Below are 71,316 nucleotides of genomic sequence, written 5' to 3'. Positions count from 1 at the left end.
GAGAAAGGCTTGCCCTGACCAGCCTGGCCGTACCAGTTGTCTGGATGTGTTTGTTTACACAATAGATGTGTTTCCAAACCTTTTGTGCTGCATTGCTATTTACGCATCTAAGTGATCAGTTAGGAATTTTGAACGAGCAAACACTCATGAAGTAAAAATGAAGGTTAAGGTTCTTTGTCTCGTTCCGTAAAACAATTATTTATTTTTAATGAAATTTAGATACCCACTTTCTGTATGAATTCTGTACTATTTAATTCACCAATTTCAGCTGCCTTATATTTTTAAGTTCAATAAAATTTGCTTTTTGAGTCAATTGAACTTGTTGAAATTGTATAGAACTGACTTAATACATAATACTGAATGCACACAACTAGATTTTCAAGTCAGTTCAATATGATTTAAGTTTAATTAGCTAATTTATTAACTTAAAAATGTGTTAAAAGTCGTTTTTTTACAGTGTAGTTTCTAAATAATACTTCCTTTCTTATAATACCCCTTCTTACTTCTTAAAATAAGTTTCTTATTATATAAAGGTAAGAAATCTTAAAACTTCTGGAACCCCAAAAGAGGTTCTTCTATGACATCTGTCACCGGGTGGCTTGATTGCTGGCCATAACAAGCGGCAGCTGAAGCGAATTAAGCTGCGCTTCATTGAAGCACGCGCTCAGGACGAGGGTGTATAAAAGAGTGGTGTTCTGGGCAAGCAAGGGGTGGTGTATCTGGACTGGTGTGTGTCTTGACGGCGGCGTAACCGGAGAGAGCTGAAGGTTGGATGTCTGATCGGTGTTCTAGTGGGAAGAGATTACACAGCAGAGGGGAAGGTCGCTGATGTGTTCACGTCAAACTTCTGCAGTCGCCATCCTTGGAGTCATTCACCCTACAGCAAGAGGAGAAACAGGTCGACTAATCACTGTGGAGATGAAGTGAGTTTGCAGTGTCTGAGAGAGTGAAATACACACGTGTGAGGATTTCTAAGAGTGATTTATGCACGAGTGTGGTGAGGTCTAACGACTGTGTTTCTCCAGAAACTGAGATGAATGACAATTGACGTCTGCATATGAAGATCCTTTTGAATTGATCTGCCTAAAGCTGTGTTCAGGTTTTCCTTTGTGCCCGGAGTGGCGACGGACTCAAGCTGAGCTTGAACACCGCCATTGCCTGTCCCTCGGGGAAGAGGTGAAGCTGTTGTCCTTCCGCCGACTGGTCTACGAACTCACACACCAGCCGAGCCCGAACACCGTCGTTGTCTGTCCCTCGGGGAAGAGGAGAAGTTGCTGTCCTCCCCTGGTTTGTTCTGTGAACTGATACACCAGCCGAGCCCGAACACCGTCGTTGTCTGTCCCTCGGGGAAGAGGAGAAGTTGCTGTTCTCCCCTGGATTGTTCTGTGAACTTACACACCAGCCGAGCCCGAACACCGTCGTTGTCTGTCCCTCGGGGAAGAGGAGAAGTTGCTGTCATCCCCTGGACTGTTCTGTGAACTTACACACCAGCCGAGTCTGAGCATTGTCGGCTGCCTGTCTCACGAACACTTCCGAGGAGACGAAGGAAGCCACTGTCTCACCCACGAACATTTGCATCACTGCTTTTAATGTTTTAAGTTAATAAAATACTTACCCTTTTAAATCCACTTCTTGTTGTCCGCCTCTTGGTGTCCTCGGGTGTCTGCTCCTCCGGAGTGTGGTTATTGGCCCTCGGCCCTAACATCGGTGACATCACTTTTGGCGTAGTCGGCAGGATTACCACTCGGAGTTGAGCGGCCGGAGGACCCAGGATGGCGGACGAGGACTTGCCAGCCGTCCGGCAGCCGATGGCATCTATGTTCATGGGAGTTCCGTGGGCTCAAAAGTATGGTGGATCTGGCTCTGAGTTGAGTTTTTCGGACTGGAGGGCGCAAGTGGAGTACTTGGCCGGACTGCAAGGGCTCAGTGAAGCCCAGAAGATACAGTTTGTCTTGAATTCACTTGAGGGGGAGGCGAAGAGAGAAGTCCGAGCAGCACCTGAAGCCGTCCGAGCCACCACACGGGCCATATTCGAATTTCTGTCTGGGCAATACGGTGATTCGACTCCGGTGGCAGTGTTACGAACGCAGTTTTTCAATTGTAAGCAGGTACCTGGGCAGACACTGCGAGCATTCGCTCTGCGACTACGGGAACTGTTCTCCAGGCTGAAGAATCGAGAACATCATGGACTGGGAGAGGAAGAGACACTGTTAAGAGACCAGTTCCTGTTGGGGTTACGAGAAGGTCCAATACGACAGAGTCTGAGGTTACAGCTTCGAAGGGACGCCACCCTGACATTCGAAGATGTACGTAAGGAGGCCCTAGCCTTGGAACAAGATCACCATCAGACTGTAGAAACACCGGTGTGTATGGCTGCAAGTGGAATGAGTGCCCCAACACAGCCCGAACCGACCGACTGGAAGCGGACCCTACGTGCGGAGTTAATGAAAGACGTCCGAGAAGAAATGGCCGAACTCTCAAAATCCATTCTTGGAGAACTCCGCCGTGGACGGCCAGAGCCCCTGCCCCTACCTCGAGAACGTTCGTATTCTGACGGAGGGAGAGATCCGGGAAGACGCACCAGCCGTCCGTTCAGTTCCAGGTTCCAGTGGGATGAGCAGGGGCGCCCGATCTGCAACACCTGCGGAGAGCCCGGACACTACAGCCGCCAATGCGGTTCCCGACGTAGCTCGCAAGGGGGTTTTTAGAACGACCGGCCACTGTGGGTCAAGTGGTCGGGACCCCCCGGATAGACCCTTGTGTGGACTCAGCTCCACGAGACGGCCTAGTGGGACGCTGTCCCCTCCTGGAGATTAAGATCAATGGCGTTACTGTTCGGTGCCTGGTAGACACAGGGTCCCAGGTCACTATGTTGTCTGAGAGTTTGTCCAAAGATCTGTTTGATGCTCATCACTTACCCGAAGCTGAAGTCCCTTGGCTCACCCTGCGTGGGGCAAATGGCCTGCGCATCCCCTACATCGGATACCAGGTCACCAACTTCGAAATTCACGGCACCACAATCCCGAAGAAGGGGGTAGTGATCGTGCGAGACTCCTGTCTGGGAGAACATCGAGCCCTGTTAGGGATGAATGTCATCATGGACTGTTGGGAGGAACTGTTCCAGGCTGGACCTCTTCGTTACACCTCCACAGCCGAGAAGAAGGAGTGGGAGCGTGTTGTGACTGACTGTCGGCGGGTGCAGGTGGCGATTTTCCAACGCGACCGGGAGGACGTGGGTCGGGTGGCCTGCCGGTATGCTGTTTCTGTCCCTGCCCGGAGCGAAGCTGTGGTCTGGGTTCGGCTGCCAGGTCGGACCTATGGCCCTGAAGATTGCCTCCTTGTTGAACCCCACTGGGAGTGCCAGACTGTTGAAGTCGCTCGGGGGTTAACAGTAGCCCGTCGGGGCCGAGTCGCAGTTAAAGTAAGAAACCCGAATACTTACCCCGTCCATCTGTACCGTCACCAACGACTGACCCGTATCACGCCTGTAGACCCCCACCAGGTGAGGGAGGAGCAGGAGGTCCGCTTCTGCCAAGTGAGCGCCACAGTGGTCGAGGTTGGCCTGGCGGAGAAGGAGTCTCGTCCTGGTTCCACTGCACAGGGCATGCCGGGCCACCTTCAGAGCGAGTCCCTGGAAGGGGAGGGCCTAACGGAAGAACAAACCCGCAAACTCCAGAGTCTACTGGCCAAGTGGCAACACGTCTTCTCCACCCACGACGAAGACTATGGGTGCACCGACATAGTCAAGCACGCCATTCCTACTGGAGACGCCCCACCCAGTCGAGAACGATACCGCCCAGTCCCTCCGACTTTGTATACGGAAGTACGAGCCCTACTGAAAGGAATGTTGGGACGAGGAGTTATCCGGGAGAGCAGCAGCCCATGGGCCGCCCCAATTGTCCTGGTCCGCAAGAAGACAGGCTCTTGGAGGTTTTGTGTAGACTATCGGAAACTGAACTTGGTCACCAAGAAGGATGCCTTTCCCTTGCCCCGGATCGAGGATTCCCTTACGGGACTGACCGGCGCCAGCTGGTACTCTACCCTGGACTTAGCGAGTGGCTACTGGCAGGTGAGGATGGAGGAACAGGACCGCGAGAAGACTGCCTTTACCACCCCCTTCGGCCTATTTGAATGGGATCGTATGCCCTTCGGCCTCTGTAACGCTCCTGCGACCTTCCAGAGGCTCATGCAGCGATGCCTGGGAGGGCAGCTGATGGACTCCGCCTTGGTTTACTTAGACGATGTGATCGTCTACTCCCCTGACTTCAATGGTCACTTGTCACACTTGGAGCAAGTCTTCCGGGCAATGGAACGGTATGGACTGAAGCTCCAGCCCGGGAAATGCCAGCTCCTCAGAAGAGAGGTTCAGTTCCTGGGGCACCGGGTGAGCGCTGCAGGAGTGGCTGTTGATCCGGAGAAGGTGTCTGCAGTGCAGGGCTGGGTCCCTCCGAAGACCGTAAGGCAGGTACGGTCCTTTCTTGGATTCGTCGGCTACTACAGACGCTTCATAAAGGACTTCTCAAAAATTGCAAAACCCCTGAATCAGCTGCTGGCCGGTACCGGTACCTCGCGGAGCCGAAGTTCCCCTACCATCACCTGGAGTCAGGAGTGCGAGACCGCCTTCCACCGACTCAAGCAGGAGTTGTTGCAGGCCCCCATTCTGGCTTACGCCGATTTCACCCAGCCTTTCGTCCTCTACACTGACGCTAGCAATAGCGGGCTGGGAGCCGTACTGGCCCAACGACAAGACGGGACAGAAAGGGTCATTGCCTACGCCAGTCGGAGCCTCCACCCTGCTGAACGGAACGATGCCAATTACAGCTCTTTTAAAATTGAGCTGCTGGCCCTGAAGTGGGCTCTGTGCGAGAAGTTTAAGGATTACCTGTGGGGAGCCGAAGTGCTGGTAGTAACCGACAACAGTCCGCTGGTACACCTGCAGACCGCGAAGCTGGGAGCGGTGGAGCAGCGGTGGGTGGCCCAGCTCGCCAACTTCAACTATCGGCTACAATATCGACCAGGCCGAGAGCACATAAATGCCGATGTCCTGTCCCGATTACCACCAGCTAGGGAAGGGGGAACTTCAGGGCCAGAACCAGAAGAAGGGCTGATGGTGGGAGTGGTGGAAGCACCTGGAGCACGAGCGGAAGGCATACCAGCAAATTGGGGATGGGACCCCCATCGATGGAGGGAACGGCAAGAGCAGGATGAAGGGCTGGCTACCCTGTGGACTTACCTGGAGAGGAACAAATTCCCTGGGGTGGAGGAACGACAGGGACATCCGGTGAGGGTAAAGAAGCTTCTGGGGCAGTGGAAGAGGCTGAAGTTGCGAGATGGTGTGATCTGTAGGTCTGTTCTGGACTCGAGGACCCATGAGATGGTGTCTCAGGTGGTGGTGCCTGAAGCCCAAATTCAGCCGTTGCTCCAGGCCTATCATGACCAGTTAGGACATCAGGGCCAAGAACGGACAGTATCACTACTGCGTCGGCACTTCTTTTGGAGTGGTATGGAAGAGTCGGTGGGGAGGTATGTACAAGGATGCCCCCGTTGCACGCTGTTCAAGTCCCGACGAGACGTGAGGGCCCCTATGGTTCCGGTGCGACCCAGAGCCCCGTTACATATGGTGGCTATGGACTTCCTGACCTTAAGTCGCCCAGCAGACCGCTACCAGAACATCTTGGTAGTGACTGACTTGTTCACTAAGTACGCTTGGGCCATACCAACCTTGGACCAGACCGCCGCCACCACTGCCGGTGCCCTATGGAGACACGTCTTCCAGCCCTTTGGATGTCCCGAGACGCTCCATTCTGACCAAGGGCCGAACTTTGAGTCCCGTGTCATCCAGGAGCTATGCAGTCTGTACGGATGCCGGAAAACCCGCACCACGCCTTATCACCCACAGGGGAACGGAGGGTGCGAACGCTTCAATCAGACGCTCTTGAGTCTACTGGGAACACTAGATGCAGACCATCAAGGTTACTGGACGGACAGCCTGCCGGCTCTGGTGCAGGCCTATAATAACAGCATCCACAGCACAACGGGGTATGCCCCGACTTACCTGATGTTTGGGAGGCATGTGCGCCTGCCCACAGATCTGCTGTTAGGAGCAGTCCCGGCTGAAGCCCCCGCCACCACCACTGAATGGGTACACCGACACCATCGTCAACTCCACTCTGCCTATGACAAGGTAACCAAGCATCTGGAGGCAGCAGCAAAGAAGAACAAGAGATTGTACGACCGCACCGCTCGAGAGGCTCCTTTGTTACCCAGAGAACGGGTACTGGTGCGGGATAACCGGCGCCAGGGGAAGGGTAAACTCAGCGACCGGTGGGAAACCACCCCCTACGTAGTGGAGCAACAGCAAAGGCCTGACCAACCCGTGTACACCATCCGTCCCGAGGGTAAGTCAGGCCCTGTGAGAGTCCTGCACCGAAACCTGCTGCGTCCTTGTCCAAATTACCTGCGACAAGAGACTGAGGCGCCGCCAGCACCTGTGGCCCCTGTACCAACTTGGGTGGGCTGGCCTATGATCCGAAGGGCCCCCACTCCTGAGCCCAGGGAGGGGGAGGCCGAGGCCCCAGCTCGACGCTCCCAACGGGAGACTAGAGGAGTACCCCCTGCAAGATACGGAGAATGGGAGTCGGGACCCCGTTCTCGGGACTAGAACGGATCCGGTGGGGGAGGGTGTCACCGGGTGGCTTGATTGCTGGCCATAACAAGCGGCAGCTGAAGCGAATTAAGCTGCGCTTCATTGAAGCACGCGCTCAGGACGAGGGTGTATAAAAGAGTGGTGTTCTGGGCAAGCAAGGGGTGGTGTATCTGGACTGGTGTGTGTCTTGACGGCGGCGTAACCGGAGAGAGCTGAAGGTTGGATGTCTGATCGGTGTTCTAGTGGGAAGAGATTACACAGCAGAGGGGAAGGTCGCTGATGTGTTCACGTCAAACTTCTGCAGTCGCCATCCTTGGAGTCATTCACCCTACAGCAAGAGGAGAAACAGGTCGACTAATCACTGTGGAGATGAAGTGAGTTTGCAGTGTCTGAGAGAGTGAAATACACACGTGTGAGGATTTCTAAGAGTGATTTATGCACGAGTGTGGTGAGGTCTAACGACTGTGTTTCTCCAGAAACTGAGATGAATGACAATTGACGTCTGCATATGAAGATCCTTTTGAATTGATCTGCCTAAAGCTGTGTTCAGGTTTTCCTTTGTGCCCGGAGTGGCGACGGACTCAAGCTGAGCTTGAACACCGCCATTGCCTGTCCCTCGGGGAAGAGGTGAAGCTGTTGTCCTTCCGCCGACTGGTCTACGAACTCACACACCAGCCGAGCCCGAACACCGTCGTTGTCTGTCCCTCGGGGAAGAGGAGAAGTTGCTGTCCTCCCCTGGTTTGTTCTGTGAACTGATACACCAGCCGAGCCCGAACACCGTCGTTGTCTGTCCCTCGGGGAAGAGGAGAAGTTGCTGTTCTCCCCTGGATTGTTCTGTGAACTTACACACCAGCCGAGCCCGAACACCGTCGTTGTCTGTCCCTCGGGGAAGAGGAGAAGTTGCTGTCATCCCCTGGACTGTTCTGTGAACTTACACACCAGCCGAGTCTGAGCATTGTCGGCTGCCTGTCTCACGAACACTTCCGAGGAGACGAAGGAAGCCACTGTCTCACCCACGAACATTTGCATCACTGCTTTTAATGTTTTAAGTTAATAAAATACTTACCCTTTTAAATCCACTTCTTGTTGTCCGCCTCTTGGTGTCCTCGGGTGTCTGCTCCTCCGGAGTGTGGTTATTGGCCCTCGGCCCTAACATCGGTGACACATCACTGCAAAGAACATTTAAAGTTGCATTATTTGTAATAGAGATATTGTTCTGTATGGGAAACTTTATTAATTAAAATATTTCAATTGAGATTTCATTGTTAGTCTATTGCTAAACCGATATGCATAAAATACATACTAATTTAGAAAATATATTTAGATGTATCTTTTTAGTACTTAAATTACTTAGTACTTATTACATTTCTTACAAGTATGACTTTCCTTTCTTTATTTATTTTAAAGAATGTTGGTATTAACCGAACAATAGCAGTACCCATTCACTTCCATTGTATGGACACAAAAATGCAAGTCAATGGGTACCACCACTGTGTGGTTACCAACATTTTCTTATATATCATCTTTTGTGTTCTGCAGAAGAAAGAAAGTAATACAGGTTTAAAATGACTAGATGGTGAGTAAATGAACGCCATAATTTTTATTTTAAGTATAATGTACTCGTATTTCTCCTGTTCACCACCTTGATTTTTTTCAGTAAGCTCAGTGCAATGCATTCTGGGATTGCCTTCCTCATTAAAGATACATGCCTTACAACAACCTTCACATGCGGTTAGCTATTCCACCGTGGAACGCTGCCTCCGTAGGTAGCAATTTTAAAAAACAGACCCACAAATACATAAATGCACAAAACTGACAACACACACAATAAAAACACATGCATGTTGTTTTGCCACCACGGCTCCAGTCCTTCATCGTGTAGCAGATCAGAGGGCTGAAGGTCTTGTCAGTCAACCTTCGATCAAAGCAAAGCCAGGCTCTCAACACGGCGCTCTCCCCTGCATCGATTTCCCTCTTTTTCATCTTGGCTGTGTGATGTTCGTTCAAGATAGGGCTGAGGTTTGGGACAGAGCCGCCTGCAGCAAAGCAGAGCTGGATAACACTGCGCTCTGCTGAGGAAGAATGGAAGAATGTTTAATAAAACTGAAACATTACGAGTAACTGCTTCATCTGTCCTCAAGGGGGCGAAAATGTTAACGTTCCCTTCTGCCAGATAGAAATCAGCCAAGTGAAAGAGGCTTGAATATTTATACAGGCGTGAAAAAGATGCACAGGCACACAAAACAATGCATTTGGAGGGTTCGAACAATGAGAAGGGGAAAGAGAGGATATTTGGGAAAGAGAGAGAGAGATGCACAACTGGTTGACTGATCTGATAAATGAGAAGTCAGGCTGAATGAAGGATGTGGATGGCTGGCTTGCTGCTACTACTGCTGTGTGAGACTCAGCCTACACGGGCAGAATGTAAAGCAGTAGCAGGCACACAGGGGTGCAGCGGCTGTCCCAGCCCCCTACAGGCATAAACGCATACACACACACATCGCACGCTCCTTCACTCTCTCCTTCCTCTCTTTCGCTCATTGGCACAGCGCTGGAACAGAAAATTATCAAACAATAGTGCAAGCAAAATGGCCGTGGAAAAAAATACACCATCTATTGAATTTCTATTCCTGTTGGCTGACAGTAAATGATGGCAAGCCATTAAGAAGAGATTTCAAGAAACACCAGATAACTTGCAAAGCTTCTCTCTCTTCTCAGCAGACTGTTCACATCTTGGACAGTCAGTTGGGCTGAGAACTGGTAGATGAACACGGTGGCAAGTAAACATTGAGAAACTGTTATCAGGGGTCCTAATGTGTGGATGGAAATGAACGAAACGAGAATAACATATTTCTGTTTTCATGTTTACTGGTTTGTCTAATAACTGTGGCTGACTAAGTAAACTGGCAATCAACTGCAAGTGGCATAATAAGAAGATGATCTGTTTAAAGAGTATTAAAGAATTAAAGGTAATGAATTACACATCCAGAGATGCCCAGAGTAACAAAAATTGATGTAGGAACACAAAACCAATTCAAGTCAATGGGACAGCCGTTGTTCGGTTAACAACATTCTTCAAAATATCTTCTTTTGTGTTCTGCAGTCACACGGGTCACACGGGTTTGAAATGACAAGAGGATGAGTTAGTGATGACAAATGAACTATCCCTTTAGGTTTTCCATGCAGGAGAAAGATTTAATCATGTTTATAACAAGACACGTTTACCTGTGAAGAAAATTGCAAACGGTTATTAAGTTTTTGTTTTCATATAACATATATGAATGTTTTCAGTAAGTCTACAAAATGGTAATGTTCATGCTCAATACACAACAGCAAAAATGTAGTCTATGAAAACCAAATACATATCCTAACCCAAGATTTAATCTCTGAAAAACTTGATCCACCACAAACTAGTTTGCTTCAAATGCATTTTTGTCTTGGACATAAATACTGAAAGATTGATTAGATTTTTGCACAGTACACAAATGCACCCCATATGTCATAAAAAGTTTGTATGCTATACATTTTTCTTAAAAAAACACATCGCAACCCTGACTTGTGTTCTAGATACCAGCAAAACAGCTCTCAGCTGACCACGGGGAAGGAGAGCACAAGGCAGGCGAAAAGCTGGAGGGTCTCATTTGCCTTTTCCTTAACTGCTTTTAGAGTGCTGTGGGCTTCATTAAAAGCATTGAGGATGCTCTAAAGGCGCTCACTCATTACACCCTGTGGAGAAACATTCCTACATTATGAAACAGACAAAACAGAAATCCGAACCAATATGGCAAAACAGATTTGTAGCAAGGTAGATATTAACTAGTTACCTGTCATTGAGAGTTTACTGCCTAATAAACCCAAAGGCTGATATCTGGAATAAAACAAAGGTAAGTACACATAAAAAGGAACAACATAAAGGTATAAGGCACTATAGGCCTACTCGCAAGTGCCTTCGGCCACACACACAAATTAGTGTACATGCGTCATTAAAAAAAAGTTAATTAATCTTAATTAACTTCTCCTTTGTCTCAAAGTTCTTTATTGCAGGCGGAATGATTTGCCTCACAAGGGGAAGAATTGGGCTCAGCCTAATGCCATAATCAGTGGTCTGCAGGAGGCGAAGCACTCAACTGCTGATTGCTTTTTGACAGACTCCCGCTCTGACGCGCCGCTCCGCTTCCCTCTCGCTCCCCTCTCGTCCTGTTTTCTGTTTTAGGAACGATCTACACCAGGCACAGTATGAAACGGAGGACGGCTAATCCGAGCGGTGGAGAACTTACGGTTTTGCCGAAGAGGTTATTTTTGTCAAGCCTGCCGCCACTTTGTTCACCGTGCCAACAGGCAGCTCTATGCGTCCATTTAACATGAATAAGTGTGTGCGGACGAGGATCAGAACGGGTTTGAAACCACGTGTGCGTGAGAGACAGAGAGAAAAGGAGAGAATCTAACTCTACCTTTCTCCTTCTCTCGCTCTTCATAATAGTTCGAGAGCTGGCTATGATGAGACACGATGTGCATGCAGCTCAGTCTATCACACACGAAGAAACAAGATAGAAAAAAGAACAAAGATGTTCTCTGTTAGACAATGCAGCAGATTTATTATTTCTGAGCCCATTAGTGCGAAAGCCACTGAAATAACTTGTTTTTATGGGAAGATCTGCAGAGCCTGAGCGTCTCAAGATTTAAGGACAAATTTTCTCAATGAAGGATGTCTCAAGAGGATTTTTTTCTGACATAGAGCTTACACGACGTAATGTACAGTCATACTTCGTCGAGTAAAATGTTTCTGGTGTCCTTAAAGGAATAGTTCCCTTCAAAATTTGCCAGCATTCACTTTCCATTGTAATTTTTATTGCTACTATGGAAAGTCGATGGGAGAAATTTTGAAGTGAACTACTCCTTTAAGACACAAATGAGAAAACTGTCGACAAAGTAAAATGAATTTGGATTGTATAGCTCTTACAATAAATAATCTAATAATTTGCTGTTTTATTTTTTTAGTTAAATTTAAAACTCTGATATAACAGAATTACAGACATTTAACTTTTAATCTACATGTCTACATTTGGGATTTTATGGGATAACCAACAACCAAATGGGATTTATTAACATCACCTCCATCTTCTAATTTCCATTTCATCAAAGCATCGTACCATCGTTGGTGTATGTTCAACAATCTGCAGATGGTTGTTGTTTGGTGCTGCGGTGTGAGGTAAATATGGAGAAGGGCAGAGAGCGGCACGCGACACCAGGGACTGCTGGGAGTGTGTAGCGGCCATTTTGCATGCGTTATCTCTCTCCCATATGTTCACCCCGGGCTGGCTCATCCTGCCGTAATTGACTTTCTCCCATGGAGCCCAGCCATAGCTGCAGGCTGGAGTGCACTCGTGTGCCTGCGCTCACCCTGATAAAACTATTACACACTACCCCATTGATCCGGTGTGTGCGTACGCCTCACAATGCGAGCGTTTGTTTCAGAATCTGACACTGTACTCTAACCTCCGCTGCATAATTGGAATCTAGAGAGGCACTGGACCGTGGTGACACTAGCACACATCCTTGACTTTTCGTGAACTCTGGCCCTGAAGCATGTATAAATTCATATATTTTACTGCGGAACTGGATAACGTTCCTCATGGCTTAAACCAAGTGCAAACACTCGCGGGCTCCTGACAACGACGCCAATGCGTGCATGGAAACAAACAAGGCTGGCTTTGGAAACAAATTCTCCACTAGCTGTGCTATAAAGAATTTGGTGCTCTCTAGCTGGTGTTGTGTTGAATAGTAAGAACCTCTCAGATGTTTGTGAGCCGCACAGCCCCACTGAGCTTCCTGTGAGCTGCTCCCAATAAAGTCTCACCTGTGGCACTCATATTTTCTTTTTTTGCAGGGATGCGCCTCAGGCTCTTGGTTCTAAAGCCTCTATCCGAGTCCTTTGAGTGGCAGTGCTCTGATTGTCACAGGGGCTTGTTAAATTCGTTAATTGTATTGAAGGCTGTCACGTTTTCGCGAGAGGCAGAGGAGCTGTAAATTATTCATTATCCCTTGAAATGCAAAAGACAGCCGAGGCGAGGGAATGGTGCTATGTAGGTCACTTCCTTCTCTCCCACCCCCAAACCTACAGTCACAGAGAGAGAGAGAGAAAAAAAGAGAGAGAGTGCTTAACTGCAGCATAACCATAGAACTGCGGCTAGGAAGCCCCACAGGAGGAATACTGATGACAGGAAACTCACTTCAAGACTGCTGCACTTTCAGTTTGTATATACTTCAGTTTGGAATGGTGGAACACAGCCTAGAACAACTTCAGACGAACTGTTAAAGATAGGTGTATCGTTTCACCACCACCTAATGAAAATTAGCATCGGTTAAGCTCAATGGTGTTGGGTTAGAGGGGTTGGGATGCTTAAACAAGTAGAGCAAAGTTTTGATGGCCCGAGTTGTTGTAGTATAAAGAAATAGTTCATCCAAATATGACAATTCTATCATGATGAACTCACTCTCATTCCACGCCAGATGTTTATGACATTGTTTCATTGGTTGGAAACATTATTTTGTGTTAAAACCCCATGATGTCACATTCTTATATTATCAAAGTTGGGATCAGGACAATTTTTTTACTAAAATTAAATCTAAAATTATTTAAATAAATGTGTTAACAGAAATAAAATTTCGCCTAAAAGTTATTTGGAAACCTTTAGGCATAAATGGAAATGCCGGCTCAGCAATAAACTTGACGTAAGTGCAGGTTAAGACACTTTTTTCAATTCATAAAAATAAATTAAACCTAAAATAAAAGCAAATTAAACTTAAACAGCAATATAAAAGATAAAATATAAATAAAAAAATCACATAAGACACTTGCTAAAAATTAAACAAAAATTTACTTAAAGCTTAAAAGATAAAAATAAAAGCTAATTTAAAATATTAATAAAACTACAATAAAAATAATAATATAATATATCTCATAGCGATACACCCAAATATGAAAATTCTGTCTTCACCCACTTGTCATTTCAAACATGTAGGACTTTGTTTCTTCGACAGAACACAAACGATGATTTTTTGAAGAATGTTTGTAACCGAACCACGGTGGTACCCAATTGACTGGCATTGGCTTTGTGTCCATACAATAGAAGTGAATAGGAAGAAAGTCAAATTCAATTGTCCCAAGACTATTACCATGGCTGAGCTAAGCAATTCCCAATCAAGTTACAGATGCAGGTTTACACTAGTTTCTGTTTAACACCTAAAAACTAGGTTGATCCATGAATTATACATAACTGAGACCTCAATTCAGTCTTATGAGCTAGGAAAGAGCAACCGCTGAGCAAAGATTCTCCTCTGGGCACTGCAGAAGCCCTGTCATGTCAGCTGAGATCAATGTTCCCTGATGGCCACACTTAGGTCTCATTTGAAACACATCAGTACATGTGATGGAACTTAGGAACCAGAACAGATGTATACATTACTGGACATAAATAGACTGTAAACCTGCCGCCTCCCAAACCAGGACTTGTTCCATTATGCCAACATTTCCAGCTACTACAAAGATGTGTGAAAACACAGAGTCCTCTCTTCCCGATCTCTGAGATGTGAGTTTTGCTCATATTTCTTTTTCATTATATTTCTAAGTCAGTGTGCTTTTTAGCCCGCTGTGGCAGCGGGGGGTGCCTGTACTCACGGTGGGAACAGGCAGCCATTTTGGCTCCACACAGGGAACCTGATGGCGTAAATACGGCTGCCATCAATCAATCCCTGGAGCCCTGCAGCGACACCATCCCTGATCCCTCTCTCTCACCCTCATGTTCTCTCTTTCTCTTTGGAACATTTAAAGACACAGGAATCTTTAAGATAATGCAACTGCTGTATAGAATATTTCTACAAAGGCAAGGAAAAAGTCTAGCAAAAATATCTATTTGACAAACTGTCTGCGACCTTGTACCTCGTACAACGCACGACTGACGTAAGTGGTGACTGTTCCAATACGTGGTTTCAAAATCAGGCTAATCACTTGCGAAATAATGAAGATCTTAGCCAGTGTAATCAAAACCATTAGCACTACACAAAAGAATCATTAGGAAAGGTATTACAGTAGAATAGCGCTGATGGTGAGTGGGTGTACGCATACACCGAAATAAGTTGGTCATCTGGCCGAGAATGAAACAACGTCGCGCTTGGAGGTGCTTCAAAATACACTAGGAAATTTAGTTACTGAGAGAAAAACTGAGAATGATGGTGACGTAAATTGTGCTGATTTCAAGCTGACTGGTGGGAGAGCTTCAGCAAGACCTGAAAGTTTCCTGATGATACTACTACTGTTGTAACACAAAATTATAATTTTGGTGCCCGCCTTTATATTTTGAAAAAATGGAGAGACTTGGTGTGCTAAGAAATGCATGCCCTGGGACGCCACATCCGTAAAAGAATAACCGTAAAAGCTGCAGCACTCAATGCAAAAGTAATTCCGTGGCACAAAGCGATATATTGATGCCTTTTTATGCAATTTGATCGGTCTGTCCAAGATTCTTATTGTTACTTACAACGTTTTAATCAGCAATCCACAGTGCACGCGATAGGTTGCGTTCTAAAACGCTTCTTGTGCCCTTGAAAGTAACTGCAGGAAGGGTATACACCACGTGAATGGTTGACTCTGAGATAAGGGAAATTATGTATGATTTTAAAGGCCATATCTCATATTAACTTTCATTAATTCAACCAAATAATTACAATATCTTCTAGAAAAAACAATGCCACCCACGTATTGGATGTACTGGGGGACTGGGGGTGAGTAAATGAACTGCTGTTTAAATTTTGTGTAAACTAACGTATTAAGGAATATAAAATACAATTAAAGACAATATCTTTTTAAATTAAATATCATGAAAAGACAAAAATACTGAATGCAAAATTTGGTGCATGTTTTAATATATGGCCTATATGTAACAGTATAACAGTATAAAAGGAACAAAATGCAATAAATAACAGAGATACAATATAACAGAAGAAGTTATGGTAAAAAACTGGCCCCTACACATTTTATTCTTTTAGAATCTGGCCTTCAAAGAAAAGTAGTTGAAGGCCACAGCGTTATTGCATTCCTATAATTATAGTAAGTGTATGTATGTTTCCCATCAATCTGGCAACCTTATACTTCAAACTTTATTTTCAAAAATATTTTTTTTTATTGTGCATTCCAAGTAATATCAATCAAACTGCTGTTGGTTTGATGAATTAATAATAACACACCAAAAAAAACATGATATCATAATGAAAACATGATTTTTTAACTGTTTTTGAAAATAAACTCTTCATGTACCGAAAACTAATGCTTTCCATCAAGTCCAACCCTCTCAAATGAACTGTCAAACAACGAACACAAGATAGACAACAAACCAGCATAAGACAGAAAGAGTAAGTAAAACCCTTGTAGGTTGAGACTGTAGAAAGCTGATTAACATTTAACAAAAAAACATGAGCCAGGCTTTATGACAGTGGAGCAGTGGGCAGCCCAGACGACTGGTGCTCGGGTGAAGTGGAGATGAACGCTCGATACTAACAAAAGAAGAAAAGGTCATAATGCAAGGGCATGGCTTCACACTCTCTCCTCTCACATACACTGCTTCTGACTGTCGACGGAGCATGGAGGACAAGCGTCTGCTGTTGCATTTCAGCAACAGTTATACGCATCTCTCATGTTACACCGATGTGAATCAATGCTGCTGAGAGAAAAGCAAATGTACATTAACCTATAACACTCAGAGCTCAACGCAGTACGCCAAGGACACCCTGTTGCGGACACTCTAAATATTGATTTGTACACCCACTAAGCGGATAAGATCACATGACCAGCCGTAACCTTCGGCTGCACGTGTGTGAATACATCAGCAGGGGTCAGCACCTATAAAATAAAGAGCTACAGTTTTTTCCAATGTAACTTCATTGTTCTGAGGAAAATGGGAAAGATATGGGATAGTGCATAGCAAAATGATTTGTTTAATCATTTACACATCTTTGTGTTATTCCAAACCTGTATGTCTTTCTTTCTGTTGCAGAACACAAAAGAAGATATTTAAAAAAAAAATGTAACCAAACAAAAAATTTTTACTTCCATTGTGTGGACACAAAACCAAAAAATCTTATTTGGTGTTTCAAAGAAGAAAGAATCATAAACAGGTTTTGAATGACATGAGATTAAATAAATAATTATATAAGTGTCTGATAATAAACAGATTTATATGTAATAGATAGATACAGATAAAAGAACATTGAACAGCATGTAATAAATAATACAGGGCATTAAAAGAGTCAGTTGTAAAAATGCACTTAACCTGTGACAAAACTGTACAAATATATTTACCTTTTATATTATATTCCTAAGAATAGCAGTAAAATGACAGGGTTTGGGGTAACCAAAGGTCCATGGCACATATGTGGTGGATGAGTTGTACAGTGTTATGGCAGGGTCATCCCATCAGAACGTTCTTGTCATTTAGCAATATGTGTGTGTGTGCATTGCTGTGAGTGATGACAGTGTATCCCATTCCATTAGTAGGGAATCTTTCCAATATTGGCCTCCCTCTTTCCCTCCCTTAGTGGCTTTCCATTTGAAATGCCGCAGTGCCCTCGGTTGGTAATGCCACTTCTTAGTGCTCTCCTGCCTGTCATGTCAGACTGACTTCAAACCTGGAGCCAAACCAAGAAAGAGTGAGTGAATGCTGTCCAAATCTAAATATCGCCTAGACTGTTTTTAATTCAAACTGATCCCAAATCAACGAAGAAAACCCTCACTTTATTGTATTAAGAGCTAGAAATACGTCGAGGGACATTGTGCGGAAGAGAGGAGAAAGAGAGCGAAATAACGAATGACTGAACATAGAGCTAGAACGAGCAAAAGAAATCAATAGCTAGGTTTCATGCGGGGCAGGTTGCTGTGGGCTGTGTTGTCAAGGTGACAGAGGAGCTATGGGGCTTGGTGGCGCGGGCTGATGAATGGGCAGCGGTTGAGTGACCTCATGCTACCCATACTGCTCTGCTCCTCTCCAGTCCTACCAATCCTGCAGCGCTCACCCTCTGCTACTGTATCAACACCAGCTTAATTCGTGCCAGCCACTCCTCAGCATGCCAGGGCCAGAAGTGAGCACAGATGCTTACACAAGCCTGGCGGCGTCTGGCAGTCATCAACACATATTTCTGATCAGCAAAGGAATATGGCTGTTTCAGCTGGTTAATAAAAGGCTGAAATTGGCAGCAGTTACAGAAAGAGCATGGAAAAATATAAGTGAACCCATATAGCTGAATTTCTGCATAAATTGATTTTGATATGACGATACATTCAAATTCAGCTCAAGTTGGTTGCTGTGTTTTGAAACAAGGTTTTTGGCTGCTAAAAGCTAGATCAGCAATTCACTTGGACTGTGGAAAATCAGCCACCATGTTCCAAAACTCTAAAGGTATGTCGCAAATTGCATAAACTTGTGGACTGTTCTGCACCATTTTGTATAAATAGTGTAGGTAGTGTACTGTTTACTAAACCTTAAAGGGAAAGTTCATCCAAAATTAATGATTTTGACCATTTACTCACCCTCAAGTTGTTCCAAACTTTTAAAAAGTGTGTTGTTCTGTTCAACACAAAGAAACGTATTGGAAGAATTGGTTTGTCTGACCAAACAGTTCTGGGGCACTATTGACTATCATATTTAGGGAACAAAACTACTCGTAGTCAATAGTGCCCCAAATTGTATGGTTAAAAACATTCTTCCAAGTATCTTCTTATGTGTTTGACAGTACAAAGAAATGAATACAGGTTTGAAACAACTTGAGAGTGAGTAAATAATGACAATAACTTTTTTTCCCCTTTAACTATGTTTTGAAGAGAAATGCCAGATTTTTCAAATATTTTATCACCATACATCATGAAGTTTTTGGTTATTTGTAAGTTAGCGGTGGAGACATTTAGGGGAAGTCATAAAATATCAAAGTATGAAGAATACAAGGGTACTGCTACATCCCCGAATGCCCTTTATAATGTTTACTGATAAACAGCATGGAGAGAGAGAGAACTAATGCATACTTGCACTGAGTAATACCATCTGCTCTACTTGGCAGCTTAGCATTATATATGGATGGCATGCCCCTCCCTTTCTCTATGATGATCAATCAGCAGTGCTTGCGGTCACCACAAAGTTATCCATGGGGTCACAGCAGGCACAGCGGGTACAGCAGACTCTCTGGGCAATGGGAGTCCAGTGGGGGCAAAGCATTCATTACAAAAGAAAATTCAGAACATGCATGTGCCATACAAAGAAAAAAGTTTTGGTCCTAAAACAAAACACATAACCAGGAGAATGTAAGCAGACCAGCATTGCCTACTTTTATTACTTTTGTTTTAAACAATTCAGTGAAGATACATTACCATCCTCTTTCTTATGCAAGTTAGATTTCATTATAATCAAAGTTTGTTAAAAATCTCAATGGCCAACTTTACATAATCATGTAAAAAGCTTTCACTACTTAGGAAAATAAATACTCAAAATAGTAACCCTGAAATCCCTTTTTATGTCTATAGATCAGATTTTTGATGTTGGTGCCTGTACGGTAGATACACTGATGCTTTTATGACAAACTAGTGTGTGTAAAACAGGTGTTATCATTAAAGCAATTTTTGCAAAAGCAAAAATTTAATGTATTTATCATTTACGGTCATGTAAATCCAAACATGATGACTTTTTTCTTCTGCGGAACAAATAAGAAGATATTGTGAAGAACGTTGGTAACTGAACAACACTGCAACCATTGACATCCATTGTTTGGTCACAAACCACTGAGACATTTCTCAAAATATCTTCTTTTGTGTTTCACAGAAGAGTCATATACAGATTTGTAACAACATGAGGGTGAATAAATGATGACAATTTTTTGGTGAACTATCCCTAAAGAGCAGCCCGACTGGACAGCATTGCTATAGGAAACATTTACAAACATGTCCCACTTTCCCAATGATATATTTGGACCCAACAGCACATATGGCATGATTTTCGTATGCGTTGCTTTGGCGCAGTGCTACTTTATATTGTGTTGCACTGTTTGCCATCATGCTCATGCAGTTCTGCTGCAGAAGCCCTTGCTCCAGCGAGACAGAAAACGAAGCACAACAAACCCTCTGACTCATCTCACAGAAGACACAGAGAAAATCTTCCATCCCTCCCTTTGTATCTCTCCCGCTGAACTGCTATATGCGGGCCAAGATCCGCCTCTCTCACCCCCCTCCAAGTCAGGAACACTCTGAGACCCCGTCCTCAGCGGGAGAGACATTCCTTCACATCTGATGGACTGATAATGGTGTCCCTCCTTCTGTGTACTTGACCAGACATGGTCGTCTCTCTCTCTCTCTCTCAGTCTCTTTTTCTCATGCTGTCGCAGACACCCACGTGCACGCGAATGTACGCGTTCATTCAGCCTGATGCCGTCAGAGGAAGATCTCGGGGGAAGCTAATTAAGTTGAAGGCAGGCCCATGCTGTCTGCCGATGAGCTGCAGAGACTCAAACTAGCCAGCGTCTGAGTTCTCATAACCTGCCTGTATTATCTACAGCGCTGCCTTCACATAGTTTAGTTCTGCCTGTCAGAAGATTACCGCCTGTCGGTTTTGCATAACTGGCTTGGAGAGGAAGTTTAGGCAGAGAGGTAGCAGAGAGGAAGAGAGAGAAAGATGGATGAATTAGTTGGAGAGTTGGTTTCTAGAAACCTGACGTGGACAGAGGGCTCCGTTGAGTGGTCTGTGATGTTGTCTCACCCCAAGCCTTTCATTAGCAATCATCCTGATGTCCATAGTTCAGCCATCCAAATAAAAAATGAGTTACTTGAAAAACCTCTATTATAATATGATGATAAAATGTGACGGAATTGTTTTAATAATTTGGTTCCATCGAAATGCATGCCCACTTTTGGCTGTTAATTTCAATCCAAAATTCTAATTCTGTCGTCATTTATTCACCCACATGTCATTTCAAATGAAATTTTCTTTTTGTGGAGCACAAAAGAAGGTATTTTGAAAAATGTCTTACTGGTTTTGTGTCTGTAGAATGGAGTCAATGCAGTTGTGGCCTAATGGTTATAGAGTCGGACTCGTGACCAGAAGTTTGCCGGTTTGATTCTCAGGGCCGGCAGGTAACAACTAAGGCGCCCTTGAGCAAGGCATCTTACTTCCAGGTGCTGCAGTGATAACTGCCCACTGCTCCAGGCGTACGTGTTTTCACGACTTGCTGTGTGTGTGTTTACTACTCACTGGATGGGTGAGGTCACATTTTGGGTATGGGTCACCATCATATCTTAGACAAATCTAAAAACACTTTTACTTCTAAATGTGTTCTGGATGAAGAAAGTCATGGATGGAATGAAATAAGTGTGAATAAATAGTCTTTTTTGGGTTAACTAAAAGAGATATACCAAGATCTGTAACCGAACCTTGCTAAGCGCAAACCTCGAGACACTGGGTGTTGCAAATGCATATTATAAAGGAAAACTTGAACCATGACCTGATCTCCAAAGTTTCATTTTGCAGGCCAGTTAAGTTTAAAGAGCTCAACAAGTTGAATACCTCTGTTATCAATAATATTTTTCATCAGTAAAAGTTTTTGTTTTTATTCTTTTTTCAGTAAAGATGAAAAAAATGTGGAAAATGATGATGATAGAGCGGAAAAGCTTCCTCAGCTTGTGTACGCAAGAGCACTCTACCTCATCTCATTTTCCCCTCATATCAAGCTGTTCTCAGCGGCGCCCAGATTGCCTGTTGTTTTCTATAGCACTGCCAATCAGGCGAAGCCTACATTTTCAACATTTTAAGACGTTTCTGATCACGTGATCTCAAATTGCTGGCTTTTTACATTTCCAGTCTCTGTTTAATCACCTCAAAGCTGCCTGGCCAGCTGCCAAGATGTCTTTTTTGTTCTTTTTCCATATACAACTGGTGAAGGATTCGAGGTGGTCTTTAAGTTTGACTGACTGATAAAAAACAGCAAAAAAACTACAGGGCACGGCACTGTAATAGTAATGCTATATAACCTAAATTCAGAGTGTTTGTTTGTTTTGTCATATATTTGTACATTTGGCAGATGCTTTTATCCAAAACGACAAACAAAGCATTCAAGTTTTATATATATGTGAACCAGTCTGTGAAAATCAGACTAAAGTCTCAATTCAAGTCTCTCAACGCAATTATGAGGAAACAAGAAAACAAGTTGGATTTCAACGATTAATTTCACTTGACCTTACTCAGTCAACATTAAAGATATTAAAGTTATATTTTCACAGAAAGACCTTCTGGTTTTATATAGAAAACATTAAATCACAAAAATTACTTTATGGGTTTCACAGACATTAAATATGTATAATGTTAAATAATGAAAAATATATATAGGTTGAATTGAATAATTAATATTTATATAAATATCTGGTGCGCTTCCTGTCCAGCCAAACCACTTCCTCCTCGCACAACCTATTCAGCCCTACACCATTTAAAACCTTGCATCATGCTGCTGCACTCTCACCGTCCGCTCTCATCATTTCATTATTTTACAGGCGTGCTCTGCTCTATCTTTCACTCTCTTCTGCTAATACCCTAATGCTCAGCAGGGGCCTGCACCCCACAGCGTGTCTGCTTGCATCTCACGCTCATTAAGATTAAACATGGGACTCTACCAATGAACAGGCAGGGCTCTGGGCACGGAGGTAACCCAGGTTCACCAGTTGATTGTGGCAATTATGATTTTATTTTCTAAAGCCCCTCGGGTACTAGGGGAGGAATATGAGCGTGATTTAATGTTTAATACAATTTGGCGTTCCTCATGCAAATTCTGATGTCTCACTTCCAAGTGTGTGGAATTTTTTGCTGTTCTGGCAAGTAAAGGCTGCTGGTTAGGCTTGCACTTCTAAACTTCCTGTCTTGGTTCAGACAGAAATAATAAATAATGCTGTTCAGTCATGACGTCAGTTTGTAGGCCAACAAAAAATCCCTCTGGAATTTAAGATGGGTTCCCTTTCTGTCGGTCTCTCGACGTTGTGTCGAGAACGACAGATGGGGTTCGCCCTTGAGAACCAATCAACTCTGACTACTATAGAAAAGGCCAATGAAATTTGGCGAATGCAATTTGCATGCCGGGCTCCGCCCCCGGAAATCCGGTATAAAAGGAGGCCGGCGTGCAGCATTCACTTACCTTTTGTTCTTCAGAGCCATCGCTCATGAGTACAACTCAGGATTCAATCCTCTACAACTACACGCTGGTGCTACGACGTGTTACAGCGGATCGTCCCTTTCTGCAGCGACCTTCCCCTGGGCGTCTCGGCGGTTCCGGAGGTGTTAGAGATTTTTTCTAAAAGTCCTTTTCAGGACTGACTGAGCATTCTCCAGCGCGGCATGTCCCGCTGTTCTCTTGGGTGCGGCACCCTCATCGAGGAGGGGGATGGACACGATCGCTGCATTAGGTGTCTGGGCGTCCAGCACACTGAAGCAGCGTTCGTTGACACATCTGCCTGCACTGCGGGCAGATTGTCATTCAGAAGTTGCGGTCACGGGTGGCTGTCTTCCTACGGGAACCAGCCACCATTTCGTCTGCTACCCGGGCTGTGACATCTGTGGCTACGGCCCCGATGACCACCCACGTTAGCAGCGTTAGTGATACGGGGAACTCTGCGAACGTAAACCCGCCAGCCAAGTGCTCACGGGCCGATCGCACCCCGATTCGCTCTTCTGAACGTTCCCCAACCGGCGGTGGCATACCGTCCGGATCCTCACGCACACACTCGGAAACGATGTGTGACGTAGATGAGATGTCGCTCGCAGCATCGGAGGGAGACTGGCATCCGACTCTGCCGAATCCAAACTCCACCCCCAGCGGTCGAGTTCAGGAGGAAGCAGAAGTGATGTCATCCGTGCTAACCCGGGGATGCGTGGTTCCCGAGGTCGGTGCGCGGTGCAAACCGCGCCCACCCCGGGTGCCATGTTTTTCCCGGAGGTGCATGAGGAGCTGTGTAAAACTTGGAACGCTCCTCTCACGGACCGTTCCAGTGAAACCAGCTCCGGCTCCCTTACTTCCCTCGATGGTGAGGCAGCCAAGGACTGCGTCGAGATCCCCCGGGTGGAACGTCCGCCTGCGGTGCACCTGTGCCGCGGACGGCTACCACCTGGGGGGGGATCGACCACTCCTACCGTCCAAAGCACGTAAGACTTTGGCATCACTGGTGTCGAAGGCTTGCGATGTTGCGGGCCAGGCTGCCTCCTCTCTCTATGCCTTGGCCATCCTGCAGGTCCGCCAGGCCAGGGCGTTGAGAGGGCTCCACGAGGGTAAGGCCGACCCGGGTATAATGCAGGATCTCCGTGCCGCCGCTGACAGCGCTCTACGGGCGACTAAGGCGGCGGCACGGGCCCTGGGTCGGACGATGTCCACGGTAGTGGTCCAGGAGAGACACCCCCGGCTATACCTTGTGCAGAAGAGTGACAGCAAGGAAGTCCGCTTTCTTGATGCACTCATCTCGCAGGGTGGGTTGTTGGTAACACCGTCGAGGACTGCGCTCAGCAGTTTTTTGACGGCGAAGCAGACAGTGGCAATTAACCACATTTTTTTCACGCCGCGACTCGGCCGCCTACAGGCCTCCGAGATCTCACGTGACGTCTGCTTCCCTGCAACCCAGGACCCTTTCGACATCGGCTCCGGTTCCTGTGCCCCCACAGGCGGCACCCCGGAAGCAGAGGTCGAGGGGGAAACCTCCACCCCGTCAGCAACCTCCTCGCGAGAAGGGACACTGACGGGAAGACCCCAGGGAGAACAACATCGGGCCCGAACCTTCACAGCCACGGCTCTGATCGGTCGGTACGGGACGACTCCTGCCTCGTCACCAAAGCCGGGCCCTTGTTAGGGCTTGGCGCCCACTTACTCACTGAGTTTTCTGTTCTCCCCGGGTTTACTTGCAGCCGATCGCACACTCCACTGGACTGTGCTCGGCGAACCGACCTCACACCCTGGCGAGGCGTGAGGTCGTACACATATACGACAGCCGTCACCACTCTCAAACCGACAGTGCGTGCCGTTGTCCCGCCAGGCAGGTAAGCAGGCGGAGCAAAAACCTTCCCTCCGGGGACTCCCCGCGACATGGTTAGCTCCGCCAGCCGACGAACCACCCCCCGTGGGAATGATGAAGCAGACCGTCCCCTTGGTCACCCTGTCACAGTCCCTGGGAGCTCGAGAGCTGCCCACACTGTCTCGCTGGCTAATGAGGGCGGTCCGTCTTGGTTACTCGATCCAGTTCGCCAGAGACTCACCCAAGTTTCGGGGCATCATCTCTCCCTCTGTCAGAGGCAGGGACGCCTCCGTACTTCGGGTAGAGGTCACCACCCTTCTGGCAAAACAGGCATCGAGTTCGTCCCTCAAAACCAAGATGTTCAGTGGGTCACCACCCGCACTTCATCGTTCCCAAGAAAGACGGCGGGTTGCCCCCAAAGGCTGCGTACCCTGAACAGAGCACCTTTACAAGCTGCCATTCAGGGTGCTCACACAGAGGCGCGTCCTGACATCTATGAGGTGTCAGGATTGGTTCGTGGCAATCGACCTGAAGGACGCTTACTTTCATGTCTCGATCCTCCTCGACACCGACCGTTCCCACGGTTCGCGTGCGAGAGGCGGGCATATCAGTACAAAGTCCTCCCTTTCGGTCTGTCCCTGACCGCCCTTTCTCCCTGAGAGGAGGAAGGCGAGCGGGTACTAAACTATCTCAGCGACTGGCCTATCTTGGCACACTCGCGAGATCTGTTATGTACACAAAGGGACCTGGTGCTCCGGCACCTAGGTCGATTGGGACTCCAGGTCAACCAAGAGAGGGGCAAGCTCTCCCCAGTGCAGAGCATCCTCTTTCTCGGTATGGAACTCAGCTCTGTCACCATGTCGGCACACCTGTCCGCAGTTGTGCCCAACCAGTGTTGAACTGTCTGAAATGAACATTTTAGGCAGACAGCGGTCCCCCTGAAACAATTCAGAGGCTCCTGGGACACATGGCGTCCTCGCGGGCTAATACCCCTCGAGTTGATGCACATGACACCGCTCCAACACTGGTTTCAGAGTCGAGTTCCGAGGAGAGCGTGGCACACCGGCAGCAGGCGCATGGTGATGCTGCCCTGCTGCCGACGCACCATAACCCCTAGTCTTTATGACTTTTTCGACGGACTCAGGTCCCTCTGAGCAGGTTATGAGGCAGGTCGTGGTGACGACTGAAGTCTCCCTGCAGGGGTGCGGTGTAGTGTGCAACGGGCACGCAGGTGGGGTGTTGGACGAACCCCCGCCTGCGCTGGCATATCAATTGCCAAGAGTTGTGGGCTATGCTACTTGCACTGAGCAGGCTACGGCCTCTCGTGCGAGACATGCACGTGCTGTTCCGAGGACAGCACTATAGCTGTAGCGAATACAGATCGTCAGGGTGGCGTTCGCACACAGCAGCTAAACACAACTTGCTCGACGCCTCCTCCGGTGGAGTCAACAGGTGACTCGTTCCCTGCAGGCCACACACCCCGGGCAAACTGAACTAGACAGCCGACGTGCTTTCTCGCCAGTTTATGCCTCGTGGAGAGTGGCGACTCCACCCCCGTGCAGTCCAGCTCATTTGGAGGCTGTTCGGGTAGGCCCAGGTAAAACCTGTTCACCTCCCGTAACACCACCATTTGCCCGCTTGATAGTCCCTGCCCTCGGCACGGATATCCTTGCGCACAGCTGGCCGCGGGATGGGCGGAAGCACACCTTCCCCCCCCCAGGAGCCTTCTTGTACAGACTCTGTGCAAGGTCAGGGAGCAGGAGCACCAAGTGTTATTGGTTACACCACACCGGTCTAACCGCACTTGGCCTCAGAGCCGATGCTCTGGACAGCGACTCCCCCTGAACCATTCCCCTGACAGAGGACCTGCTCTCTCAGGGGAAGGACACGTTCTGGCATCCCAGATCAGACCTCTGGAACACCCATGTCTGGTCTCTAGACGGGACGAGAAGATCCTAAGATGGCTACTCCCCCTATACGGCTGAGACCATCACCCAGGCTAGGGCCCCATCTACTAGGCGGTTACACGCCTCTAGACGGTGCCTCTTCTCGTCCTGGTGTCTTTCTCAACGAGAAAGACCCACTGAGGTGCTTGATCAGGATTGTGTTCCCCTCCTCACGAGACTGGAGACTAACATCTCCCTTCCACACTGAAAGTGTATGTAGTCGCTATTGCCACTCATCACGACTCAGTCGGTGGAAAGTTTCTAGGGCAACACGACCTGGTCACCAGGTTCCTAAGCAGCGAGAGGGCGGAATCCGCCTCATCTCCGCTCCATACCCTCTTGGGACCCTAAGTGGTCCTGGGGAGCCTCAGGGCCCCCCAAAGAGCCCCTCGGAGGTTCCGATCTTCCTCATAGAGTAAGACGGCCCTCCTGACGGCGCTCACTTCTTTCAAGAGGGTAGGGGACCACCGAGCATCCTCCGTGTCCCTGGATTGCCTTAAACTCGGCCCTGGAAACTCTCACGTTATCTTGAGACCCAGGCCCGGATGCGTGCCCAAGAAGTTCCCACTACTCCCTCCGGGGCCAAGTGGTGAACTTGCAGGCGCTCCCCATAGGGGAGGAAGACCCAACCCGATTAGTGTTGTGTCCAGTACGTACTGGACCGCACGCAGAGCTCTGAAGCTCTGACCAGCTCCGTGTCTGTTGGAGGACAGCAGAAGGGGAAGGCTGTCTCCAAACAGAGGCTGGCGCACTGGGTCGTGGACGCCGTTACGACGGCATTCCGATCTCAGAATCTCCCATGCCCATTGGCAGTGAGGGCTCACTCCACACGGAGTTTAGCCACCTCCTGGACACTGGCAGAAGCGCCTCTCTAGCAGACATCTGTAGAGCTGCGGGTTGGGCTATGCCCAAACACCTTCGCAAGGGTTAACAACCTTTGCGTAAACCCGGTGTCAGCCCACGTCCTGCGTGGCGACATGTAGGACTGGCATCCGGGGGGGCGTATGCCTGCGAAAGCACCTTTCCACCCTCTAACAGGTTGGGTCAGTGTGCTATTTACCTTTTCTTCTTACCCGAACACATCGCTAAGAAACTGGTACCTCACCAGCCTCCCTTCTTACCCAGACACTGGTTAAGAATAGGCATTCCATCCATCACCAAACAAGCACCCCCTGGGGGCTGGCTGGGCAGAGCAGCCTTCCCCCTTAGGCCGGGATACCATGTGAGCTATCACAGATAGCTCTAACCGGACCTAGTGCTACCGGACGTCTGTAACACCCCCTCCGTGGGCTGTTCCGTCTGATGTATCCTCATGAGAATGGTTCCCACTCCTGGTAACCCATGAGCTTCCCCAGGTGGGCCTCCACCTCGCGGTTAACTACTCAGTCCGCACGTTCCATGCGTTCTCCTCCAAGGACGAGACCATACCTATATCCACCATATTCCTCCCCACGGGTAGGAGGTGGCCTCTGTAGCGCTTCTCTGATTAAGAGTCGCGCTTACCCGGTGTAAACTGATCTGGATGGCCTCTCGCCTATAGAGAGCTAAGGCCCCGTCCGTGAAAGTTACCGGTCAGGGCTGTACCCATCTTTCTCCAAGAAAGCTCTGGAACCCCCCGACCACCACACTGGAAGGTTACAGTCTCACGAAAGCTTCGAGATGACACGCCCAGGCTTGTTACCGTCGCTTCGCTAGAGATTGTGACGCGATACAGCGTTGTGGCGTTTTCCATAGGCAACCCCATCTGTCGTTCTCGACACAACGTCGAGAGACCGACAGAAAGGGAACGTCTTGGTTACGTATGTAACCTCAGTTCCCTGATGGAGGGAACGAGACGTTGTGTCCCTTATGCCACGAACACGTATCGTATTCTGCTGCAGTTTGAGAGGTCTCAGGCTCTTCAGAACAAAGGTAAGTGAATGCTGCACGCCGGCCTCCTTTTATACCGGATTTCCGGGGGCGGAGCCCGGCATGCAAATTGCATTCGCCAAATTTCATTGGCCTTTTCTATAGTAGTCAGAGTTGATTGGTTCTCAAGGGCGAACCCCATCTGTCGTTCTCGACACAACGTCTCGTTCCCTCCATCAGGGAACTGAGGTTACATACGTAACCAAGACGTTTTTAAAATAGAGTTTTTTGATTTATGACTAAAGAAGGGTCTGTAGTTAACATTACCAGATGAAACTTTTTGCGATATAAAATAAAATACATCAAACTTTTTTTGTTGAACTCAATGTCTGCTTTAAAATAACAACTTTAGAACTCCTTGATACTTGAGGTATGACTATAATTTATTTTGTTGAAAAAAAAATATTCATAAACTTAAAGGTCCAATGTGTAATTTTTGGAGGATTTACAAAAATGAAATATATTTTGTTATATCTTTAGAGGTTTATAAAGACCTTGCATAGAAGTGAAAATGTGACGACATCTTAGTGCCTGGTTGGGAACCGTAGTGCTTTGAAAAGGAGCGGCAAGCAGTGAAGTCAGCCATTGGTTGAAATTCGCAACCTCACCGCTAGATGTCACTAAATAATATATCCTACACTGGATGTTTAAGGCGATTATCCTGAAAGCCTCTAAGAAATTCCCCTGTAAATCCATGGCTCGAAAGATTTGACCTCACTTCATATCTCACAGAAACCCAAACGTCTTCACAAGCCTGCTGTGAATTTCTCAGCTTGGTAATGTGACGTTGTTACAAAGAGACATCGCAGTTATCCTGTGTTTGGCTGCTGGCTCAGCGTTCATTACGCATCCAGTGAAGGGGGGGGGTCTCTCGTCTCAGTGTAATAATATTTCATGCTCGGTTAGAAGGCTACTGCATAATTAGAGGTGGGAAGCTGATGAATGGGGGGCGTGGGGCGGCACGATGCTGAGCAGCATGACCCTGCTGACCTTGTTATCATTATGGGTGGCAGGGTTGACCAGTCTAGCCTCTGCTTCAGCAAACAGCTGCTGCTTTTAATGGCATCATTTGCTCTTCACCTTGTCACCTTCGATGTTGATCTCGCTCTAACTCTCTGTGTCTCTATCTCTCTGTGGCGTCACATGGTCAAGGGCAGTTGAGAACCTGCCAACTCTGACTGGCAGCCTCAGCAAGACAAGGCCTCACTATGGGCTTATAGTTGTAGTGAAAGTACCACCAGGGGATGTGGATTCCGTCTTATCTACATGAAAAACAATCTGCTGAAATAGTTTTTCTAAATATTGAAACAAATTATAAATCCAGCTTTGCAGTCGTACAGAAAAATGTCTTGAGGTCCAAACAATATGTTTGGATATTTTCTGGTTGTTTAAAATTAGTGCAACATGCCTACAATTAATTTGAATAAAATTGTGTTAAACACTATATTATAGTCTCTATGTGAAATAATTCACTTACATAGTATGTACAGTAATACACCAAAAATCAGTATGAGAAATTAACCACATTCAAAACCTCAGCATGCAAAGAAACAGTAAGTTAGAAGTACCTGGATGGTCTACTGCTTCTTCAGAAATGTTACAGTATACAGCCGGTGGACACTATTCTATAACATTAGACCTCGGGACCTGTAGAGATTCAAAATTCTATAACTTATTAAAATGTAATTACTGGAATGTTGAAATAGTCCAATTTGTTAATTGTAGGACTTATAGGTATCAAGACATTTATTTCATCTGGTTGAATTGTAATTTTTTTGTTCAATGTACAATACAAGTCAGGGAACAATTTGCACATAACATGCACACACATAAACATAAAAATAATAATAATAATGAAAAATAGATTTTGTAGATTAACTGAGCAAATAAAGTTTAAACGAAATTATAAATATTAAGACATGGAGGCACATAGTTTTTCAGCGTTAAAAAAAACAGATCACGTCCAGTGAGACATGGCGGATCTATGTCCAGAATGAATGCATGCTCAACCCACACATATTAAATATAGAACATATTGATTTAACGGTCAAGAAATGCAATTCAGTACAGTCACAGTATTTTGTTGTCTATCTGACGAAACTTTTCTCACTTATCTTTTGAGCTGTAACGCAACGCAATGCAAAACAAGAACGCAAAAATGATCTCAACGTTTTGTGCAAGTGTGACAAGAGCACAGATGTTCCAATTGTTTTCTCTCTACAAACGCTGAACATTTTTGCTCAAGACAGTCTTGCCAAAGTTATCAATAAAATACAGCTTGATTGGCTCATACTTATAGAGGTACCTTCACTGCCTCATCGGAGAGCATGTGATGGGGAACTTCAGCTTTAAGAGAATGAACCTCCTGCTGTGGGATAAAATGAGTTCTCTGGTAGCTTGATGAATCAGTTTCATACGCACACAGTTTGAGGCAGCCTGAAGGCCAGGCGACACGGCGAACTCTCCCGAGCGCTCTGATTTTAAGTGGCAGTTCAGAGCTTGGCCATCTGCACTATTTGGGTCAAGGACTTTGCGTCATTATCGACGTTGTTGCTCATAAGGGTATGTCCGTATGTACCTCATTTTTCCAATTGCTGAACAGGAGACAATGCGATCCTTAGCCACACAACTTATAACTCCAACTTACAACAACTTATACCAGCGCTGTTGTGTTGTCTAGGAGAGATTGTGGGTTTGGGAGAACTCCCGAGCAGGTGTACTATCTGAGGAATAGGGAAGGGTGGAGCGAGAGAGAGAGAGAGAGAGAGAGAGAGAGAGAAAGAGAGCTGCAGAATGCCGCAGTGCTGGAGCTCACCTTGTCAAGCCCCTCTCTGTGGACAGGCCTTGCCCTTGCAAACAGCACAATAACTCCCCCCCACCATCAGCAGGCATCTAAACCACACAGATACTGGTCTATTAAAGCTTACGGTTGTTTGTCTTGCCTTTGATACTGCCTGTGTACCCCTTGTTGCAGATACATCTCTCAAAAACGGTTTCCGGCGAGCTCAACGGGTTAGTTTACTCCATATGTTTACTTCTCCCGGGTGTTTCTTCTTCCCCCTCTGATTCCAACGGCTTCATAGACGGAACAAAATAAAAACAAATGCAAACTTCTCTCTTTACATTAGTGCATCAAAACAATAAGCGGCGAGGAGAATCTTCTCTATCGTCTTTATCGCAGGAGATATCAAACAGTCAGACTAGTTCTGAGGCGGCAGTTAGTTAGGCTGATGCCGCTCCAGACAGCTGTCATGGAAACAGATGTCTGTTCGGTTACAAGCCGCAGCTTTGCTCCCGTGGTAACGGCTGCCGTTGTCTTTGATTGTGACTCCCTGCGCCTGCTCCGAATGTGGCTTCCATTGAAGTTCCAGTACAAAGAGGACTTGTCGTGCGATTGTCGGATTCATTAGTGGAAATTCCCTTACACTTCCTTCCAGATTTGAAGGCCTGAGTCAGCTGTGACACGGGTTTTGAAGAGAGCGGAGACCAGATGTTTCGTAATGATGGGGTGGTTTCAGTATGCCTCCATCTTTCCTCAATCACCAACAAATTAGCAGTACCTTTGAATATCAAAAAACCTTCAGATGAGATCTAAATCATACTAACTTCCAAAAATATTACAGCCAGTGTCCATTTTTAGATTTGATACGTTCCAAAATAAGACATGGTTAGATTACGAAAACACTTTCATGGAGTCTCCATCACTTTGGTTTTAGCTGTAGGGTCAGACATATGAGAATCTGCTCAGAACAAAATCCATACAAGCTAAGGTCAGGAACACTGACGCTGTGAGAAGTCACGAACCCTAAATCCTTCTTGTTTTCAGCAGACAAGGACAATCAGATTCTCCTGACCAATAACTGTTATCGCACATCCCGCTCTGAAGGTCTTGGATCTCAGTGGGGATTCAGAGGAGCAGAACCCTGTAAGAGAAGGTTAGAACGGACTCCTCTGTGCCCCTTGTGCTGAGAGTCCCATTGGTTTCATGAAAAAGAAGACACCTCTGCTCTTTCTCAACCTGCTGCGCAGCTTATCTGTATTTAAGACACACTCAAGGGTTCTGTCTAGACGCAGATTTAAAGCACGGAGTAGGACAGAGATAAACAACAGAGAATAGTTGGAATGCTGAACATGAACAAGAGGCTATTGCTCACTTGCTGCTTAATGTTGAAATCCTTGTGTATAATGTTAACCAATTTAAAACATGTGATATGCCAAATTCTTTGATTTAAATGCCTATTTTATATAAATATATACAGTATATATATATATATATATTATATGGATAAATTCATTAATTAAGGTGGCGTGAATTGTAATGCTCATCTAGGAGGAAAAATACTAGATATTTAGAAGAATGTTAGCAACTGAGATTTTTGGGGCATGATTGACTACCATGGTTGACAAAGGATCCCCAGAACGGTTTGTTTTCCGAAATTCTTCAACATATTTTCTTTTGGGTTCAACAAAACAAAATAATTATACAATAATTATTTCAATGGTGCCCCAGAAATCTCAGTTGCTAACATTCTTTAAAATATCTTCGTGTTCCACCAAACAAAGACATTCATTCAGGTTTGGAACAACCTGAGAGTAATTCATGACAGAAATTAAATTTTGGGTGAACTATGCCTTTAATTTTCATAATTTCAGAATATTTCTTCAATTTCATATTATATTCAGTAGGCAGCTTTTATTAAAGCTTGATTCTAGGCTTTTAAAAAAAAACTTGCCTTCACAGTTTGGGAAATGAGACAAAAAAAAAGGGACATTTAAACAACTACCATAACTGTATAGTGTGCACCAGCCAAGAGTCCTATCTGAAAATTCATTGCGTTTTACAAAGAACTGTTCAAGAGGAATTTTGTTGACAATCAGTTCTCAGTCATTCTGTTTATAGTTAAATTAAATTTTATTAAAAATGTCTTGATCATAGCCAAACATGAGGGATATTATATAATGAATAAATAAGGAGTCAACAATCAAGACCATTTTATGGCAAAGATAAGATCTAGTCTTTATTTATTCCATCCAAACTGAGCATGAACTGCAGTGACACCTGCTGTTCATGTTAAGGCTTTTCACTTTTGGTATTTTTCCAAAGAAATGACCAAGTAACAACTTCAAAACGCCTCTCTAAAAATAAGAGCAAAAATACCCCTAATTTTCAGCACCTACAAAGAAGAATCAATAACAAATTACAGTGGTACAATAATGTTCATGTTTACAACTGAGGCAAGCACGCTGAGTACAGTCATTTTTGTTGCTTGTAACACATCCAAAAACTGTTTTGAGTGCTTCAAAGTAAAAGAGTTTCTGAGTGATGAGAAATAATTACATAGAATCTATCGCAGGATCGATACAAATGACAACTGCCTCGATATAACAATCAAAAATAAACACATTAAAATACCCAAAGTTAGTACAAGCGTTGCTCTTTAGAAAAGAAGAAAATGTGTTTGTCTTGTTTTTTTCAACAATACAACACTAGCATTTGTAAAAGCGACAAATCAAGAAAAAAAGTGCTTAGACAAATAAACTACAGGCTTGACAATAACTTTATGTCATAAAGGTGATAACATTGCTAACATGGGGGCTTTGCTGCTCCCTCTCTGGACAATCTGTCAGCCTCTTCATTGCCTGTAAATCCAGCATGACCTCGTATGTGCATCTAGACACATAATAAGAAATATTATTTTTATAATTTAACATGGCCTAGGCTATGTATTTCTTTTACACATTTAAAAACACATGAGTACTAAAGACGGCATATTTTAAAACACTGCATGTTCTGATAAAATCAAAGACACTAAAATTAAGAAGATGCGCCACTGCCAGTAAAAGGAACGGCAAAGAATGCATCACTCGATATGGCCGCTCTAGCGAAGGAAGTCCCGCCTTCGAGTAAAACAAGCCGATTATTAAAGGCGGGGTGACCGAAAGCAAAAGATGGGGGTAAGGGTGTGTTTGTTTTGGTGATTTGAACATCAACAACGGCTAAGAGAAATCAGAAACCCTGCCTTTAAAGAGGATTCTCTGTGGGCGGGGCTCTTGTGAGGCACTTGCCAGCCTGTGTGCAGCTGGACCCGATTTACGAAACTGTTTCCTACATGAAACTGTTAGAAATATAATTCATATATAAAGAACTGTCTTAAGAACTTTTTCGAAATACATAACTTTCCTAACTTTTTTCTCGAATTAGAATTCAAGAAAATACTCTGCAGTGAAGAACAATTAACTTCTTAAGAATGTTTTGTGAATCCACCCCCTGGTGCGCAGGGGCAGTAGATGACCCAACATCAAAAAAGGTGTAGCGCAATTTAAGCTTAGCAAACCAAAGTTATGATAGGGTTCATGTCATGTTTGATTATCGATCGGAAATATGCTGTTTAATTGTGAAAATTCATTCAGGATTTTAGAAATATCGGCCCCTTCCCCATTCATGTAGATAGGACTGTGAAGTTGCTATGATGTAAATAGCTGCCCAGGGGCATTGTAAACATGGCACGACTTCCGTAAACGGACTTTGATAAAACTTACCCAAACAACGTCAAGTTTTGCGTTTAGTTTGTCCAGCTTTTCAAAGTCTTCTTTATTGATTACGATCCCCCCACTTTTAAGTTTCCAGCCATTCATCTTCCAGTTCTTGACCCAACTTGTGATGCCTTTAGAAATAAAACACTTTAACAACCTGGCAATGAAACGATACATTCACTCATGACTTTCACAAATCAACAGTAAATAAGAGTTTAAGCAAACTGGCGGAGAGAACATACCGTTGATGGTGAACATGCTGTCTGTGTACAACACAACTTTTGTAAAATTCATTTCTATGGCTTGCTCGAGTGCTTTGCAAGCTGCCTGTGATAAAATATTGAATGATGCTGTTAGCAATAACAGAGGAGGAGAAAGAGCACCTAACTCTGAAATGAACAAGTGTTTACCTGTAATTCTGCTCTTTGGTTGGTCTGTCTCCCTGGAAGCCTCTCAGCCACATTTCTGATTGGTAAATTCAGACAGAGATTCATGTTACAAAATCAGACCAATAAAAGATCCTCAATTTTACTTTGAGGGGGAACCAGTGACAGTAAAACTGCAACTGAACTTAATAACCATTCATTATTTTGATAAATTCTCCTTTTGTGTTTAGAATAATCGTGAAACAAATGCACAAAGTTGACCCGACTTACAAATGTGAGAAGGTAAATGTCAAGCTTCTGTGTGCAAGACATGTAACAGCACAGTCAGACATTAACCTGTTCTATCATTTTACAAAAATACTAACTTCATATAAACATTTCAACAGATGCTTTTATCCAAAGCGTCAGTGAATTCAAGCTGTATTGGTTACACTTGAAATATAGATTTTCCGAATGCTTTTAATCATGAGCGACTCACAGAGAATGATCACGACCCCAGTATACACCAATTCCAGCACGAGCTCCTATTTTCCCATTGGCTGAACAACAGCCATCAGTGTACACCACAACTGCATCGCCTGTAAAACATATACATACAGGGTAAAGCCTTATAACATATGGGTTAAGTTATCATGCATATTCTGCGGCCTGCAATAGTTACCCATATAAGTGAAACCATCACTACTGACAGCAGATGCCGCTGGCTGTGGGGGCTCAATGAGCTTCACTCGTTTACCTCTGGATCCTCCCTCATCCTCAAAGTCTTCACGTGTCCTTTTACTTCCAAGTGGAACAATTTTTGAGGAACTAGGGATGTTTCGAGGAGGAAGGACCTCGGGGTCAAATGCTTAAATGAAATCATATCAAATTCATATTCATATTAAATGAAATTCAAATCATTCACATGTTATTATGCAATAATACTTATATCCCATATACATGTTTAGATTAGATTAGATTAGATTAGATTCAACTTTCCTGTCATTACACATATACAAGTACAGTGTAACGAAATGTAGTTTAGGTCTAACCAGAAGTGCAATTAGCAAGTGCAGGATATACAGTGTGAATAAATACAGAATATAATATTAGTGAAATACTATACAATGGGCATGTACTATGAAAATATGACATTCGGTATGTACTATGAACAATATAAACAGAAGGCTATGATTTACTAATTTACTAAGATTTACAACATTTTACTAAGACTAGGCCTATAGAAAAAATAAGAATCCAGAAGGAAAACAATGGGTTTTATGTTACCCTCTGATCTTCCAGTACATGTCGCCTTTGCCTGACTTGTCACAAATGCCAAAGCATCCTCTTCAGTGGCAAACTTCTTAAAAATGGCAGAGGGAAATTTATCCACCTGTTGTTTACATTCATCCCTTCAAGACAGAAACCATACAACGTTCTCATACAATACAACTCAATTACAGCAACAGACCACATATAGTTGCATTTACTCACCATGTGTTGTACACTCCTGGTCTGAATCCGTTTCTCACAGCGTAGAAGAAAGTCCCTTTCTTGCCCATTTCTTCTGCGCTCGTACAGAGTGTCCTGCGTACAACATTAAAAAACCTGGGCAACCTGAACATAATCTCTGCTCAAAGCAAAATAAACATGGCAACACCTAGAAGAGGTGACATTTCATGTGTTAATCTCATAAAAATAACCTGACAGAGACGAAACCGTTCAAGAAATGCTGCGCATTCAATCAGTTTTGACTTTCGTTGCCCAAAACACGAAAGCAAAGCACGCAGCGCTTCTGGTATATTACGTCATCAGCCAACTGACCAATCGCCTTGCAGCATCGCCTCTTCCTCTCCTTGTATTTATCTGGTGGCTGGTTTGAAAACACTAGCGCCATCAGGCGGTGTGTAGAACAGCATTGTACATAAACAGACTTCATAAACGTCAACAAAAATATGTTGGAGTAAATCAAGTCTGGCTATATATGTAATTCCTGATGGTATTTTTTGTTCGCTTTCATTTTTTCTGGCCCTACTGTGTAAGGTTTCCCCTTTCATTTCACGGTGTGTGAATATAATACAGTCATGACTTTGACTTTATTTAAATTCTCATTCAAACGGTATAAATTATTCCTTTGAAGGGCACGGGGATGACGCATTTTGAATCAAATGTATCCAGTTAATCCTTCATCTCCACAACATGAACCTCATGTTTTGATAGCTCTAATAATCTTTATCGTTTCTGTCTCATTTTGCTGTATATTTATTCTTAAGACATTTAGGGGACATATTACTTCACTTCTTCGTTGTTACGGTAAGTAAAAAAACACAACCCTGCAGCGCCCCCCAGCGCACGAGAGATTAAGTTGAATTCCCATCATGCCATACACGAACGCGCTTTTACCGGCTTCTCGCGAGATTACGGCCTCTTCCCAGGCCGTCGTTGTAAGAGGTGAGTCTACTGAATGTGCCCAGCTAGAAAGATATTAGTCTTAAATGTCTGAAATATATCACATTTGTCCTCATGTTTAGTGTTTATGAAATGTTTTAATGTTGATACGTTAGATGCGAGCATAATAGCCCATGGATGCTGAATTTAGATACTAGAATTTAGATATTTAAGATGTGCTAGCAGACGTGCCTACTGAAGCGTTGCTACGGCCCATGTGCAGCTTTAAAGTGATTTGTAAATACTAATATTAAGCTTCATATTATATTTAAAAAGCGTATGTTTGTGGTCTACGTAGAATTGAGAATATTGTACGGCGGTTATGTAAACTAACCAATGCTAACAACATGCTAAGTCCACACTTAGCTGGTAGTGCTTGATAGTAGCTTGTGGATTTAGGAGATCAGAAAGTTACAGTGTAACGCTAGTCATGTATTCCGCGAAGATTGAGATGAATAATTGCGTTCTAAATAAAATCTAAATATCTTTGTTGCACTCACACGTGATATAATGTTCACCTGTAGGAACCCTGAGAACTATTTTGATTGCTTCTGATAATTTTTTTATGTAGTGCTTCGATTAAACATTATTTGATACTAAAGTCTGTTTGTGTTTCAGACACAGGCCATGTTCAGTACCAGCGCGAAAATCGTGAAGCCGAATGGCGATAAGCCAGACGAGTTCGAGTCTGGCATTTCCCAGGTATATTAACCTTTGTGTTGAATTGTGATGACTTTGTAGTCTAGTGATCTGTATTAATATGGAATAATGTGTAACAATATGAATTGTGTAAGTTATTGCTTGTCTTATTCAGGCTCTTCTTGAGCTGGAGATGAACTCTGACTTGAAGGCTCAGTTGAGGGAACTTCACATCACCGCTGCCAAGGTACTTTACCACTTTTGGAATATCAATATATCTTTTTATTGTGTGCTAAAAAGGCGGTAAAAATATGAGTGAAAACCAACGTAGACATCCTGTGAGATGCCTCTCATTTGGCTCTGTCTGTGTGGCGTAATGGAGCGTAGCACATCAGTGCTAAGACGTACAGTCCAGTTCCACAACGTTGGATAGCAAGCTTGTCCCTGGCCTCTGGCTGGTGTGGATAGCGTCCTGTATATTCCTAAACCTTTCCAGAGCCCTTTGGGCCGTTACTGGGGAGGTAAACCATACAGTGCACACTTATAAACTCTGATGGGTAGAAATACTGACTGGCTAAATGCACAGGGCGGTGCATCTCACTATTAATCTCCTGGTTCTGTGGTAATGTCCTTGTATACTCATGCTATTGGTTATCTTAGGAAATTGACGTTGGTGGCGCCAGAAAAGCCATCATCATCTTTGTGCCGGTGCCCCAACTGAAGTCTTTCCAGAAGATCCAGGTGAGGCTTGTGCGTGAGCTGGAGAAGAAATTCAGCGGCAAACATGTGGTCTTCATCGCACAGGTAAGGCTCACCTCTTATGGCATGCTTTTTCAGAATATCAGTTTTAATACTTTTTTAGCATTATTGAGCTTGGTTTGTACTACTTTACTTCTGGAACTTGTTTTAAAGTCCTTTATTTTATTTATTATAGTTGACTGTTAACTCTGTTTTACAGATGACACATGACAAAAGTAAAAGTTGCACAATAGCATTCTTGCTAACATGCTCTCTTAGTATTCTGCTTCACTGTGAATGTACAAAATGATTAGAGTTAAAAGGTGTCACTCATGCTATTTCCAGATACTGTTTTGGTCTGGCATGCGTTCTGTAAAAATATTACTGTAAATTCAGGTTTAGGATAATAGCACATGAATTGTGGTTTCTACTAACGTGGACATCCTGTGAGATTGCTCTCATATGGCTCTGTCCGTGTGGCGTAAGGAAGCGTAGCACTTTGGTGCCATGACGTACGGTTCCATTCCACGACGTTGGATAGCAAGCTTGTCCCCAGCTTCTGGCTGGTGCGGACGGCATCCTGTATATTCCTATTTTTGTCCAGAGCCCATTGGGCCTTTACTGGAGAGAAAAACCATGCAGTGTACATGCCCATTAGATCTTCATTGAGATGATTTAGTAAAAATTTGCAGTCTAATCTCTGTTGTATCTTTTCAAACAGAGAAGAATCCTGCCTAAACCTACAAGGAAAAGCCGCACAAAAAACAAGCAGAAGCGCCCCAGGAGGTAAATGTCGTCTTCTCTTGCATTTTGGAAGCTGTATGTGCAGAGTCAGGGTTAGTAGTTCTTGCTTTTTCAGAGTGAATCTTGTTTTTGAAAAACTTTCTGGGCTAGTTGGCATGTTAGTATATATCAAACCAACGTAGACATCCTGTGAGATGACTCTCATTTGGCTCTGTCTGTGTGGCGTAAGGGAGCGTAGCACATTTGCGCTATGACGTACAGTCCCGTTCCACAACGTTGGATAGCAAGCTTGTCCCTGGCCTCTGGCTGGTGTGGACGGCGTCCTGTATATTCCTAAACCTTTCCAGAGCCCTTTGGGCCGTTACTGGGGAGATAAACCATGCAATGCACAACCCAACCAGTTATTTAGACAGATTTATATTTTAGTTTATTTAGTATTTGATGTGGGGTGGGAAAGGGACAGGCTTTACATTTTTGGTCTCTCTTCTAGCCGAACTCTGACAGCTGTGCATAATGCTATCCTTGAGGACCTGGTCTTCCCCAGTGAGATTGTTGGCAAAAGGATTCGCGTGAAACTGGACAGCAGTAGGCTCATCAAGGTCCACCTCGACAAGGCGCAGCAAAACAACGTTGAACACAAAGTAAGTGCTTGACTGTCTTTCATATGCAAACACCCAACGTTGACATCCTGTGAGATGCCTCTCATTTGGCTCTGTCTGTGTGGCATAAGGGAGCGTAGCACTTTAGTGCCATAACGTACAGTCCCGTTCCACAACGTTGGATAGCAACCCTGTCCCTGGCCTCTGGCTGGTGTGGACAGCGTCCTGTATATTCCTAAACCTTTCCAGAGCCCTTTGGGCCGTTACTGGGGAGATAAACCATACAGTGCACACTATTTATAGTTGGCCAAATTTCCTCATGTGTTTGGTTAGTATATGTAAGATTTTATATTAAAATCTGTACCAAGAACTTTGTATCCAATGCAGTTTAGTATTACAACAAATAAACATTCACCAAATATGCCTTTATGCCTCGAATTGTACAAAATACAAATGGCTAATTCGTGGTTCTTTTTTAGGTTGAGACTTTTGCTGGTGTCTACAAGAAGCTCACAGGCAAGGATGTGATATTCGAATTCCCAGAGTTTCAACTGTAAATTGCAGATGACAAAATAAATTTGTTTACTGTCACTTCTGTGTTGAGTGCTTTTTGCTGTGTAAATATGTAAATAGTTTTACTTAAGCTGTATAGACAGATTACCTAAAGTGTACTTCATGTGTGGGAAATTTCAAAGTTTACTACAAAGCAGGCTTAAAATGGTCTGCTGGATTAAATCTAATGTCCCAAAAATTACTTGTGAAGTAAATTCTTATCAGAGCGCCTACATGAGAATATATACATGATCCTATGAAAGTTTTTCCTACATAACATTCTTAATGGGTAGTGATGCCATCTATTTGGTGTGCACCAAGTGTGGCAATTCATGTGAAAGAACTTGAATATCAGTCTATTAAGAATAAAATGGCGGTACAAAGATTTGACACAGCTTTAAGAAACTTGCCATCTCTATACTTGTAAGTAGAGGAAGCATACAATAACTTTCAACGAAACAGAATTTGTGTCAAGGGGATCTTTTATACCTCAATATGTGCTTTACAATCCGTAAGCAAAGTTGAACGTTAGTTTTAGGAACCTTACTGTACCTTTCAGAAAACACCACTGCATTGAAGATATAGCATAATACCTGTAGCTGCTATCTTGCTTCTGACTCGAGACAATAGACATGGCAGGTTGTCATGCCATTATAGTGTTGAACTCAGTTCTGATCTTGATTTTACCAGGGGCCACATTTATATTGTGCTGATGTCTCTGGCCAAGAAAACCGCCATAACGTTTCTCAATAACAGACAGGGAGAACACTGAGTGAACTGGAGTCGGGACACACATTTATACAAATACAATTCATATCAGTCAAACTGCAGTTGGTTTGTTTTTGATTTAGGCCATAATAACTAAGAACATACAGCTAACTACCACAATAAAAGATGACACAATTTTTTTTTAAACGGAGTTATCTCATTTTGGGACCAAACCCTTGATTTTGACATCAAATAATGACCAAGACATTACTAGCTATTTCCCAGCAGAGGGCGCAATTGAGACGATTATTCCAATAATGGTCGGAAAAGTAGTTAGTGGTGTTATAGGTTAGGTAAAGTGTAATACATTTATTTGTTTATGTAAAATATAATTTAAGATTTATGTTTTGAACTCTACTAAAACAAATTAAAGTTAGAATTTTCTAAATCCACACTGTTCTGTCATAATATTAAAAGTGATAGTTGTTTGTGATCAAGTAAGTGGACTTTGCAGTTTGCACTGTTACACAATGTGTGTTTTTTAATGAGCAGTTAACATTACAGTCAGCCTGTTATATCGACAGGTGTTAACACACGTCTAACTCTGATCTCGTAACTGTGAAGTTCAATTATATTTCTGATTGATAAAAAATGGCAAATCGACCAGTGATAAAGGAGGCGAGCAGTCAGCCACACTTTTTGCAGTTCAACAATCTTGCATGTGAAACAGCTGGAGGGAAGGTAAAAAAAAAAGAGCATTTTAAATAAATGAAATGCATCGCTAAGTTTTCAGATACTAACAAACATTAATGAATTACTGTAAATTTAATTAATAAGAGACCTGAACATTGTTATTAAAGGTAATTTTTGCCACAGATGAGTGGTTTGCCCCTGCTAGAAATCTTTTGAAGGTAAAGTCCTGTGTCTTTACTAATGTCTCTGTGCTTGACTTTAGTATCTGCTATTAAGTTGCTTGTGTTGTTCTCAAATTACCTAAGAGAGATCCTCCAGAATTCATAGCTACATCATTTACTGAATTTGGGAAATGGATGGATGGCTGGGAAACCAGGAGGAAAAGAATTCCAGGTATTAGGCCATGAACACAAATGCACGGCCATTATAAAACTTTAAAATAGGACTACATGTTCTTCTCTAATAAACACTAGTTATAGCAGAATAGCTTCAGGCAATGTCTCTCATCTATCCAACCTCTCTGAAGATCCAGCAAATGAAAACATGTGAGATTGTCTTAAGAGTACTGCTTCATCTGACCTTGTTTTCAGGGCATGTTTTGTAATCTTTAAGAGTCTGCCCGGTCTGTACTTACAACTGATTTGGTGATCTCATGAAAGATGCATAGAGCGTGTCTCGCATCTTGTGTTAAAGGTCATGACTGGTGCATCGTGCAGTTAGGAGTTCCAGGAATTATTCATGGCTTTGATGTTGACACGTCCTTCTTCACTGGAAACTATGCCCCGTACGTCTCCATTCAAGCTGCGTGTCTTGGTGGGTACAGATCACAACAGGTTTTGTCTAAGAACTGTGAAATGGATGCATATCTAATACACATATTGCTAAATTAGATCATGCACCCTGTTTTTCTCTGGATGGAGATCGTACAGGAATGGCTGCTTCCCCAAGCCAGATTGAAGCTGTTGCGCAGGTCTAAAATCTATCTCAATGTACTAGATTCTCATGCATAAAATCTTAAATGTGTGTCTCAGAAAAAATACGGCTAAGCCTGAATTTATGATTTACAGCTTAACTCAGACGGATGGGAGGAGCTTGTCCCAGTGACAGTGCTGAAGCCGGGGTACTCGGACTCATGCCACAACTACTTCAGCGTCACGTTCCCACAAAGAGTCACCCATATCCGCCTTAATATATATCCAGGTAATAGACCAAATGCGGTATATATTATTCAATGCATTTTAATAGGACAAAACAGAGATGTGATCCTTTATAATAATAATAATGGGCTAGCTAGGGAGTGATGATGTGCCTATTTAGTGGAAAAGTACCTAAAGGGAGACATTTAATCTCAAAATGAACGCAGACTAAGGACAGTAAAATGTGTTGATTTAGCATCTCAAAGCTGAAAGGAAGTTCTCAACATTATGCATTTTACTTAGCAGATGATTACTTTACAAAGATTATACGTGAAGAAAATCTCTTTACAAATGTTTGAAGTTTTGTAGTTTATCGTGTGTAGCCGGCACTGCATCATCAAACAGAATATGCTTTTTTCAAACACTCCACTGTCTTCTACAAGAGTCCTCTTTTAAACTCTTGACTATTGTTGAGCAATGTTTTAAACCCAACACAATTTTGAGGAAATCAGCCTATAAAAGAGGCTTAAAGCCGTATTCTTGGAAAAGAGAAAGTTTAATAATGAAAGAAATTGCACATTTCAGCTTTAAAGAGGAAATATTTTGTCCTACTTTGGTTTATGGAGTGTCCAATAACAAGTTTACGTACATGCAGGGTGTAAAACATTGTCATTTCCTAATAAAAGGCCTGTATTATAACATCTTCCCTTAAATGATTCATTTGTCGATTCATCTGTCTAATCCCCTCCCTTCTGTCGGGCTACTCTGATCTGATTTGTCAGATGATCTAGTCTGCTGTGATTGGTCTACCGTGTGTAGTGTCGCAAATGGAACGTATGCAGGCATTACACGTTCACTTTCGGCTTATAACTTTGCAGACTGCTAACATGCTTACACACACAGCAACATTACACACTAGAACAATGTAATTTTAAAAACATTGTAATATTTACTCTTTAAATATTTGATTGTTCAATGTTGACAGATGGTGGAATTGCAAGGCTGAAAGTCTATGGCATTGGAAACAAGGACTGGTCAACTGTGCCTCGTAAAGACCAAGTGGATTTGGTTGCCCTGGTCAACGGAGGAGTATGTGTAGGCTACAGCGAGGCCCACTACGGTCACCCGCGCAATATGATTGGTGTGTGAAACTCTGCCTTATTTATGACCATGTTATACTGTTGAATGCAGTTCAGGTTTTTTCTGTTAAATTGAGCCAAGAGAATAATCTTAAGTGCACAGAGAACTATGCCTTGTAAATAAGATAAATCATAAAGAATCTGGACTGCTACCAGATAAAACATTTTAATGCCTCAATTCCTAAAAGAATGCTACACATCACTTTCCAGGAAATAAGTTATGATCTGTTTAATGAATGTTCTGAAGGTTATTACAATATGAGACAGTATGAGGACGGAGCTGTTCATTTTTTATTGTTTAAATAAATGTATGCATTTTTTTTGTAGGTCTGGGGAGGGCTGACAACATGGGTGATGGGTGGGAGACAGCCAGACGTCTGGATCGGCCCAAAATTTTGAAAGTAAAGACTTGTTTGTTATAGAAACCATTACAGAGATAAGTCTCACACTGACTTCATGTTTTGGTCTTCAGGTGGATGAAAAAGGCATATTACAGGTGCCAGGCTGTGAATGGGCTATTTTCAGGCTAGGACATCCTGGAGTGATAAGCAGAATCGAGCTAGACACCAACCATTTTAAAGGTGATCAGAGCAATGTATTATTTATGTCTTTGTCCAAATGGGAGGAATCTATATGAAAGGGTATAACTTGTCAGTTGCTATTGCTTCAAAATGAACTTTTATCCTTAGGAAACTTCCCAGACTCTTGCAGAGTTGAGGCCTGCAATTTGACTCGAGATGAGGAGAGGACATTTCTTCTTAACCAGTGGAGCAGTGACAAAAGCCCCAAGTGGAGAATTCTTCTTTCTCCCCAGAAAGTATGATTTGTCTATCCAGTAATTCAGTTAAACTATTTACCCTATTGCTCTGGTCTCTGTTAATCTGATGGTTATGTTCTTCATCTAGCTGAAGCCACACCACAGGCATTTCTTTTCTGGGGAGTCTGTAATGGGATGTGGGGCTGTGACTCATGTACGCCTGGTCATAGCTCCAGATGGAGGGTTAAGCCGTCTCAGACTCTGGGGTCAGCCGGTGTCTAACAATCTGACCCGTCCTCAACAAACATCCAAACTGTAACTCCAACACACAGCTACAAAATGTTGCAATGGAAAACTTGCAAAAAAGTTCACATAAGACTAGCTTAATTTTCTTATAATACATACCATACCATCCTACACCACCATATTGCACACTATGCATCCTATAGTTTATGGTATAATATGCTGGAGTGTTGCGTTACTGGCTGCTGGTTTATAAAACACTATAAAAGGAGTTCAGTACCTTGTATATTTCTAGATTTAATGCTTTTGAATTAGATTATTAGTTTGGAAAATCAGTATAGCCATGCCTTATTGAAGCACAGATGGAGGTGAAATATGGCAGTCTGTCAGTATGAATGTGAATGTTTGCTAAAAAAAAATACTTGTCTGGGCAATTATCCAATTTTAGGAACATTCCATAACAACAAAATGCAGACAGTCTTGAGTTTTTTTGTATGTCTATGTTGCTGTATAATAGGATTCAAGACTTGTTATGTATGCATGTTAAATAAAAGCAATGACCATGAGTATTGTATATTCAAAGATAATATTTTATCCAACATATTTATGAACACGTTGAACAAGTTTACCTCGATCAAGGATTGTGCTTTTTTGTTTATCTAAATGTTTAATATGGAATATTTAACACATAATAGCCTGTACCAGTTATTTTATTACCATTATGGGTTTTAATGATGGACGTCTAATGAATATACCACACAGTAATAGTATGCCTATAGTAATTTTATGAAACGTATTGTTCAACCGTGCTTCTATAAGAGGTGCTTCGATGCCGTGTAAGAACCCTTTTGGTTCCATAAAGTTCTTTAGAATCTAAAGTTTAGATTATAAAAAGTAAGAAAGAAATGGTTCTTTATAGAACCTTTGACTGAATGGTTGTTTGTAGAAGCAAAAATGGTTATTCTATGGCATTGCTATGTGAAGAACCTTTTAAGCACCTTTATTTTTGTGTAGCTGGAAATTTAATTATTCTTTTAACTCCTACAGACCCTGTACAACTGTCCATTTAATTATTTTAAGGTTATATTTATAGTTCTGATGTTGATTAATGACAGATGTTCCAAAATACAATGTGTAACAGTTCCTCTTTTAAAGGTTCTGTGTGTGATTTTTGAGAGTATCGGTTGACAGAAATGCAATATAATATACATGACTATGTCTTCAGAGGTGTATAAGTGTTTTGTTTTTATTACCTTAGAATTCACCATGTTGTTTTTGCAGTAGCCCTAAACAGACAAACTGCTCTACAGAGCCTGTTTTCGTAAATTTTTTCATTTATGGAAAATAAATTACCAAATATTTTGAATGTTCTACATTTATAAGAAAAAAAAACTTAAACAAAAACATTTGAAGATGTCAAGAAACTTAAGTTTATCCATATTTACATGAAAAGTTGTAGTTGACGTGTTCTTTTGACGTTTTTCCACTATATGCTTATCCTTTGGAACAGTTGGTTAAAAAAATGGCTTTTGACATTTAATGACACTTTTCAAACTTGCAGACTTAAACTCTGCAATTGCACCAATTGTTTCTGCAGAGACAAAGATTTTCCAGTGAGTTGGATTTTTCCCAATCGTTTTGTCATGTTTCCATATGGATTAAGGCAGCGGTCCATAGCCGGACAAAGTGTCAGCATCGTGAAGAAAGATTCTGTATAGGAGTCATGTAGTATGTCATCAAGCCAGGGCTTCTGTGATGTTATGATGTCCCAGCAATAGAAATGTGGTCCATAATTACATTTACATTTAGGCATTTGGCAGACGCTTTTATCCAAAGCGACTTACATTGCTTTATCCTATACATTTTTCATAGGTATTTGCAATCCCCAGGGATCGAATCCACAACCTTGCGTTGTTAACGCAATGCTCTTATCACTGAGCTACAGGAAAGCTTAGTGTAATTTATTCATAAACCTTGAATCTTTCTCACTTAATATTCTTTGTTGAAGTCCATTGTGTTGTGCAAGTACTATGTTATGTGTTGTGGAGATGACTAGACATAGTCGGAAGCTTAGAGTACTGTATAGGCCCTATAATAGTGCCAAATAAAGTTTACCTTCAGTTGGGGGGTAATCGTTGTTTACCTTCAGTTGTTTTAATCATTCTTGCTTGTACATAAGGCCTGAATCCCTTGAAAATGTGCTGTTCATTTGAGATGTTGTGTTGCATTATATTGTTTTAATGGTCCGTCTACCTGTGCTTTGAAAAAATAAATATTTGTATATACAGTGTGGGCCAAAATTCTGGGACGGTTCAGTACAGTGTTTTTTTATTTTTTCACAAAACATTTGCCCTTTTTTATGCTTTCCTAGCATAAAACTCTGATGTTCTATACAAATCCTATGTTTATTTACAGGTTTAAAATGAAATAAATCCAGATTTTCAAGGTGGTCTCAGACTTTTGGACCCCACAATATGTAAAAACAAAATTCTCATGACACCTCCTGTCACCTCCCATAAAAACAGCAGGGTCCAGATGTCATATCAGCATCCTATATATCCTCCTAAAAAGACAGTTTGTGAGTTTGGTACTTTGACTGTAGCTAGGCTCTCACAGATAGTATGGCAGAGAAGCTTGTGCCACAGCATCAGGTTGTGCTTATGTTTTATTCATTGTTATTCATTTGAAGCCTGAAGGAAGGGTAGACTAGGTCACGTACCTTCCATGACCTTCTTTGGTTATTCCACTTCTCTTTATTACAGCACTTAATATTTACAGCTTCAATGAATTGTCAATTGGAAGAAACAGCTTAGGATCAATCCACATTCTGTGATAAAATGAGGAATGATTCAGAAACATGTTTAGCTTCCAATTCAAATAATTGTTATTATCAGTGTTAATGTGTGTATGCTTTGTGTAAGAGTGCCAAAATAATAAATATGAAGGTTGCTATAAAGCTGTAGGTTAGATACGATAGGGTCACTGTAGTGTTGCGTCATAAATTTGTTTTTCATTTCACTGGAGTGGATTCAGGCATGTTATATAAAAGCAAAATTGAAACCCCAAATAAACAGTTATACGTTGCGCTCCTTGTGCATGTATTTCCAGATGACCTTGACATGCCGAGCATGTGGAGACTGAGAGCAGCAGACATCTCTCATTTCTCTGGAGTCAAATGGCTGCATTGTGATTAATTACAGTATATTACGCTCGCTCATGCAGACACGTGAACGCACACACTCAGGGCCGCGGATGAAGATAAGTGTTTGTTGGGTTGAGCTTAAATGACAGAGGGGGCTGAAATGCACACTCAGCGCTTTGCGTTGAGAAAAGGTCAATGCGAAAGATCGGATGCATCTTTATTATTGTGAAAAATTACGGTGCCCCTCAACAGGATTTGTTTGTTTTGGGCATCCAGATGAGTTTACTGTGTTTTATTCATTTATTTGAAATGTGAAATACATCTTGAAAGAAAGTGAAAGGTAGCAAGGGTCCAGAACAGACTGTTTATTGACTTTTATCGTCTAAAACACTCAAGTCAAAGTATGTGACGTTTTTCATGAAATCCTTAATGAAATAACAAAAATTAGCCTAAATTTTTGTTCGGAATAGTTTGATGCTCTATACATAACAGAAGTGTACATTAATGTGACCTTTTCTTATGTACATCTCCTTATCTGAGCAATTTGACTCCACTGTCACTGTCTGTTCTCAGATTTATGATTTACCCCATTGTTCACCAATAGGGGGCGACATAGGCTCAACAAACCTTCTCTGCCCCACAGGTTATGAGTCTAGCGTTCATCTGCTGTCTTTGCATGACCTCTCCGCTGTCTGTAACTGTTTGTGTCTCTATGCGTTGATGTGTGACATCCAGTGGCAACAACAGTCTGTTATTGTGTAACACTTTAAATCAAACTGCAGACTCTTAGCTACCAATCTGAGCTTGTTCTGTAAAAAACATCATAAATCAATATAGGCTAGCTTTGCCAAAGCTGGTGTTTAGTTGGTCGGACAGCTGTTCTCCCAACCTAGCCATCTATGACAAGTTCTCTAAAATCAGACAACCTAGACCAGATAAGACTAACAAACCATCTTGGATTGGTTTGATTTGTTTAAATGCAGCATTATTAAAAGCAATCAGAGTAAGACTTTATATATAAGGCTGTTTGGAGTCAGCGTTGTTTCATAGGTAGGTTTGTGGTTTATAAACAGACGTGGAGTGCGTTCTGAAACTCATAGTGCGATTGTTTTGCCCCAAACCCTCGAGCTCTGTTCAAAGTCAGTGCACATTGATGGAGTGGTACAAAAGGTAAAAAAGATCTATAAATCTACTTCTCATCACCCACAGGGTGAGAAACATTACACCTAGATGCCCTGATTTGATATGAAACGCTCCATGAAATTCAGATTTGTAATACTCGCACCAGCCCGTAATACATACACACACTCCCTTTTGCCTCCACCTTGCCCTCCTCTCTTTTTTCCTGGCCTCCCTCATCAATATCTGTCAGTTGGCTGCCAAAAAGAAGGATATGCTCAGGAATTAACTTTTTTCTGAACCCTTCCCTTCCAGCATGTTTGGATTTTCTCTGTTTGATCTGGACTGTTAAATAAGACGAATGCTATTAGAAATTCATGGCTGTGCCGTTCCATCAATAAATGATTAGTTTGCAGTGCTTGCCGGTGATTGATTGGCTGGGCAGGGGATGTATTGGAACCAGACTCATTCAATGCCACGGTTAGTCGCTGGGGACCGGCTTAGCTTATCAGTGCCTGAACAACTTAGCATGGTGTTTGTTAAGACAAAGGAGAAAGAAGAGAGAGAGAGAGAGAGAGAGAGAGGGAAGGAGAAATGAAAACTGCTTGTAGTTAATAAAAAAATCGGGGAGTTAATTGCACTTATTTACTTTATACACATGAAGAATGAAGCAATATTTTTAGGGATCATTTTACACATGTAAATCTAAAGGGATAGTAGTTTCAAAAATTCTGCAGAGTGCAAGTTAATGGTGACCAGAAGTTCCTAGAAGCACACGTTTGAGTTAGGCAGGTGTTCACAAGAGACCACTTGTTCAACGTCTGTTCTTATTAATATGCGAAAACACTAAATTGTGGTTTTGATTTCGCAGCTGATTCAGATATTATGACTTTATGCAAGCATACTGTCAAAAATTCCTTTTTCTTTGGCATCGTGTGCATCTTAATTTAAGAGTGTATCTCTGGTCACCATATATTTTAATCCAAAGGAAAAGAATGGATTAAATCTACATGAATTCGTATGACATCCATTCCAAATTTTCACATAATCACCATTCCCAGATGTATTGTGGCTGTTGAATTTCAACAAAATCAAACCTCAGGAGTGACAAAGTCAACCTACAGCAATGTAAAAGACTGACAGCATGACAAGACATATGAAAACTGTAATAAAAATTTAGATGATCACAAAACATATTTTTTTTACTTTACATACATATACAGATATTGCTGTTGTATTGCTTAAATGTCACCAGAACTTGTTTTCTTTGCACTATTCATGTTCTACAAATAAAAGCAAATAGAAACGACATTTGTATTTAAAATCTGGTGGAAATATTGTTGGTAATTCACAGAATGAGAAAAAATGATAATTTTACCTAAATACATTACCTATAAATAGAAACTTTCAAATTCTGAAAAATAACTGATTTTAAAATGGTCTCGGCTATATATATGTATATATACATGTACGGCTGTATATATATATCCAACAAAACTGTGGTTTAATTTGTGTGTTTGCATGCAGAGTCCTTAAATCTTAAATTCCGTTTGATGTAGTCTGCATACTTGCTCAGACTTTTTACAAACTGTGTTCTTTGCCAATCGTGAGAAGAGCAGCCAAGCAACAGAAAGAAGTCTCCAAAACTCCCTGTCTCCACTCATCAGGGGGTAGAGATACCTGCTAACAGTGCGAGCTCGTGTTCGTGTGCCAATGCTAATTCAGAGACTCGCAGCCTCTGTCTCATGCAGAAGTCAAGAAAGTCAGTGCTGCGTAGCAAATATTTTAGCTCAACCACAGATAGAGTCATAAATTTATTCAGCACTCACAGGGAGTTTTCTCAACCTTGCCAGTGTCTTTCTCTTTCATGCTATTTCATTTTATGTGGAGTGTGGTGACCACCATAAATCATTCATCTAATCATAACCAGATCAGACAGTCGATTGTTTTGGGTCGTACAGTGAATTTTTCCTTTTTTTTTTTAAGTCTCTGTGGCTCTTAGAATATGCTGCTGTTTTCATCTAGGCGATGATTTTTGTGTCATTTTTCAGATGGATGTTTAGTCATTTACATTTTTGGTATTGGGGATTTAGAGATGGGTTATAAACAATAGAGAAGCTATAATATGTCTTTACGGTGACTGCTACACAAAATTGAAGAAAAATTTAATAACTTATTGGTCATAATAGGATATGCGATAATGCTTCAACTTTGTAAAGTCAATCTAAACTATATATAAAAATTTTTATAACAATGATACAGCCATGGAAAAATACCATGAAAATACCATGGAAAGACCATTTCAAAATTATTTTAAATTTTATTGATATTTTCATTTACTAATAAAAGTCCTTTCACGTTGCACATTGCCGGAGGCATAATTTTGTTGAAATTCAACAGACACTGGACTGGACTGGACGTAATACCTCTAAAAAGGCTGCAAAATGAAAAACTGGAATGGTCTCTTAATTTATTTCCGTGGCTAAATGTTTTCTCTCTGATAGTAGATCTTTCATATGTCAGATACTTTTTCATGTCTCTCTGCTAACTGCGTCAACCTAAAACTGACCACACGTAAATATGTTGTATAAAAAAGGATAGTGTTACTGAATTTTTCTGTATTTTTTTACATTTTCAACTATGATGTAAAGATTTTTCATGCATCTTTTAAATACGTGCAAAAAAAATTAAGTTACAGGAAAAGACAGCAAATTTACAAGAAAAAACGGGTAAAGAAAGAATTTTTGGGGAATTTTTTTATTTATTATTTTACTGTTATGTTACTGTTTATTTCAGTTATTTCACTTTTTATTTCTGGCGCACCAGCTGCTGCAAAATTTAATTTCCTAAAATCTAATTTTATATATTGCCACTTTCTTTGTATATTGCTACTACCTCTTATGGACTAATTATATACATCAAATTATATTTTAAAAGAAATAGTGCACCTAAAAGAGATTTGAAATGTCAAGAGTATGAAGAAATTGGTGCGTGTGCAAAATTGACACTCGTGCATGTCACTCAGTGTCGGAGCTTTAGCTGCAAGCACCTTCAATCCTTCATGCTCACACCAGCTCGTGATTGACACGCTTGCGCTGCTCGTGTTACGATTCCTATTAAACTCACTCACGAATTCAGCCGCTCGTCAACATCAGTGTCTCTGGCACTTAACTGGGACCGGAGCCAGAGTCAGAGTGGCAGCAGAGGTCAAACATCTCTTGGCCCTGCTCGGCCAAATCGCATTTCTTATACCTGCTGTTGGGGAAATTAGACCCCTTTCCAAAGTTAAGCCAAAAGCACAATTTAGTTGCTGGGAATTAAAGCCATTTTGAGCTGATAGGTTTAAAGCAGTCAATTCAGCGGTCGCGGAAACCTTTCCAGGTGACACACGGGCGGACTTTAACACTGATTGGCAGGCTCATTGAATCCGGTCATTGTTGAGGAAAGGCAGAAGAGGTTGTGGAGGAGGGCAGGGAGCAGGTTGTAAGTGACTGAATGAGTGAGCGAGAGAGTGTCAGCGGGATGAAATAACACTGATTAATGGCCTTTCTCAAGAGGGCAGAGTCAAAGATCGCTGGGATAAGACCGCAGAAACCGCTGCGGTACCCGAGGACGACTGGCTCAAGGTGGACCTGCTTGTCGATCAGGAGCCTCTCTTATATGGAAAGAAATGCATTGTAAACAGTTGCACAGTATCTAACTGATAGTATTAGAAAGCATAGTGGTCTGTGTGAGATAAAGCTTTGCTTTCCAGTTTCTGATTGTTTACCTCTGTGGTTAATAGGGGTTTGTAAGATGATTTTATCTCTTAATAGACAAGACACTGAGGTAGTAGGAGCAGTGTGATTCTACTTCTCCAGACCAAGTGTGTAGGTCCATTCTACAGCAAGAAAAACAACGCAGATCACCATGTACAATATGGGTACTGAAGCTAGTTGATAAGCATTAAGCTAGACCACACACAGATGCATTCTGATTTGTTATGCAGAAAAAATAAGATTCCTGCTGTTTATGTAGGTTCAATCCATAGGGTTTTTTTTCATATAAATTGAGAACATTAGGTGTTTTTTCTGCATGGTGTGTAATTTTTGGTCTTTGTTGGCTTCTCACCTCAGATTATAGGAAGCAAAAATAGAGTTGGTGGATTTCTATCTAAAAAATTATTCATATACACATCACCAGAATACACAACAGCGCAGGCTCTGTACACTCTGAAAAATAAAAGTCTTTAAAGGTTTTTCACAACGATGCCACATAAGAACCACTTTTGGTTCCACAAAGAACCATTCAGTTAAGGTTCTTTAAAGAACCATCTCTTTCTTACCGTTTTATGATCCGAAGAGCCTTTTATCGCCACACAGTACCTTTTATGAGGTTCTTCAGATGTTAAAGGTTCTTCTAATATTCGCCATCGTGAAGCACGTTTATTTTTAAGAGTTAAGAAAGAACTTTATATACCAGCAGTTTCCAAACTTCTTCATCCCAGGACCAACCTAGACGGATATATAGTAAAAAACACATTTGTTCGTGCTCCAAGTAGAGAGTATTTTTTCTCCTTGTCATTATATAGATGCAATACCAAAATATGCAAATTTGGTAAGATGTTAAAACCAGTCATTAACCAAACATTTTTTAGAAAAGAATTAAATGATGCCATCAGTTACATTTTTCATTTTTTTATTTGTTTGTTGTCTGATCATTGAATCACACTCAAAAAACATGGAGGCAGAGAGAGAGAGTTTGTAACCATTGTAACTTCTTAATGCAAATTTTTGAATGGGTGCTGCATAGTTATTATATTAAGTAGAGTACACTCTATTATGTGTTGAATTTCTCGGTTGTTGTCAGTACCGTTATATTGTGACCCTGATTTGTAATATTGTTTTTACACATACATTTATTCATTTGGCAGACACTTTTATCCAAAGCGACTTACAAGTAGGAAAGCATATAAACATTTTGTCAACACCCTAAACAGTGCCGTTAGTTTACAAGACCATGCTAGGAGGATTAAAGCTAGAGTAAGCAAAGGAGAGAATGAACAATATATATATATATATATATTTTTTTGACAGACAGACATACAGAGTTATTGGATGATCAAATAAATGTGGAACAGGTATGTTTTGAGCTGTTTTTTGAAACTTGTAAAGCATGCTGCAATTCAGAAGGAGGCTTGGTAGGTCATTCCACCAAAGAGGAACCGAATAAGTAAAGGGTTTTGGCAAGCGAGGCTTACTTTAAGTAGGCGATTTTGGATGCAGGGCAGTTCTGTTTTGTTTGTTTGTTTTGAATATTTTAACCTCAAGCATTGATTTGACAAAACAATATGTATACAAATTTTGCGATGCATTTAGCGATTCGAGTCCAGTCGATGAGTCCCGGCCTTCATAAAAACTATATCTCTCCTAGGACTGTATGGTAATTTCCTCTAACTATGTGCATTTATTTACATAGGAGGGATCCACATCAAGGTTAAGCGTCAGCCTCATTTTCTGTTCGTCACATGCGTTTATTCACACTTAATGATGTTGGCCGATAAATCAGACAGTCAGCTCTGCATTTCTGCTTAAGAAGTAACATAAAGTCCTTCGATACAGTACGGGTGAGCTTGATCAATCTCTCCCCCTCCTTCGTCAAAAGAGATTAGCAATAAAAAAAATCAAATTGCTATCGATTGACTTTCATCGATTTCCTTTAGTCTTTTCCACTGCAATTACTCCTTGTGCAACAGCCGCTGTTTTCTGGAGATTGCTGGATGGCCAGCTGGGGTTACAGCCACACGCTGTGTCTCCCTCTCTCTCTTCCTCACTTCACGATCAAGGTCAACTTTAATCAACCTCAGGGCCTGTCAGCGGCTGCCGTCAGCCTCAGCTGCGCCCCACGCTCAATTCCTCTGGGCCGAGACGCGGCGGCTTACAGAATTACCCTGCTGTTCATCAAACACCCAGTTGCTCATTACTCACCGCGCTCCTCGTGGAGTCATTAAGAGCCGGGGATACAAAGGACTTATTGCAGCAGATGAATGCGCTTCGCAACACTGTTGGGCTCCCGTGTACCGTGGGACGAGAACATGCATTTGTAAGCGTGGCTGTTGTCGTTTGTTTAGAACGTGATGTTGATGTTGACAGCTTTGGTTAATCTTTAATGTTATCTTGCGTTGTGCCCCAATCGCATTATAGACCCAAACTATTTAACTCAGTATACTCTTGGATTGGTGGAGATAAATTGTAGATCAATTTATCTACGTGGGATTACCTTCTAATAAGCTTTAAAATCACATGTCAATGTCTGAATATATAGAAGCTATTTGTTATTGATGTTTTGATGCTGAGTGTCATTTAAATGAGCATTGTGAAATGTGTGTGTCACCTAATGAAAATCCAGAAGTGCTTTCTGATTTCATTCTGGTTTTCGAACCAGCATGCAGTTGGTCGGGCTATCAAATGAAAAATCTTGCTATGAAATGCATGGTATTGGCTGAGCTAGTGTGATCCTAGAAAACTGTTTCAATCTTTCTAAAATTAATCCATCACCTTTTCATCTTGTATTTGGATCTGTTTTGCGCATTTTGTTGGATTTATGTTTTGCTAATGTTATACATATAGAATTTTTGGACAGCGGTTTGCTGCACTTCCTTGAATAATATGGAAAATACAATAAATATTTCAGGCATGTGCAAACTAGATGTTTCCAGATCTGTGTAGTTTTCTTTTGATCTGTATAACTTGTCCTTCCCAGATGAATCTTTCAAACACGCGCTGACACTCACAGACTAAAAGGAGGCGTCTTTAAAAGATTTGAAAGCATTAAACTAAACTTCCTTTATGAATTATTTGAAAGCCTGTAGAGCACAGTTAAATTGCTTTATGCATTTCTTTGTTCTGCTAAGCACAAAATAAGATATTTTTAAGAAAGCAAACACTTCTGGGGTGCTATTGACTACCATTGGAATTTGTCCTACAACGGTGGCCTATTCTTTCAAATATCTTACTCTGTGTTCATAGGAACAATGAAATGTGTACAGATTTGGAACAACTCGAGAGTGAGTAAATGGCAGAATTTTTATTTTGGGTGTATTGTCCCTTTAAGAAACCATTAAAAACATATTTTTTTCCTATTTGTCTAAAATGTCATTGTAAAAAAGCCAAATCCCATAACCGCCTACACCACATTCGGTCTAGAACCTTCAACCCAGTAAAAGAGACATAACGTCAGTCCATTCCTACGAAACCTCCCCCCAATAAAAATGTCACATCTTCCTCAAGTTAATTTATACGTTTATAACAAACTGAATTTACAGCCACCCCACTATTTCTGGGTTAACAGCGACAGCTCGTGCTGAGTTACTACTTTCCACCTGAGCAACACTGCACACCACTTTTATGAGATTCTCTTGTTCGGCTTCACCCGTGGCCCGAGAGCGAGGGACACTCGGCTCTCCTTCAAAAGCCATCAACTCTGTGAGCGCTGACCCGCCAATTTACATTGACACTTCCAGTCTGCTGATATCACTCATAAAGCTCCCAGATTGACGACAGGGAAGAAAGTGCGTTCAATCATCACGCCCTGTTGTAAATTCACACGCGTATGCTCGGAAGACATTGTGGTGGTGCCACATGTCCTGGTTAAACTGCATTGAGCGGGCGGTCTTTGAACGGTATATCACGCTCATAGTGCACATAATGTTGCCCTTCACTATCATTGGAGTTTTACTGCGGTAAATCACAGCTCCGTGTGTGTTTGTGTCTGGCATTGATGGAAAAATAAGATGTCATTAATATGTGATAAGAGCTTCCTGATGGCAGGAGGACAGTGACATTTCCAGGGTCAAAAAACGTCGGTTTGTACTTTTTCTCTTGCCAAGTTGTTTGAATCATGTTCTTTAAGCTACAATCTTAAAACGTATATTGTTTAGTTTTACTCTCAAACCAGTTTGAATAACATTCATGAAGACCAAAACGCTACATGATTATCGGCAAAAGATTCTCAATACTGATTTCAACGTGATAACTGAAATTTGGGAAAAAAGTGTTAATAATATTGCAATTCATATTTTGCAATTCACACTAATTCATATTTTATGTATATTGTTTATTAAAAAAAGGTGACATTGTGATTATTGTAGCATTTAAGGTAAAATGTTACATAACTATATAAATCAATATACATTTAAATGATATTGACTGAACAAAATTAATAATTATTTATGAAAACCTGCTATGTTACAGTGTCAACCAGATACTGTTTTTTGACTATTAACTAGGGCTGTCAAGCGAGAAATCACATCCAGAATAAAAGTTTGTGTTTACATGCGTATATATTTTTAGAAAATGTTTATTTATATTTACAATTATATAATAAATAAAAGTTATAATTTTTTGTATGTGTTTATAAATACAAAATTAATAAGCACATTGCACAGATATATATTATTTAAAAAAAAACTTTTATTATGGATGTAATTAATTGTGATTCATCGTTTCAAAGCCCTAATAACTTGTAGTATTGTGTGTAATATTAATCTGGTCTATTTTGCGACACCTGTAATCCTGAAATGGTTAAAATGACTAAAGAAGAGAAAAAGTTATCAGTATGCGTTTGTAACAAAACAAGGGTGACATAAACATTTCCGAAGTGTCATTTTTGAGAACTATTGCTTGTTCTAAATGTGAACTTTCACAGCATCATTTCAAAGTGGTAACATGTCTGGGCAGAGCTAGGTCACACACATGATCAAAATGCCTCTCCATTGCACAAATCCAGCCCGCACGTTTATCCCAGATACACATCAAAGGCTTGCCCATTCACACAGAGTGCAGGTCGGCCATCCTTCCCTACCCCTGTTCATTAGATGCTGCTGCCTGGCCTGCCAGTGTGTGAACGCAGAGTGTGAAGGGGAGAGGCTGAAAATGTGTCAAGCTTGTCCACTTCTGACACACTTTGCTTATTTTCCCCCCAGGCAGCCATCAAGGGTTGCAAGACATGCTGAGATTAACTTCATATATAATTCATCATCCTGCACCCGCTCAGACGGGCCGCTCACTATCTAACTCAATTTAGCATTAAAACCTTTCTGTCTGATTCTCCACCTCCCACCCACAAATCTTACGTGGTGTGTTGGAACCCACATTTCCCTTTTTAGTAGCAAGCAGCACTTCTAAGCAGCTCACATAAAAGCACTCTTTTTACAGTTTTCTCTATATCTTTTAGGGTTTTCATCAGTTTTTCTCTTTGAAGTTTCTATATTTTAACTCTTGTGTTTTGTTTGGGGTCCGAGAGACACCAGGACACTTTGCTAGCTCATCCAAAAAAATTCCATTGAAATGTCAGGTTACGATTTTCTTCTGAGAATTGGTTATGAACATATAGAATACTTAATATAAAAACAATGTTTAGATATAAAAACTAGTTTTTATCATAATTTATTACATTTTATCTTGATTTTTTAATCTACTAAAATTCAATCTTGAAGATAGGTTATTTTTCAAACGTTATGATTTAGTTATAAATGTTTTGTTTGTTGTATTCTGTTCTAACGTTTGTGCTGTGTTAAAAAAACTGAAGCAGGAAGTTCTTCTGGACCAGCGTTGTTTGCGTCTTTGGAAATGGTCTATATGTCATGAAACTTAAATTGCATAAATCTGATATTTAGTTTAATGTGTTGTGTTGTATTTTTCTACAGGGTGTTTTTGTGAATGTTTCCATTTGTTGAAACACATTCCAGTAATTCATAAAAAATGAAGGGAAAAATAAGTACATTTTTATATTTTCTGGGACCCCAAACATAATACTTGCAAAGTCAGTCTCAACATGTATAAATTGCAAAATCAGAGAGAAAAGCTTTGTTCTCCTATACATACAATATATGAATTTATTAGGTTGCAAAGTTTAGCCAAAGGATTCACAACAGCGTTTTTAAGCAGAATTCTTTTGTGTGTGTGTGAGAGGATAGTCTTAGGGTCTGTTTGTATAACTGATTTTTAAGTCTAATATTAAAGTTAATGGCATGACTAGCTCAGCAAATTTGCAGATGGAGTAGGTCCATAGTTCTAATGGGGAATAAATCACTTGACTGATTAAAAGTGAGCTGAATCAACTAATAACATAATGATAGTTAACTCAGAAGAATTACAGTGTGTACACTTTTATCGATAATAAACTATGTGAGGCCTAATGAAGCAGAAAATGAAGGTGGCTAATGTTTTTTGCCCCAGGCTGGAGGCGGACCTCAGCGTTTGCCGACACAAATGGGAAAAACAAGACAACCTTTATAACAGAAGAACATTTGAAAAACGTTTTTTTTGTTTTTAATTATAGACTGTATGTGATTGAATGTAAATCTTTGCAAACAATTGAAAAAATGTATACTTTAAAGGGGCCGTTCCCCGTGATGCCAATTTTCAAACTTAATGTTTCTGTTGGAGCATAACCCTTTCTGCGAAATGATAAACCTCAAAGTTTAATGCCAAGCGAGTTATTGTCTTTAGCAAAATTTGCTTTTCAAGGACTACAGATACTTTCATCACAGTCGTACAGCTAATAATACGAATTCAGCTTGACACATTCTAAGATAACCAACGGTCAAATAATAGCTTCCATGACTTTCACATCAGCTGTGAAACCTTTTCTGTGTAACACACTGATATTGTATGTCATACCTCTAAAATACTTCTATGAAACGTCCTTTGAAGTCCTGCCTGCAAATGTCTCCTGGTCAATCTGCTTGATTTATTATCCAACTCGGGTCCAAAATAAAATGGCAAAACTTACGCTTCTGTTATTAGTGTTAATTAATATAACCTGTCTGACCCATCAGTCCGGTGTCATTTCCCTCGCCATTGTAGGAAAAAATTGGGATCTCTAACAAAGATTGACATTTGCACATACACTAGCAGACCTCTGTAACACTTTGATCGATCCGCAAGTTTTTAGCTGATGAACTGAAGATGACGCCATTGTTACTGTTTATTGCTAAAAGCCAAAGCTTATGAATGCACGTGTACTGAGAGGGTGACCGACCAATCACAACAGCCTGAGAAGCAGAATCTCGCTGATATGGTGTGGATGGGAAATCTTCAGACGCTCGCTCTAAGCGGGGAACCAATCACGATAGACCTGGTCAGCTTTACAATCAGAACATTTTGGAGATAGGGACTTTATATAAACCAGACAAAATCCAGGCGTTTTGTGAGAAGAGGGAAAGCGGTGAACAATAGACTTGAAATATGTGAAATATAAAGCGTTTTTTGAAACTGAACATGAACATCCATTGTTAAACACCCGAAAAACATAATCAAAGCTTTAAAAACAGCAAAAGAATGTCTCCTTTAATGTATTTGATTAACACAACTATTTATATGTGTCTCATAGAGTATGGTGGTTGACAAGAAAGTACTTTTTCCATTACATCATGTACAGTAGCTCTATATTTATAAAGTATAGTAAATTTGAAGTGTAGATTTAGGTATATTCTGAAGGTTGGGCGGAGCAGCATCATAAACTTAATTATAAACTCAGGAATATTTTAATTAGGCAACATGACATTCTCTTGTTAGTCCTTGCCATAGGCAGGCAAATGAATGCAAGCCATAGTAGATTATCATCTTTAATTCGTCATTTTTGCAACAGGCTACAATTTTTCTTCATGAGTCGAAACTTAAAAAAAAAAAAAAAATCCTAAATGTAGTCGGATGTTGACATTTCTACAAGCGGATGACAGATAGCATGTTATTAACATTGTAGCATTACAAGCCAAAGTCAAATGTTTCTCCATGGAAATCTCTGAGTTTCAATTTTCCAGCGTAAAATAATGAATGAACGCGTATTATCTGAAAATGATGGAAGCTTAATAGCTCAGTTTATCCGAAGGGACATGGCCATGTGTGGTTTGACTGTCGCGCTAATGGTTTACACTGGAATTCATGAGTGCTACATTATAGTCTTTCAAAGGAGTGAAAGCCTTGCCTATTATTTCATGTCATTGAGAAAATTAGAGGCCGGTTTCACACATTCATTAGCTGCTGACAGTTATGGTCACAGCCTCTCTGTGTAATACTGGTGCACTCTTTCAATCAGTAGCCCAAGTCACAAGAGGCAAAGTGTGTGTGTGTTTGTGTACTCATGTGCAAAAGCTCATTCCCATTACAGTGCGATATGCTTCAGCTATTGTGGGCTCTTTGAAATGTTCTCTATCAATTATGCCAATCACTAGGAGGAGTGGTGATGATCATAAAACATGTTTAAATTCCTTGACCTGTGGAAGAAGTGCAGACTTGCATTATTTCTGTTGGATGATAACAAAGTTAATCACATTCAAGTTCAAGGTCAGCCAATGTAAAAATTAGCAGACAATGGTTATAATGGGAATTAAATTGGTTATAAATGTCCAATGTGTGATTTATTTGGAGGATCTATTGACATAAATGCAATATATTATACATACTATGTTGACAAAGAAGCATGTTTATTCTGTGTCCGCCACCATAGTGCTTCATAAGGGAGGGGCACAATTTCATACACTGGATGTTGTCTCATGGTATGTGATGGATTTTATTGGTGGGATGTTTTCTGACAGAGGGAAACCAGTAGAGCACCATTAAATCCTATTGGGATACTTCCCTAAACACACTACAAAAATACATTTTGTAATTGTGTTCATGTAAAAGGCTAATGGGTCAAATGGTATTTTAATGGAAACCACTAGAATTTCTGTGATGGTTTCTTTTGTTTTTTTTTCAGCAGGGATTCCATTTGTGTTAAATAAAAAACACAGTTTAAGGAAAAAAACATCTTAATCCAGGCTGGTTTGGTCAGGTTGGTCAGACTGGTCTTTTTTCCCAACAAAATGTTTCCAGTGTTCTTAAAACAGTTGGCTAAAACATTTGTCATTGACAAAATATCTGTATAAAAAGTTACTCTGTTACTTTATCATATTGACATATTAATTCAATTCAGTTTTATTTAGATAAAGAAGGAAGAAAAACAAAAACAAACAAAAGTTAGTATTAGTATTAAATAGATTCATGTACACAAGCATTAGACTACTATATTACAACTAGTACTTTGTAATTTTTATGACTCCAACTTCTGAAATAAAACCGTTAGCTCATTTGACATTTCAGGCACTCTTGGAAGTCTAGCACAGATAACAGTGGGATGGATCACGTTCATGCGATGACACCAATATCCGCACCCGTAGACTTTCTCTCCCCAGACCCTAAATCAGCAGCGCTCTTCCTCCGACTCCCCACGCAGGATGTGGATTTAGAGCTTTGGCTACCTGACACAGGTTGTAAATCAGTGTCTGTAGTGAACGTGAGGACAATGCTGAGGGGCTGTGGGATGAAGCGTGCAGGCTTTCTCTCGGGAAGCAGACAGTATTGTGTAGGCTTCTAAAGATCGCACGGCTTGTCTGTGGAGGTCTTTAGACTGTGGCGGAAAGGCAAGGTGAGAATGGACATGAACAGAGGTCAGTGTTAGATTGGGCTGAAGAATGATGACTGGGCATATGCTTATCAGCAGCTCTGATTCAAGGAAAGAGTCGATGGTGGAGTCTATTTTCGGAGGATGATATTGAGTGTGGTAAAGTGTAAATGGATTATCCCATTAACTGGAGGTGAGATGAGGAAACAGTGTTGCTCAGGGATTTATTGTTCTTTGATTTTTCGAGACATCCCAGATGAAGATCTTATTGCTTAGAGGTGGATCTTGGGATCTTTCATTGTTCACCACAGGAATGTTTCATCTAAGTATCAACTTTGCCCAATTTTCTCCTAAAATAAACATTGAATAGACACATTTGAGAGTTGTTGGCATACAGTAAGAATACAGAGCTTTGAAAGAAATTATAATAGTTCAAGTGCTTTTTTTGGAAGAATATAAGAAATATGTAAGTTTATTCAGTTCTCTAAGCACAATATGAGATCTCTTTAGAACCTTTAGAAAAGTGTGATAACTTTGTCTTTTTGCATCTCTGTTCATGTTGGGGAGACCATCTGTTCGATTTTCTGATTTTGTTTTCAATTCATATATAAAGTTCACCCAAAAATAAAAAATTCTGTTGTCATTTACTCACTCTCTTGTCATTTCAAACCTGTATGACGCAGAACACAAAACAAGATATTTTGATGAAGGTCGTTAACCGGCACCCATTCACTTGTTTTTGTGTCCACACAAAAGAAATAATGGGTGCCGGTGTCCTGAAATTTTATCCTACCCGTCAAATCAATGTTACGTCATTTTTTGCCCTGTAAAATCATCCTACCTGTTCATTTTATACTGCCACGACAATCTGATCATTGTTTTTTTTTACATATTTATTTAGTACTGGTAGGAAAATTTGATATTTTGGACTGTAAACAAACATGCACTGCTACATGCTTATTGCATACTAGTAGGATAATCTGATAGAGTATTTACGCTGCACACTCATTCTGTGTTTATTTTAAGATGGTAGGACAATCTGACAGGGTATTTTGCATTGTAAAATCATCAGACCTGGTTATTTTGCTGATGCGGTTTAGATTGTATTCATTTTTGTGTAGGTCAATTTGACAGAACACCGGTGCTCTTTGGTTTCCAATTTTCTTCAAAACATCTTATTCTGTGTCCAGAGGAAGAAAGAAAGTCATTCAAGTTTGAAATGACTGGAGGGTCAGTAGATGATGACAGAATCTTCAATTTTATAATTGCATTTACATAGGTCAAGCTTTAAAAAGAATCAGAACCCTATGAAAATTTGCTTGTGCCCAAGCTTAAGACAGGTTTCTGCTTTGAGAAAAAGTCCTCTTTGGAGTTGAATGAAACTAACTTTTCTGTCACACACTCACAGCAAGTTTATAGTGATGTCCAGTCTCTCTTGGGAGTCAGAATGTCATTGCAGTTTGTTGGGTCAACAGAACAGAAGAAATTCAATACTTCCTTTGTCACATTCAATAATTAAGGACGCTCAATTTGAGCATGGTCGCATTGATCTCTTCCACATTTGAATACATTTCTTAGTGAACAAAACCGATGCAGCATTTAGTTCCAGCTGTGACTCTCGAAACTGTATGAAACAAAACACTCAGACATTTTGTACTTTAAAACAAGCAGCATTGTTTTAGTTTAGAGTGCTTATGTGGGTCAATGCCGCTGTATCCAAACAGGGGGCTTCTGTTTTGCATGTCAGATATTTTGTAGTCTGCCTTGTGGGTGGCCAGTCACAATAGTCCTCTCTCTCATTCTATAACAAACACCAAATGCAAACAGGTGTCCAAACATAGGAGAACTCTCCAGGGGCTCTCTCCAGGGGCCCACCATGCCTAGAGTGCAGCTACTTTTACCAGGAGTGTAGGGAAGTGAGCTCTGGTATTGTTCTGCAGTCAATGGTCTTCTATAAACCCAAGACCATCTCTTACAGAGAGAACTTAAGCACATGCGCCCATTATTGGAACATGATCAGAGCTGAGGGTACAAGGTTTACGGTTGTGCTTATGCAACAAAAGCATTCTTATGCCTGGGGATAGAGATGGATGCACATTGACAAGACAATCAATGTCATTCTAGATTCAGGATCGTTTCATGTGAACTCTTAGAATATAAGGTCAGTATGAGCAGGGTGTTTTTTGTTTAGTCGTGATGGAATTTGCCTGAAAAAGATTTGCGTTGTTTTTCATTTTTGATTAGTCGCTTTTGGTTTGAAATATATTAATTATTAGCAATATTTTTTCACATGTCTTCTTGCATTTTTCTCCTTGTTTGTAGGCGTGTTTACAAAAAGCTAAGTTTGCGTCAATTTTGTGCATGTAATTTCTAATCGAAACATGACAAACTATATACTGTATCATTGGAAAGGTCTAAGACTCTAGAATACAGATTTCTTTGGTGTTTTTTTAAATAATTTATTTAGGGAGAGTAATTTATTATTTTTATAAAGAGTGTGCTTAGATTTTTTGTTATCCTTTTGCGCCCCATTTTTTTTAAAGTCTTTTTTCCATTCCATTCCATTTTCTACCGCTTATCCGAACTACCTCGGGTCACGGGGAGCCTGCGCCTATCTCAGTAGTCATCGGGCATCAAGGCAGGATACACCCTGGATGGAGTGTAAAGTCTTTTTTATCAAAGATAAAAGTAAACTTTATTTATTTATTTTTTACAATAAACCTAACAACATACCTTATTTTTTTGTGTGTGTGTGATTTTTGTTGTTGTTGCAATAATCAGCTACTTTTCTTTTTTCAAACGAGACCAACCGCAAGTCTATATTCCAAAGAATTCATGAGTTACCGCTATTTTAGTTCCAACATGCGTTTTCATGTGTAGGCTCAAAAAGGGCTCCGACAGTTATATCCTTATGATTTTTGACATAAATTGAAAATCTTTCAGCCATACAATGTATTGTTGGCGGCTATTGCTACAAATATACCTGTGCTATTTACGACTGGTTTTGTGGTCCAGGCAGGGTCACATTTGTGCTGAAAAACAAGACAAATGTACTAAAAAATGTTACTTTACTATGCAATTGATTATTATGCTCATTGATGACCTCATCATTATTATCGTCTCAAAGGTGGCCCGCTCCTTCATATTGAGCTGGTATGCTATAATGAATAAGGTCATGTGTGTGATAAAATGCAGTCCAGGCAGAAAGGCAGCTGCACAAACTCAACTCTTACTGCTTGGTCAACCCTGAGCTTGGACCTGACCCCTGACCTCTTCCTGTGGGTCTCCTGTATAGTGTCAAACACAGAAGAGTCAGGTTTGTCAGGTTCTCCAGAGAGCCTCTACACCAATAAAATTACAGCAATTACACCCACTCACTGCTTGACATGGTCCTGATCTATTACCTATAAGCCTTGTTTGGCTATAATGGCATTTTTAACAATAAAATGTAATTGTAGCTTACCCAACCCCTTCCCTTTTGGGACAATAATAATTCTTAGAATAATCTCACAATCACAAACTTTTATTTGTAAAGAAGCCACAAATCACAGTTTGTGGAATCAGCTTTCAAAAAAAAAGACATGCAATCATTCAAACTGTAGACTTGAATGGAGGCGAATGTCATTTCAGCTCCAGCTGTATCTAATGTAATACATATTTATGAAACCTTTATGAAGCCTTTATGGCAGCGCTTCATCAGTGAGGTATGTGTAAGAAGTTGACAGGATCTCTCTAGGGATGCCGTCCTCCAAGCGCCAGCTAGCTGGCAGAATCTCCACAAATCTCTCCCTCAATATTCTCACCTTTTCTTTTATCTCGTCTACTGTCATTTCTTTTGCTCATTTGCTTGCTGAGACTGTGATGTCATGGTTTTCCTGTATTGTTTGTGCTGGAAAGCAATCGTCGTATCTGTTGAAAATCCACAACAGCGTATTCACAGAAGAAATAAGTATTTAAGACCTATCTTTATGATCTGTCTGGATTTTTTGTCTTTGGAGAGAATCACTTAGAAATACGTTAGGGGTATACATTAGCCAATGTTTATTCTTCAGGATCCATATTTTACAAGTTATTGGTGATCTAACACACAATCAAAATTGTTTAACAAAAAGAAGAATACAAAAAGTTCCTAAAATTTAACACTGATGCATAGAATAATAAAAAATCTATGGTCACATCACGCAACCCGTCCATCTTTGCATCTCAGGTCACAGATATCTGGGTCGTGACACACCGTTTAGACAAATGGGTGTGAACAGAGCAGTGTTTTCTTTACATATTTACTTTTTGCGACTACAGACTCATTTTATTGGAAGAGTTTTGTTTTGTTTAGGTCTGGAAAAACGTATGGCATGGGAAATGAGTTTGTTCGGATGGCTGCAGCCTATGTCTCTGACATCAGATTTTGCCAGACTTTCCGTGTGTGAGATACAGTGATGCATGTTCCAGCCGATGATTTGTGACCAGCGTTATTAAATACGTGCGTGAGATTCACGCTTTACCCCTTCTCACCTGGGGAAGTGAATGTGTGGCTATCAATCGAACTGACAAGTGTCGTAAAGCATGTGGATTTAACAGGCGAGCTACAGTACATCTCAATGAGAAGCGTTCCCAATGTTCCAGCAGAGTGACTGCGTATAGGCATCTTTGCACTTTTCATTTGCATAAGACAGTAGCTAGGTAGGGCATTCCAAGGTGCCTCCACCGCAAACAAACAATAAAATCATATTACATATTTATGATTATATCAAAAATGAAAAGAAATTGTAAAAAAAAAAAAATTTTGTAGACTTTTTGTATTTTCTTTTGTATTTTAATGGTGCTGTGTGTAACTTTCTGGAGGATCTATTGACAGAAATGCAGTATAATATACACAGGCTAACTATGTCTTCAGAGGTGTATAAAAAGCTTACATAATGAAGCGTTATGTTTTTATCACCTTAGAATGAGCTATTTCTATCTACATACACTACGTGTCCGTTTGCATGGAATTCACCATGTTATTTGTGCAGTATGCCTAAACAAACAAACTGCACTACAGAGCCCTTTGAGATTGAGAAACACGACATCTTAGACCTGTGACATCCACCTTAGTGCTCCTAATGGGAGGGGGAAGGGTGGAGTGAGTGAGCAGTTAGTTGTAATACAAAACATCACCATTAGATGCCGCTAAATTTTATACACTGGACCTGTAATCTTTATTTAGTGAAACAACAGATTTGTGCATGGAAAACTGTTTTTACAATGTTTTCTAGATGTTTTTTTAGCAGGGTCAGAGCAAATATTTGATATAAACCCTAAATTCAAGTGCATTCTTATGTCAGTTTAATAATCAACCTTTCATCTGCGCATTTCAGTGTTGATCTGTCACCCGACTTTGGAGATTTCTGTATGTTTTTCAAATCTCAGGTTTGACCCCATGATGCGCTAGTAATTTGTTCCTGTGATATTCACAACATTCTCCTTCAGAGCAATGCCCTGGCTGGATATTTGTCATTGGGGCATGCACAGGCAGTGATCGAAGGCCTAATGCAATTGACTACCTGCTGCTTCTGACATTAATAAAGATGGAACATGTGCAGGAAATTAAAGCCTCACTTTCCCATTTTAATGAGATCGTATCCATCACACTTTGCTCTTTAACCCTGAGCACCACTGGAACACTTCAATAGGAGCTAAATCACCCATCGCCCCCCCTCCTCTTTTTACCACATTTCACCTTTGTCTATTCATTTTCTCACTTTTCTTTATCTCTTCATCTTGAGTTTTCTTTGCTCTTCCTCTTGCCTTCTGTTTCTGCAAATGTCACTCTCAGATCTAAGTCTCCACAGCTTTTCAAGGTGGGCTTTTTCTGTCTAGGCTTAAGCATCAGACTGGAAATGTGAGTGAGGTTTTCCCAGCACGGCCTGCATTATTTATGACAGCTTCTTTCACATGTCTGTGTGCCTGATCAGTTGGCTGAATACCCTGCTGTCCTTATCCTCAGAGGGGCATGAGTACCATGGCCTGGGGGTTAAGTAGAAGTGACCTGCTTTTCAGCATTCAGGCGAAGACGTGTGAGGTCAGAGCTCAGTGAAGACAGAAATGTGCATTGCCCCAGTTTTTAAAGAGCTCACACCATGGTCTCCATTAGAGAGCAGTAGTGAGACAATCCTGAAGGGAAAAAATGGGAAAAAGTATAGACATGGACATGGTTTTGCATTCTTCTGGGTTGGTGTACATGGTAGTTGAAGGACAGACATGAGGGAGCTTCATGAGATGTATTACCATTGAGGGCCTAGATCAAAAGACGTTAATACTGAGAGACATTCCCTGTTTGATATTCGCAACAGTATAAAGTTTAGTTACAAGATGGACAGAATGAGAATTAATTTAATGAATTCTGATAAGGGCCCTTCCTGTCAACTGATAAGGGTCTATCTGTGAAACTGTGCTGTACTTTGAAACAATGATTTTTAAATATTGTTGATGTTTACATAGTTTTATACATTCCACACTGTATTTTTTTGCATGCTTATGCACAATTAAATTGGTCATTCCAACTTACTAATTACATTTTTGTAATGCTTTTACATAACATAAACTCATCAAAATAATCATTTAGAATTTCTTTTTTAAGAAACTCACTCCTGTGCAAAATTTAAAACAACAGTAAGTTGAAATTACTTGTAAAGACAAGTTGATTGTACTTAAACAATTAAACTTGGTGGCCAATAACTATTCGGTTACAAGCATTTTTTTTTAAAATATCTATCTCTGTGTTCATCACAACAAGACATTTATAAAGATTTGGAACAACCTGAGGGTGTTTAAAGGATGCTTTTTGGGCGAACTGTGCCTTTTTACGTAAGCACCAACGACATGTATCATAAAGGTCATACAGGCCTATAGAATGATGAATTACAGAATTCACATATAGCAGGTTTGTCAGTGGCCAGAGCCAAAACAAAGTAAAATACAACTAGAAAGATCCACCCCACAATTTACCTAAGATGTAAAGCCACTGTTGTGTGCGGATGCAGTAAATTCTTCCCTGACTGCATTTCCACATGAATAATAATTAAATACAGTAACTACACATCCACAATTCACTGCTTTATTACCCCATTGTCAGACTTCTTAAGTTGGTAAATAAATATAAAGGAGGAAAACACAAAGTTACAATTTGATTGCTAGCATAATTTAAAATAAGATTTTGAGGGCAGGGAAGTTAATAAGTATTCTGTTTGTAATATATAGACGGATTATATCACAGTGTAGTAGTGTAGGACTGGGACACATTAGAACGATCTGTGATATAATGGACTATAAAACATAATCAGGATTTTAGGGGCAGTCTGGGCGTAGACCTAGAGGCAGTTAATAAGCTTATATAACTGTCACTTAAGTTTTTTTTAACGCAGAACAGTATCTGACATTGTGTAAAATACAACTGTATTATTTGTGGGAAGTCTCCAAGCTCTGCCTGAGAAAACATTTTAGTTAATGGAGCTATTCCTACCCAATGTGCTGTATCAAAGGCTTCAGATGAAAGTCAAGAAAAACAGCCGGGGGAAATATTTTCTGTGGAATTACTGATGGCTGTTGTATGACAGTAAGTCATAAATGACAAAAGCATTTGTATTTTGTGGCTGTTTCGAGTCGGTGGGCTTTCAACCCCACCGCCGCTGTGAAGAGCTTTATTCACAGTTTTATTCGCTCCTCTGGCCATATTATTGCTTTGCCTAACTCTTGTGAGCTTATTGCATTGCCTGATGGGAAACCACCC

The 71,316-nt window shown here is 41.7% G+C and overlaps 3 protein-coding genes and 4 non-coding genes across 9 annotated transcripts; 6 read left to right on the top strand and 1 right to left on the bottom strand.

Annotated features, from left to right (window-relative positions):
* Positions 1-33,555: 33,555 nt before the first annotated feature.
* Positions 33,556-37,273, bottom strand: rnaseh1 (ribonuclease H1). Of its 3 annotated transcripts, XM_056764389.1 has the most exons (9): positions 37,170-37,273; positions 36,961-37,053; positions 36,754-36,878; positions 36,149-36,334; positions 35,966-36,065; positions 35,512-35,566; positions 35,344-35,428; positions 35,108-35,232; positions 33,556-34,238 (listed from the first exon to the last, which is right to left on the bottom strand). In XM_056764389.1, exons 2-9 carry the CDS (start codon positions 37,026-37,028, stop codon positions 34,152-34,154), a joined length of 831 nt encoding a protein of 276 aa, XP_056620367.1. In that variant the 5' UTR covers positions 37,029-37,053; positions 37,170-37,273; the 3' UTR covers positions 33,556-34,151. The 3 variants fall into 3 exon arrangements, with proteins under 3 accessions (XP_056620367.1, XP_056620366.1, XP_056620368.1); XM_056764388.1 differs by having other exon boundaries at positions 36,961-37,267; XM_056764390.1 differs by lacking the exon at positions 33,556-34,238 and having other exon boundaries at positions 35,121-35,258; positions 36,961-37,267.
* Positions 37,274-37,852: 579 nt separating this feature from the next.
* rps7 (ribosomal protein S7) lies at positions 37,853-41,225 on the top strand. The gene is made up of 7 exons (XM_056765324.1): positions 37,853-37,917; positions 38,533-38,616; positions 38,729-38,800; positions 39,214-39,357; positions 40,013-40,077; positions 40,526-40,676; positions 41,114-41,225. The coding sequence occupies exons 2-7, from the start codon at positions 38,542-38,544 to the stop codon at positions 41,189-41,191; spliced, it is 585 nt and encodes a 194-aa protein (XP_056621302.1). The 5' UTR covers positions 37,853-37,917; positions 38,533-38,541; the 3' UTR covers positions 41,192-41,225.
* On the top strand, positions 38,876-39,096 carry LOC130434988 (small nucleolar RNA SNORA73 family). The gene has a single exon (XR_008908758.1). It is a non-coding gene; the product is annotated as a small nucleolar RNA SNORA73 family (small nucleolar RNA).
* Positions 39,722-39,942, top strand: LOC130434989 (small nucleolar RNA SNORA73 family). Its single transcript, XR_008908759.1, has one exon. It is a non-coding gene; the product is annotated as a small nucleolar RNA SNORA73 family (small nucleolar RNA).
* On the top strand, positions 40,209-40,429 carry LOC130434986 (small nucleolar RNA SNORA73 family). Its single transcript, XR_008908756.1, has one exon. It is a non-coding gene; the product is annotated as a small nucleolar RNA SNORA73 family (small nucleolar RNA).
* Positions 40,710-40,930, top strand: LOC130434987 (small nucleolar RNA SNORA73 family). Its single transcript, XR_008908757.1, has one exon. It is a non-coding gene; the product is annotated as a small nucleolar RNA SNORA73 family (small nucleolar RNA).
* Positions 41,226-42,451: 1,226 nt separating the features above from the next.
* allc (allantoicase) lies at positions 42,452-47,224 on the top strand. The gene is made up of 11 exons (XM_056763671.1): positions 42,452-42,635; positions 42,755-42,805; positions 42,893-42,980; positions 43,281-43,400; positions 43,478-43,557; positions 43,655-43,787; positions 44,709-44,864; positions 45,190-45,263; positions 45,335-45,443; positions 45,552-45,679; positions 45,768-47,224. The coding sequence occupies exons 1-11, from the start codon at positions 42,546-42,548 to the stop codon at positions 45,936-45,938; spliced, it is 1,200 nt and encodes a 399-aa protein (XP_056619649.1). The 5' UTR covers positions 42,452-42,545; the 3' UTR covers positions 45,939-47,224.
* Positions 47,225-71,316: the final 24,092 nt, after the last annotated feature.

Source organism: Triplophysa dalaica, chromosome 13, assembly GCF_015846415.1.
Source record: "Triplophysa dalaica isolate WHDGS20190420 chromosome 13, ASM1584641v1, whole genome shotgun sequence".
Taxonomy (NCBI): domain Eukaryota; kingdom Metazoa; phylum Chordata; class Actinopteri; order Cypriniformes; family Nemacheilidae; genus Triplophysa; species Triplophysa dalaica.
Note: the sequence above shows the minus strand (reverse complement) of the source record. Positions and strands in the feature narration are given on the sequence as shown.

Excerpts from the sequence above, each read along its gene's own strand:
- rps7 (XM_056765324.1), top strand. The coding sequence starts at position 38,542 with ATGTTCAGTACCAGCGCGAAAATCGTGAAGCCGAATGGCGATAAGCCA. Across the intron at positions 38,617-38,728 it reads TCGAGTCTGGCATTTCCCAG|GCTCTTCTTGAGCTGGAGAT; the intron begins GTATATTAACCT and ends TGTCTTATTCAG. Across the intron at positions 39,358-40,012 it reads ATGTGGTCTTCATCGCACAG|AGAAGAATCCTGCCTAAACC; the intron begins GTAAGGCTCACC and ends CTTTTCAAACAG.
- rnaseh1 (XM_056764388.1), bottom strand. The coding sequence starts at position 37,091 with ATGTTCAGGTTGCCCAGGTTTTTTAATGTTGTACGCAGGACACTCTGT. Across the intron at positions 35,567-35,965 it reads TGGGGTCGTGATCATTCTCT|AAATGTGGCTGAGAGGCTTC; the intron begins GTGAGTCGCTCA and ends TTTACCAATCAG. Across the intron at positions 35,233-35,343 it reads CAGCATGTTCACCATCAACG|GCATCACAAGTTGGGTCAAG; the intron begins GTATGTTCTCTC and ends TTATTTCTAAAG.
- allc (XM_056763671.1), top strand. The coding sequence starts at position 42,546 with ATGGCAAATCGACCAGTGATAAAGGAGGCGAGCAGTCAGCCACACTTT. Across the intron at positions 44,865-45,189 it reads TCACCCGCGCAATATGATTG|GTCTGGGGAGGGCTGACAAC; the intron begins GTGTGTGAAACT and ends TTTTTTTTGTAG. Across the intron at positions 45,444-45,551 it reads AGACACCAACCATTTTAAAG|GAAACTTCCCAGACTCTTGC; the intron begins GTGATCAGAGCA and ends TTTTATCCTTAG.